The sequence below is a fragment of the Seriola aureovittata genome, chromosome 20 (assembly GCF_021018895.1).
Source record: "Seriola aureovittata isolate HTS-2021-v1 ecotype China chromosome 20, ASM2101889v1, whole genome shotgun sequence".
Taxonomy (NCBI): domain Eukaryota; kingdom Metazoa; phylum Chordata; class Actinopteri; order Carangiformes; family Carangidae; genus Seriola; species Seriola aureovittata.
In genome coordinates, this window is record NC_079383.1 from 15,589,433 (window position 1) to 15,650,380 (window position 60,948).

Sequence of the window (60,948 nt, forward strand, 5' to 3'; positions counted from 1 at the left end):
ATAATATCTGTGCACTATGTGTGAGTAATTAAAAACACTACAAACTCTATTCTAACTATTTTGGCATTCTGTTTTTGCACAAATAATGCAACAACAAGAATCAAACAAAACTATTATTCAGAGGGTTTGTGTCAGTGTTTGCTGCAAATACCTTCCTGTAAATTTGTAAGGTGTCAAAGCCAGCTAAGGAAATAAGCAGATAAAATAAAAAGTGATGCTAAATTAAGCTCAGTTCCTTTTCCAGGCTGCAAACTTGTGTTTGGTGAGCTTGTCACAGAAACTGGCTCCTCAGATCTTTGCTGCATTGCCACATTCATTAATCTATAAACGTACGTTCGCTTTTGAATGTGTGTGTGTGGGAACAGATGGAGCGAGGCGATACAGATAAAAGAGCATTGTGATATGCATGAAGCATGAGACGCTGTCCATGGTGCTGAAGTCATTCTCCAAACTGCACTAGCTTGCTCTCAGTCAGGGACATTCATTCATCCTTCTCTTTCTCAAACACACACACACACACACACACACACCACTTAGTTTCAGCCAAAAACATATTTTGATCTCCCTGCAAATCTGCTGTCCTGAATTCAATCCAAAACCACTTTTATTATGTATATCTAGATTATCTATACTAAAAATGGCATGTCCCTGAAAAGGCTCAGCGAGAATACAGGCGTAACTGATGACCTGAAAAAGTAGCGACCAATAAGAGGACGAGAAGCCAGCTAATTCCAGGGCCAAACCCATCACTCAGCCCACAGGGCCAGACTGATGCCTGACCTCCAGCTGTCTGTCCATTTTGTGCTCAATTAGCAAAGAACTCTCTCCACTGCACATGTGCAAAGATCTCAGGGCTTGTGACCTTTTTCTTCCTCGCTAATTAAATTACTAATAAATCTAGGCACTAAATTTTTCTGTCACAAAAGAGTGGGTGTGGAGGTCAAGAGACGAGAAGAGCCAGAATGAAGGCGACATCGATGGAGGGGTCTGCTGATTCATTCCCGTCCTGGACCCTTTGCAGGTGGAAGATTGGGAGCAGGGCAACATGCACTCTCACTCAGCTGCCAAGACAATTTGAGCTTTAAAGGAGTCACAATAGGGAATTCCAAAAAAAAAAAAAAAAAAAAAGTGCTCAAGAAAAAGTGCACTGGGGCGTCGTGTGGCGTAGTGGTCTAAGCAGGCGCCCCATGTGTAGAGGCTACAGTCCTCGCTGCAGCTGGCCCCGGTTCGAGTCCCGCATCGGACGGCCTTTGCTGCATGTCATTCCCCCTCTCTCTGCCTCCCCATTTCCTGTCTCTCTACTATACTATCAAATAAAGGCATAGAAAGCCCCAAAAATATACTTTTTAAAAAAAAAAAGAAAAAGTGCACTTCACACTTTGACATTACAATTATTAAAAAAAACAATGTCACCGTTTAAAATGACCACCTCATGGTTTCATGCCTCCATCACTCAGACTAGTTTCAGATTACATCTCCATTTATCAAGAGCCATTTATACAAACCGTCACCGTGATGTTCACCAAGTGCAAGGTGGATTCATATTTCCTTTAGAACAATTCAATGTATTTCTGTCTGCATCTGGTTAACATCTCCCCTGACCATTTTAAACATTTCCTCTTTCATTGACTTTGAAAGTGCCCCAACAACAACAAAGCAAAAAATGGATGTGGCCAATTTTGTCTTCTTCCTGTAGGTGTCAAATAACGAACAGAGAGCTAGTGTGCACGATGTGTATGCACACAGAAATTACCACAACTTACTAACTCCGTGTGTGTCTGTTATGTAGTTCGAGCTTTTTCCAAGTCTTTATGTTAGTTGTTTTTCATAATGTGCAAAAAAATAAATGGAGGAAAATGGCCTCTTGTGAAAGTAGAAAAATAAGCCCTAATACCTCTGACTGTGCTAGTTGTATAAAAGAAAACATTAAATAGAGAGGCAATTTAGATGATTGGCCATAAATAGGGCTCTGTCCATCCATGCTGCTTATTAGATTGAGAAGAAGGTTTTTCCCTCTCATCATCGCTCTCCCTCCCACCTCTTCCATGCCTGCCACCTTGGCGCTGGTCGTGTTTTGGCTTAGTACCACAGTTTTCAGCCCCTCCCTCCTCTGCCTCCGCTCTCCCCCTTTTTTCTCTCTCTTACAGCCAACACACAACATGGTGATTTATGGCTGAACTTAAAAACACCACACAAGGAGCTGCGTATATTTGACATGTTTTACAGGCTATCGGTTCTGGTCTTGTGTCAAATCATGGGATGCTAAAACAATGCTGATAACAGTCAATTTGTTTCGTGCCTTCTGTAATCCGTATAGACTTAATCGGACAAATGATTGTCTCTGTAAACCAAGAGATAATCCAGGAATTAATGAAAACATGACATTTGGTTTAGTTCAATTTGAATTATTGTTGATGAATTATTGCTCTTAAATGTGACTGAGAGGAAATTGAATAAAACATGAAAATGAAAAGATGACATGGATAAAAGCACATTTCAAATAAGCACTAAACTTAGGGTACAAAAACAGTGACAGCAAAATATCAAGACAGCAAAAGGGCTACTAATGAATAATCCTCCAAAATGTAAAGAATTTTGGAATCTAAGATCTCTGGACACTAACCCTTCTCGCAGTTGAAACTGTAATAAAACAAAAATAATTTCAAGGCCTTGCTACCCATCATCAATATCACAATGAAGTTGAATACCATATTTGGTCCTTCCTTCACTTGTTTCTGTGCAAAAACAACCCTGAGCACTAGCACCAAGCATTCACTCATTCACACACTGACACACACATACAGCCACCATCTGTCATGCTGTATCCTCCCCGAGCTCGCTTTCCCTCTCCGTCCTGCCAGGACACATGCTCACTTAATGATTCCATAACTTTGTTACCACCTCATTATGACGGTTAGTAAGCGCCATAGCTAGATTTACCACTTTGTAATGGACAAGCGGTGCGGACTCATCTGCTTGACAGCCGTATTGATTCACTGCACCGTGACGAACGGACCAGTTGAGACTGTGTGGTAGCAGCGCTGACCTCCACCTGCTCTCTCGCCACTGCTGTCACTATGTCCATCTGCCTTTTCCCCTTCTACATCTGATTACATTGCAGTAACAGTTATGGCTCAATGTTTTACTGAAATATGTTATACCTTAAATAAAACAACCCTGTGGACAATGAAAGGCTGTCATGTACAAATCCACAGCTTTCCAAGTTGAACAGGCTCCAATCTCCCACTACACACTGACTGATGTGTTTACACACAAACTCTATAGCTAGTTTCACGCCACCTGGGAAGAAAATATCATAGCAAAGTGACTTGCCAGGGAACAAACACAAAAGCAAAAGCCAGGATTTGAAGGAGTGGAGAATTTGCGCCAAACTGGTTCCACAGCAAAATATTCTCAAAGGATGGGAGAGGAGATGATGCCCAAGTTGCTCGGTGCAGTTATTATATAAGGCAAATGTGTTTTGTCTTTATACAATTTCAGGAGCTTACTGGAAGACCTGTGAAAGCAGTCTGTAATGATTTCAGTGGAAGAAACGTGCTCCTATTGCCAAAGGGTTTCCTTTGAATGCAGCCAGAAACATTTCAGCATATGCAGCTGCTCTCTGCATGTTTATTTCAACCTACTGGGAAACCTCTCAGGGGGAACGCCATCAAAAAGGAAAGAGCTGATATGGAGCTCAGAGAGGACTGAACTACTCATGCTGGCTGGGGTGAAGCAGTAAGCCACTGGAGGTGGAGAACCAATCAGATTAGAGAGGGATAGAGTGACGAAGCGGAAGCCTAGCATGGGGGGTCAACTAGCATTCAAACTAGCCTGATGACCTTTTGGTTAGGAGATGGCCAGTTGGTCTTTCGTGCAGATAATCCCTGGAAAAGCTGGTTTTACGGACAGAACAATGGTCCCCTCCCCCACAAACAGTCAACACTGCTGCTGCATATATTTGTTTGTATTATGGACGTTCCCTAAATGAACTGTTTTGATAGGTTTGTGGGAGTTCGTGGCTTTGCATGTGTGCTACACAAAGCAGCCACAATCATTTACAAAGGTCTGTGACTCCTGAGCTACTCCACTACAGAATCTGCATACGGTGGTAATACAAAGACAAAGATGATAAATTATCACTGCCTTATTTATATTTCTTCATCTCTCCAAAGATATGCCTATAAACTAAAGATGGCCTTGATGTTATACAGTCTTTTCAACATAAACTCATGTACTCTGTGTGTTTCTTCTGCACAGCACATTAGCCATCTCCTCCTTGTTCTCCTGCTCGCATTGCCTCCTCATTCATTGGCCCTTGTGCCTGATTTACCCAGTGCCTTGGGCCTGCAGCAACTGGCGGTGGTATAGAGGGCCATGTAAATGTCACCGTCTCAGAGGCTGTGCTCTGCAGAGCGTGAAATGAAATCTGGCAGAGTTTTAGGGTCCTGCCTCTCCTAACATGGACATTCCACAGTACATGGGCCGTATATAAAACTCCAGTGCATGTTATGATTACATCTTGGCTCCCTCCGCCTCCTTCCTTTATCAATTATTTAAGTGTCAGGTCAAAAGCGTTGCAGTTACTTCCATGTGGGAATACATATTTTCCCAACACGATTACTGTTATTAGTTAGCAAACAGATTATTATTGCTGTCATGTGAAATTGGTTAGCTTTGCTAATCCAAACTAATCCTATGGATCATGCAACTATATCAAGATTATGTGCATACAGTACATGCATACAACATGCAGTAAAGTACACTGCATATCTAAGCAATGAGGGACATATCTAAGTATCATATCTAACCACTCAAATGTCAATCATGACTTATGTTTTTAAAAGAACAAGGTCTTGTATTCTCTCACAACAGGAGGAGATAGAGGTGCTGTGAGCACTGTGCACTGGCACAGAAGGAGGATGAATAGTTCAACATTTCACTGCAGGAAAAGTTCTCTGTAGGGTTTCTTCTACTGCGAAGATTGGCAGTACGCTTCAGTGGCTCTCTATCAATTAAAGTCAAAGATTTGAGGGGGGGCGGCTCAGCCTGCACTGATGCCATTTTGGAACCAAAACAACTGTGTCAAACCTCCTCGCTCAGGCAGTTCTGCCTAAGATCATTTCTTGCAGGCTTTTCTAAGATTACTATAGGATCACAGTAAGCCCATGTTGTGCACGTAAAACTGTTGATGCATCAGAATTCCTGCTCTGACTTTCTGGCCACACAAGCCTAACTACTCTAACTATTATTTTCTATGAACTGACAGAGTGATGTCAGTGTAGATTTCAGTGAAACCCACATATTATATTCAAAAGTGATGAGATCAATTAAAGACTGCCATCAGAAAATATCTACACTTTAAAATACCCATTGTTGAAATTACCCTCTCTTGCTTATCGCCTCTATTCATCTCTCAGCCAGGCACTTAAAGCCAGGCACTTGTGGACATTTTACAAATAGGCTCTTCTATTCCATTTAAAGCTGTGCCTTTTGCAGCTTATCTTGTGTAACTAGCTCTTAAATAGATCTCCGTACTTTAAATAAACAGGAGCAATGCTCACGAAGGCTTTCCTTCAAAGTTGGGTTACATGACAGTCTGGACCTCCCGTGGAGACACTGACATGTGTGTGACATGCTAATGCTAACAACAATAGTATATTGTGCCCTGAAAGAAGCAGCTGTTTCAAAGAATAGTTATTCATTTAAGAAACTCCATTAAATAGGGAGTTACTTGAATTCTCATTAACATACCAGACATATAAAACCGTGCACTGTGGATCAGTAACATGTTCCAGCTCTTTCGAACCACACTTGCCTATGAGCTTTAAAGTAGCTGAATGTAACTGCGATCACACGCTCTCGCACTGCGTGACAGTGCCTGGCGACTCAGAGAGGAGTCAGTGCTGGGGAGATCTTCGTCATGCCCCTGATTCATCGTCATCTTCCCTCTCCTGTCATAGCCACTGAGAGGTGGCCAGGCCAGCTGCTACAGGGCACTGCAGAAAGCTGTGGCATGGAGGGATGCTGGCAGGTCAAGAGAAGCCCCCTCACTGCTCCACCAAGCCAGTCCTCACCAAACTGACTGTGAGTAACAACACTGTGTGGTTCATGGGGGAGATATGATATGAGGAAAACCTTGATGGAGACTTGAGTACATAAGATAAAGTGGGATTTTGTTTAAAGCTATAATCCTTGCAAACCTCTTGAAATGAAACCATGTTTTTGATATATTATACTATTTTTCTGTAATATTAAATGGCATTCAAAGTATTTACATTCTGTTAATTTCTCTCTATTTTTCCATAGTTAGTGACTGCTGTTCAAGTTGCCATCACATGTGCCAGCTACAAATTTTGTACTGATGATGATGATGCCTCAAACTATCAAAAAAAAGCTAATCTTGAAAAAGAACCAAAAAAAACCAATGTTTTCCCTTGAAGGAGGTATTTGTACGTTTTGCTATTGCTACATAGCCAGCATTACCATTTACAGTTGTTTACTTAACAGTGCTGGCTTATAGTCCTTGATATAATTCTAGCTCCATGAAAACAGAATTGTAAATTTTCCATGATGTAACTCAGTAGGGTCTTTAGATGCTTAGAGCCTCCCAAGTAAACATTTTTTTAAACCTCCTTACCTCCAGTTAGTAACACTCAAGGACAACTTATCCTACTACCGTTTCCCAAATAATGCAGGGATTCAAACTGATGACCCCCTGATAAAAATTCTGGATGTCTCTTTCTCTTACTCCACATTACTATTCACCTTCGTCACAAAATCCCTAATCAGTGTCAGGGAATGGCGAAAATGTCACATTAATTTGTTATTATATGATGTGACACCTGTGCTATGTGGAGGTTAAATAGGTTGACATGACACTGATTGTGGCCCTTTCCTGTCCCACGGTCATCCCATCTCAGCATCTAAGGCTTGATGATTACCACGAAAATATTATTATTGGCGATGAAAAAATTCATCTAGAGCGCCGAAGGAATAGCAAACACATTAAAAAACACCTTTTTAAAACATGGGGATGATAACAGGAGCTATTAGGGCTGTCTAGACAGACAGACTGTAAAAGTCACGAGTGTCTATCTGTTCAATGAAAAGCTATTTGTTATAAAATGTTTTTGTCTGACGTGCTTTAGATACAAAACTGGCAAAACATGAATTCAGTTTCAAATGAGTTCTGTGTGCTTAATGTCATTATATGGTAAAAAAAAAGCACAAACACAATATTCAGGATTACCTTACATTGTTCCATCAATGCTATAATCTTTAGTGTCTCCTGAGAAAACAACAATCTCTTATCAAAATCTTCTCTCCTCTCATCTCTGTCACTCCGGTAGAGAAGCCATGTAGACTTTCCTAAAACTTCAGCCCGCATTTTAATCTGGCTTTACTGTGTACACATGCTTACAGACTGTGGTACAAAGAGAGATCTTAGAATCGGATAAAAACGATGTTAGGAATTATAGGGGAAAACTTTTTTAATTATTATGTTTGTACAGACATTTGCATATTTCCATTTCTGAGCCATGATTGTTTTCTAATGGGTATGTGTCTTTCATATACGCCAGCAAAAATCTCTGTCATAGAAGAGCTATTTCAACAAGAAATATCCCAACGACCCACTCACATGCAGAGGCCTCGCAACTGAAGCAATGAGGGGCTTCACTTAGCTTCAAGGAGCTGTTCACACACAGAATATCAAATTGCATGCGAGAAAAGTGAGCATGTGAAGCTCTTATGGAAAATTATTTTAACAGGATGACTGCTATTTGACTTTTGATGATATTTGAGAGCGAGAAAGTTAGACACAGAGGTGAAAGAGCTTTCTTACTTTTCACATAAGAATGTAATGAATGTAAAAAAAAAATGTAGCCAAACCATCTATGTTTTCATGGTTTGTGAAAGCCTGGGTGGAATGTTTGGTTCACCTTTGAATCTTGATTTATTTATGTTATGAATTCTGACATTAAACATATAAAAATGTGTATTTTCTTGTTTTCCTTTTAATTTCATTGTAAGCTGACTCTCCCATTTGTGTCAACATTCCTTATATTCATTTTCTTATTTATTCTGTACACCATGTCTTTTAGTAATGTACACCTTGTGATCTTGAAACCATGTAGAAGAAAGAAATGTCTTGGTACATGACAAGACTAAAATGCCAATAAATAAATAAAAACTAAATGGAAATAAATGGCAATTAAAGTTATTTCTAAACCGATTTTTACCGATAATTGTCCTCAAAAGCTTTTAATACATTAAGGTATACAGGATGGTGCATTTGCACTCCTTGCACATATAGTTATCAATCAGAGAAGTACTCTATATGCAGATATACAACGACAATGAAAAACAATGTTTTTATTTGTTCAGCTATTTCTTTGTCACGCAAAGTAAAGATTATAATACAACTGTAGTAAACTACAGCTGCAACTAATGATTATTTTCATTATTGATTATTATTTAAAATGTCAGAAAATGGTGAAAAATGCCGTTATCATTTTCTGAAGAAGAATCATGAAACCTATGAATATACACATTTGAGAAACGAACATACAGTATATTTGCACAACAGTCAAAACTTCCAAAATCTGCATATCTGTGCTTTTTTGCATGTGTGCGCAGGTACCCCAGTGCATGTACATAGCTTCCATATCTGCCTCCACGATGGGAAATATTGTCAATACTCATAAGACTGCAAGCAATCTGATACTGAAGCATGAGTCTATGTATAATCCTTTGTGAGCCACCGATTCCACTATTAAGCCACAAATCCGCTGCTCACAGACACATATTGTCGGTATCATTCCTGCAGGTGACCGTACACGCCACAATACTTCATTAAAACCATCCAGAGAGACTTATCTCTGGGATGACTTTTTCCCAGAAGAGACATTTGTGTATTTATGTTTCTCCATCCGGGCCCTCGCCATCAGTGGAGAATATCACAATATAACGCTATCAATAAGACTGTTTAAACAAGCCAGTCAGCTAGCACGGAGTTTGTGTTTAGAATGGCAATAGCGGGATGTACGCGCTATCACCCCACACACAAGTTCAGTAACACTTGAAAATTGCTTAGCATTCAGCAGCTGCTTCCAGCACAGAAAGGGATATGCATCAGTACTGAGAGGGAGAGTGTGTATAGGCAGTCCTCCCCAGTGTCTGGCCGAAGGCCTCCCTGGTGGATTATGTTACCCAACAATGGACGTGGCCTTTCACAGTCAGAGCATGCTCCAATAGCTGGAAGGCATACAAACATGCCTCTCTTCCCCTTTCCTTTGCTGTCCCACCAGAATTGACATTGTCCCCTGGCAAATGCAGGTCTACAGTATGTCTTTATATCAACAAATGAGTGCCCTAGTTTCTGGTGAAAGGCAAATAAAAAAAAGCAGGCTATCACACCAAAGCATTTCAAAACAACAGAGCACACTGTGGCATGAATGGCATCACACGTGAAACGGGACCCAGTGCCCCTGCATGTTTGTGAAGACAGAAAAAGGTGAGGCCACTGTGGCTTTTAGCATCTCCACAGTAATTAAAGCTGGACAAGACACAAGGCCTCACAGGACTGTGGACAGATAATGATGTGGCAAGACATACTGTACGCTACTGTGCGTTTATAATGTATATGGAGAAACACACACTATCAACACAGAGATGGAGAGACAGCCTGAGGCATAGACTGCAGTAAGTCCTGCAGGCATGAGCAGGCATGAAGGGAAGAACCGCTCTTCATCAGACATTCAATAGCTGTGACTTAAACACTGTTGCACACACAAATATCCCTCAGCAGAATACTGTATATACAGCAAAGCGACTTCATCAGTAAGTATAATGTACTTTGCCTCATGCTTCAGTTGTAGCTCCAAATTAATTATATTTGACTATTGAGTGACTGTAGCTAAACGAACACGTTATGGTGATTGCTGACATCGAAGAGCAAAGGAAAAAAAAAACCTTAAAATATCAGACATGTTTTTCAGAATAAATCCTGGGGAGCAGAAAGTGAATTTTTTTTTTTTCAGCCTAAAACTCCTCAAAAGGCAGATTATCTCAGAAGAGCGGGATTAGTACATTTATTCGAGGACTGAGTGTATGTTCATTCAGTGTGAGTAAGATTCTGCGCGGTATACAGTGAGGCCTGTTTCATAAGCAGCGGCACACACACTCCTCATGAGACCCTCGGTCTTCTGTGAATACAGGACTTATAAGGAAGATCAGCTCTCTCTAAACTTCATAGTTTGGAGCACAAAAACATGAGGTTCTCCAGTGGTTTCCCCGAGGTAGCACACAGCTTGTTCTCCTTGCTTTTGAAAAAAATCCACATGAGGAAAGCTGAAGAAATTAAATTGGCATGCTGACAGTTCCCATACGACCAATCTGAGCGGCTAAGTGCGCTGGAAAGTGCACAAGCTGAGATTATAGGACTAGTGCAGGAGTGCTTGAAGAGTCCCCTCAAGCCAAACTAATAAGTCCTATTGGTTTGAGGAAGAAGCCTTGGACACAGCAGATATCCTGTTCTCATAAGTGAACCGCTGAAAAGCAACAAGGCGTAGTGGGACCTGACGGGGCTCTGCTCAGGAGAACGGTGAAGCGTAATTAAAATTCAGCAAAGAAAAGTACACAGCCTGGAACTATGACACATCAGAGAATACCGCTATAGCTGACTCATCATCACTGTCATCCAAAACCATCATTACAACACGATTGTAACTTCCGGCCCACCCTAATAAAACCTGAGGAGGACAAGTTATGAGCAACAGCTATGTCATCACTGTGCATCACAAAATCTTCTTTGCCGTCATCATCCCTTATTTTTATTGTAAACCCTTCGGGTGTTAGAAAGCAATATTTGTGCCACTACTAGTCTTAGCCTCCTTTCTGCCCCTTGGGCTGCTCAAATCTGATGGCCCTTTCATAATTTCATTCTAATGTCATGGTGCCACGGCTTCAAAGACAAGCTCACAACAGAGCAGCATACACACAAACAAGGCCTTTTGGTCCGTCTGCGATGACACATTTACACCCGGACAGAATTATCTGCATAATTACACAGCAAAGCCAGACTTGCTGTGTATGGAAGGAAAAAATGTGTGAAAAATACGAATAAAAATATACAGAGATTTTAAAATATTCAACTACTCTTATCTCCCCTCGAAAGCATCCTTAATATTCCACTGGCAGCCTTTGGAGAGCGGTGGCTGAGGCACCGATTACAGGTATTTTGTATAGCAGAGCAGATCTCATTGTGTTTTAACACAACACAGACCGGAGCAGGGCAGGCCTTCTGCTAATTAACACGGGAATAAAAAGAGGAAGTCACAAAAGATCCTGAAGTCAGTGGATTCTTGTGTCATCGGCGAGGTGGCTGAGCTATATGGAAATGATAGAGAAGGAAGGATAACAGCATCAAGACAAAAAGGAAGCTAATGAAGTACAGGCAAAGGGTTGAGAGTTCAGCACCGAGTCCATCATTATCCGACTCCGTGAGAGGAAAGGCAGCTAATGATCACTCCGACACTCCAGCCACACAAACATATGAAGCCACCGCAGTCGGTCATACAAGCAAGATGCAGACGGTCTCTAATGGGGGATGGGATGGGGATGGTAGCAGATGCTGGGGGCCTTGTGTTTAACAAGGAAAGCATGCACGTTTATGGTTAAAGGAAGTGACACAAGCACAGAGGGAAGATCTACCGATTGCGGGGCTGTTCGCTGCTTCTTTGAGATAAGGGAAAGTGCCCGCAAAAATGTCTGCCTTGCAATGCTTTTCACTTAGAGTAGGCAAGAAAAAGAAGATAAAGAGAGATGGGGGTGGAATCACTAAATGTGTCTCTTATTCTCTAGCACATTACATGAAATCTGGAGGATCTGTGTGAGCTGCAGCTTTCAGTCAATATTCCCTTCCCTACATTATTTCAGTGCTTAATTCATTTTCGTAAGCAACTAATAGCTTCTTCATACTTGGTTGACCTTTTAGCCTTGACCCCTTCCTGTCGTCCTTGAATCTCGCTCTACCCCTGCTGGAGAACAACTGCCCCCCCCCCCAATTGGCTGAGTGCCCCACTCACATGCACACAACAATAATTACAGTCTATTCTAATAGCATATAATTTCCATCTACACCAGGAGCCATTAACACAGCTTTATTCTTGTGTACAAACTGATTGTGCATTTACATCAGACAAGTGATCCATTCATACCGCAGCTGGAGTTAGTCTAGAGAGTAATTTACAGATGTAATGTTCATTTATGCCATCTGAATTTCACTGGGTACTACTTGTGGCAGTGTTTTAATGCCTGGAATCACACGTTCAGTCTGGAGCAGTGCTGTCTGTGCAGACCACATGCAACAACATCAAACCAATTTCCAAGGAGGCTGATGGAACCAAACAGCCTGTATAAATCCAAAGAGCAGATAGACAGCTAAGGGAATAAGGCATGGTGTCCCAGTCCCAGTACCCCTCAGTGGAAGTGCCTACAGCCTGCAATGCTTCAGAGCCTATGATGGACGGAAGATGTGGCCAGATAAACACCTCAAAGCCTTGGCCACAGAGAGTGATATGATGGCACATGTTCTGCTTGCCATTACTGCATCCTCATCCCATAAGTGGCAGCAGCCTGTTCAGATTTTTTTTTTTTTCCTTCAGGCTTTTAGTGTTCAAAAAGAAAAACATGCACAGTTCATGTCGCTACAGGAGCAAAATTGATCATCTGATCCACATGTTAAAAAAATGCCAAAGACGCAATTGCAGACGTTGCTCCGTCAAGGCGCACTGATAGGGTGATTGGATATTTTACTCTTGCCTCATTATCACTTACGTCAAGTGGCAGGGAAGGCTGTCAACGAGCCACAGGGGGGAAAAGCGGTCTTAACAACTTTGTCAAAACAAATTACCTTATTTCATCAAGAGTCCAGGTAAAGTTATGGGGATTCACACCATTAAAGCAGCCTGTCATGCGAAATCTGATAACAGGAGAAAAGCAGCATGACGGGGACTGCATATTCAAAAGAGGGGGAGAAAAAGTAGCTGGCGGAAAATGATAAAAGAGATTATCGATTTTAACTAATGACAAGTGCACACAAATTCTCACCGCAGAATGAATGAAACGAGGAAACAATTTGCGCATTTGCTCCCCTTACCTTGTCAACACAGCAGACTGTCCTTCCGGGAATCACCTCGAGAGTAAATCCTCTGAATTTCGCTGAAACTGCCTTCTTTGCCTCACGATTATTACAAGTCAGGGTTTGATCACACAGGACGTCACTTGGATGGTAAGGTCCCGTACACTGTAGTATCTTCCAGTATCGCTCCGTCTGTGGGCTGCAGAGGCATCACTGAACGTATGAAACAGCGCTGCACATGAACGGAGAGAGGGAAGGTCCGACATGGAGTCCGCTGTTTGGATTTGTCAACGGACCAAGTTTGACTCTTAACATCTTTCTGCGTCACATTTTAGAGAGACAACACTCAAATTATATTAAAAACGGTTAGGCCTACTACTATTATTAGCGGCGATGTGTTGCGGATGAATACAACAAAAAAAAGAGGGAAGAAGTGTGTACTGTAAAGTGGGCCACAGGTGCATTTAATTTATCAGTAATTGGTCATTTAGAGGTTGAAGCTAATGGCTAACGGCTCGTTCGCCTTTGTTGGCTAATATTTACTTCCGGTTTGGGTAAGCGTTTGAATTTTGTGTGTTAAATTATGTCTTTATTATAGAATGGCCCACAAATAACAGTGTGATATTTGAGTTGTGGAAAATGGAAATCCTTCATGCATTGTTAAAAAGCAACAGCTGAGCAGTTTTTATCATCTAAAACAACACATCAAACACACACACACATACACCAGCACAAAAAAAGAGTTGTTCAACACAGTGCACACAGGCGCATCACACAGGCTTCTCCCATCACTCTCTGTCTCTCTCTAGCAGTGATACTGATGAATGACTGGAGGCAACTCTGCTGGGAGAACCAGCAAACCAGGCCAACCTCTGCTCTGAGCCTGCCAGGCAGCCCTAGATCTAATAACAAGGTTGCATACTTCAGTGGCATAACCCTGGCAACAACAGCAGCAGCAGCAGCAAAGATTGAACTTGCTGTAGGCTACTAGTGTGTGTTAATATGGACTTTGCATGATCTGGGTTTAACCAAATCAGCTATGGGTTTAGAATATTATACGTGGCTCTGGTTAAGATGTGACACCGCACCAAGAAATGTCTACATTGAGACATTATCTGGGGATTTACTGTAGCCTGAGGCCTTAACATCAACCAGCAATCAACAATTTATTGGTGGCAGTCAGTCAATAAAGGCGTTCCCTGAAAGTGTCGGTGAAATCAATATTCCCCCAGGGCCCAACACACCCAGAGAGGCAGAGAGAGATGGAGGGAGAGGGAAAAAACATAAGCAGAGCTATAATGAGTGGCTACACTTGCATTGTAAGCAAATAAGATTGATTATCTGTGTTGCCAATGAAGCATTATGAATGAACTGGGGTGAAATAGATTTGTACAATTCAGTAGTCATATCAAAACATACTAGTTTTCTCCCTTTGACTTTAATTGTCAGTGTAATGGTTTAATCCTGCCTGATCCCAATGTGATGACTGATTTTTCTTGGGGGGAAACTAATTGTCACCCAAAGCTGACCGCAGTAAATCTGTCTTTAAAGAACAGCAAGCACTGCTATCCGTGGGCTTAAACAGGGAGGGAGTGTGTGTGTGTGTGTGTGTGTGTGTCGTGTGTGTCGTGTGTATCTTTAGGGTTACTTTTATTCTAATCCAAGATTGTTTTCTGTGTGTGGTGGCTTTAAGGGGACTTGTGGTGGTGCAGTGAGTCCCTCAGGAGGCATGTGTGATCTTATTTGCGTCACAGCATCTTGCAAGTACAGTACATCCATGACACTAGCCTACACATCAAAGTGTGGTACATTGCTTGCCTTTTTCAAAACCATCTTGGGGCTGAAAAACAGATAAAAAAAATACTTGCTGAGAATAAATAAAATCCAAAGATCCCTGAGGGTTGTAAACAAAGCATTTCAGCAAGATTTAAATTATATTCATATTTATTTATTTTTTTTAAAAGTGTTACTGGAAAAAAAAAGGTTAGAGTATTTGAAATCCATGAAAACAACAGTGTATGAACACATTTTACATTTAAGAATAAAGGTGAGTGACTGTTACTGTATGCATGTTGTCAAGACATTGGTGGATCCTAGCTGTAGCTGAATCCAGTCCATATTTTCGCCCTCTCTCTGGCTCAGCATGCAACAGCCAGCTATTTATCAATAATTCATACCAAAGGAGGTAGATGCAAACATATGAAAGATGACACAGACAGTGCAAAGTAACTATTAGATTACTTTGTTGTCACAATCACCAATAAAACACATTTTGACAGTTTGTCAGATCCTCAAACTCTTCAGGTCTCATACAAAAAACTAAGGAGAAGCCGTTATTCTGTATTACTTGCTTGTTATTTATGCATTTCTCTAACTCAATAACAGCACAAATACATTTTCAATGTGTGTAACATGTATTGACTCTGTCAACCGAGTAATCTGGTGGTTTATAATTACAGTGCAATTTATTTGATTAATCACATTTATGATGCTGGCAGATGAAGCACCAGCCATATTAATGTAAATTATTAATCACTTCACATCATTAAAAATTCTGCTGAATGGCGCCACAGCAATGATAGTCTTGTAACACTGAAAAGCTTAATGAGTATTTTTAAAAATTAGGCCAAAACATCAAATAACACTAGAAAGACGTCTTGGTTTGTGGAGAAGGATGTTGCACGCAGAATAAATACAAGAAATCTGAATTGCAAAACATCTGAAGGAAAAACAGTCATATTTTTATTTGTGGCAGCATATTGATTGCAGCAGTAGAATGCAGCAGTAGTATGCAGCAGATGTCACCCAGTTTCAGCGCATCGCCTCCTAAACTCCCATCTTCTGCTGCTTCCCTCTCAACTATTTCAGACTTAAGAGATTAGCAAATCTCAGCTATACGAGACGCGGCTGGATGAAATCAGTTTCACTGGATGGGAGACCACGAGCATGTTCCCACCCAGCATTTTCGATCGATGCTCACGAAAAAGCCCAGAGGGACGTCTGCAAACCTTTGATGTTCCCTTGAAGACTCTATCGCTTCACGACTTGATTTAATTCCAGCCTCTTTGTCTTGAAGCAAATTAATTCCAGCTTGAAAAAGTGACATGTAAACAGCAGTGTCTCATTTCAAGCCCATATAGTTTACATGCACACTTTTGCATTTTGTAATTGTTCAGTTAATGTTACACATCTTGTAGCGTAACTCATATCTGAACCTTCTTAACCACAACATTCACATGAAAGAACCAAGGTAATGAAGACTACCTGGCAGATTTGCTTATATTCTGTAGCGACTCTGGATTATACAGTTACTGTATGTTGTTTACTGTATACTAAGGTTTCTTCTTTTTCCAAACACTAGTAAAAGCACTAAGAATAGAAATGGCATTGAAGCTGAATAATTCAGACGCAGGGGGTGGAATACACAATCAGTTTTTCCATGAGCTGTCTAAAAGAAGAAGAAAAAAACATACAAGCCTTTCAAATGCTGATATCACAACAGCATATTACCCTCAGTGAAAATCTGTTTGTGTCCTATGTGTGTTGGTATGTAGACGTATTCATTTGTTGAGAGTGTGCGTACAACCATCGCCTCGTCATAAAAGGGCCAAGAGACACTTCACGCAAGGATGAGCTAATCACATCAATGTCTTCTGTGGCTCGAGTTCATTCAGATGCACTTAGTGGATTTATAGATGAATAACTGATGAGTAACAATGTCTCAAGAATTACTTAGAAATAGCCATCAAACATCAGTAAATTATCTACAGTTGAGAAAAGCTGTTTCAGTGCATCCATGAGAGCCTAGAAGGGCCTCTTTCCATTTGCTTTACATGTAGTTCAGTGGAAAGGTCTGTGTTTTAATGTGGACAGTGTGGACCGTGCAGACTGCAATGGGTAGAAACAACAGTTCACCCCACCGAGGGTTTGGAATATCCAACTCTTGGGGCGTCGTGTGGCGTAGTGGTCTAAGCAGGCGCCCCATGTGTAGAGGCTACAGTCCTCGCTGCAGTTGGCCCCGGTTCGAGTCCTGCATCGGACGGCCTTTACTGCATGTCATTCCCCCTCTCTCTGCCTCCCCATTTCCTGTCTCTCTCCACTATCCTGTCCAATAAAGGCACAAAAGCCCAAAAAAAAAATATACTTTAGAAAATCCAACTCTTCAGCTTCCAAAACAGAACAGGCAGCACCTATACTTTTTATTTCCTACATTCATGCCACTGCCCTCCTTCCTGTTTCCCTCTGTATGGAACTTGTGCTTTTAACACTTGCCTAAACTGTACAAAAGAAATTCATAGGGCAGTATTAAATATTGAACAGCACAAGTGAGAATGTTTCAGTGCAGCTGGATGAGTAAGATGGAAAAATATTTCTATATTAAGGCAAAAAACAGACCTCTCAACCAGAGATCATACATGATGTTCAGGTACAGGCACAGATATTGGCTACTTTTCTTACTAACTTTTTAAATAAACATTATTTTTCATAATCAGTCGATCTGTCAAATATTATTTAACAGAATAGGTTGATTGTTTAATATATGAAATCACACAATCCCAGTGGGAAACAACATGTTTTTTTGGTGTTTTTGTTTTTGCTTTGCATCTTTGCGTGATACATTGATTAAATAATAATCAGTAATCAAGTTTGGCGTAGATACATTTTCCTGTTGATTGAAGAAACATACGAAGCCATCATTCAGCTTAACCTTTCTATTGTTTAGCAGTGAGCAAAATTAACAGACGCGAGCTGAGGTTTAGTATTTTTGCTCAGAAACATTGAGGCGCAACACACAGCTGCAGATGAACACCTAGCTGCTTCACAAATTGAAGCGCTGACCCTTCAGTTATGGGGAAGATTCGGGATGGTGTCTCTAATAACCAGTGTGCAACCCTGACACGGCGCACTTTACACATTCCAGCAGGCTTTCATTACTGCACAGCTCTGAATTTCTGTGGGAGAACTCCTGCCCCTGGGAAAGAGCTGTTTATATTGGCACTATTGGTATTGTGTTGTTACTTTCTGTCACCTTGTTGTCATTCTGTAGCTGCCATGTCCTTATGGTAGAGACAGGCGAGAGCAATTCCTGCTTGAACTGTTCACTGACAGGTAGAAGGTGCTGAGAGAACCAAACAGTGACTACATTATCTTTGCTTCACCGCACAGCTTTCTCTTCGCTTTTCTTGCTCTTTGCCCTCCCCCCTCTCTTTTTCTACGACTTTCTCCTTCTGTGAAGCTCCTTAATTCACTACGTCCCACCTGAAGTGACAGGTGTCAGACGGGCTCCTCTCATATTGACTAAAGACTGTGACCTTGGAAAAGACATGTCACATTCACCGGGGACATCTTTCCACTCGACAAACCAGTCAAGGGAGAGAAAAATAAAAAGCAGGAATGAAAGTCATTACAGTTTAAATGCAGTTGTTGAACTGTATGATTTTAAAATTGAAGTGGAAATACAATATATATTTGCCACATTTTTAGGTTTATAATAATGTATATTGAAACCATGTGGTTAAAAAAAACCGTCACACTGTTTCAGCTGTCAGCCGGTGTCAATTGATTTCAAGAAAGCTGAAGAAATGAAAGGAAAATATCCACTGAAAACAATTACAAGAGGGAAAAATGTCTAGTTCTTTACCAACAGTGGCTTCAATAGACCGTAATTCACTGCAGCCACAGGATGGCTATTTTTCAAGCCACTAGAAAAAAAATCTTCCTCTAATCATTGTCATTATTGCTCCGCACTGCAACTGAATGCAACAAGTGCATCCACATCTCTGGTGGACATCACAATGGATGCTGGGAAATGTTGTGAATCAACTGTAGTAGTTAGACATGGCATGGTTATTACGTTACATTACAAAATAACACAAATTGATGATACGATGTAAAAATACCTGAGAACGGAGGTTTCCTAAAGGTAGTGCCAGGAAGAAAAAAAAAAACATGCCTTTGTGAGAAACAAAACCACGCTTCCCTGGAATTCAGCAATTCCACATTTGAGACACTCTAACAATGCCACTAAATCACCGTGTATTCTGCTGCTGGGAGTTTATAGCACTGACAGTATTGGATTCAGAGATGAAAGAGCGGGGGTGGGTGGGTGTGTGGGTATGAAAGTAAATCATGGAGGATGGAAATATAGGAGGCAAAGCTTGTGAATGAGAGACACGCTGCTGCGGGCAGACATGTTAGTTTTCAGATGGAAAGCTCTGACGCTGGGATATCAGGGAGGGATCATTACTCTATATCCACCATTAACAATAAGCACAGTTACAGGATGTGTACCTTAATGAGATACATCTTCTTATAATAGAACAATTAATCATCACACATACTACAGGGGCCAAGCGACTGCAAGGTGCACCTCATTTCTTTTGACATCAGTGTCTCTGCAGCGACTTGTCACGCGCTTGTCATCATCTTTTTTTTGAGGCCGCCATTTTGTCTCCTGCATATTAAACATTAAGGTTACCTCTATTTAGCCTTTTGTTTGCTTCAGTTTTGCATCGTTTGTAGTGCAGGCTGGGTAACTGAAGGAGACACGGTTTGCACTCTCAATACCAAGCTGAACATGACAGATGATGTAGCACAAGGTTTAAAAATCGACACCGTGCGCGAACAGAATGTGGAACTGCATGAAAGGAAAGGAGTTTTACAATCATTTGGGATATCACTGTGTTCGACATGAAACGTGGATATGAATGCATGCATACAGAACGCTGACAAATTAAAGGAAAAAACTAAAAAAGAAGTGTTTTACAGAGGTGACGCGCTGCCAGAACAGCTTCGCTGCTCCTACGTCTCTAAAAATCTATTCCACAGATGAACACCATTCTCCTAAAATATTCCCTGATTAAGGGTTTGGATGATGGTGGTATAGAACATTTTGGCTTATGACTTCAAAATTAATCAGCCATCAACCATATGTCTATTGGTTGTGACCTGCTCAACTAGGGAGGGATTTTGTTTCTTGTTTTGTTTGCATAATTGGTAAGTAAAATTAGCCAATACTTGACAAGGAAAAAAGACTTTGAGTTGCAGCCACGCTATCAGCTCTGTGAGGCTGGACCACAGACTGTATTTTTATGGCAGAAGTATATATATATATGTTTTCTACTTACATTCCCGTCATCTCACAGCCCCCTCAGATTTACCTTGGTGTGTGCTGGCCTTCGTGTTGGGAAGCAAAGGTATTAACACTGGTCCAAAATCTCCTATGGGTGTTCAATAGGTCGTGTCCTGGCGACCGTGAAGGCCATAACATATGATTCACATCATTTTCAATCTCATCAAACCATTCAGTCACCCGTTTTATATAGAAACATCTGCATTCACTTTGTTTTTCCTTTAAATTGTCACCTTTCCCGAAAGTGTTTCTCATTTTCCACTTTTTTTTTTTTTTTTTACCTGCCTGACAGCCAGTCACTAACAATTAATAATCAAATACCACTAAACAGTAACCAGTCTTCACTTAGTGCATGACTTTGACAGCACCAGAAACACAAATAAATGTCTGCCTGAACCTTCAAAGGCTTTTCATTAAAATAAAGAAATATTCCATAGTGCCACACATGTAGCTGAACTGTCAAAACAACAATAAAAGGCTTTTCATTCTTCACGCTCGTAGCAGCACATTTGTCTGACGTGATCTGTTTTTGTTTTTTCCTCACAGCAGTAAGTTCAAGCAGGAGTGCTGATAGCAATTCTAGGTCTAGTTGACAAGATGTGACTTCAGGCCTCTAAATCCCCCAAAATCAGATTTAGTCCAACATCACCTGGCTCGTCCGAAGGCTCCTGTGATCCCCCACCTCCAGCCTTCACACTCCACTAGCAGCACCCAGGGTTTGAGTGACAGGAAAGTAGTGGTTTATACTGTACAAATCCCGAGTTCTAAAAAAATAAAAATAAATAAATAAAAATCCTATGTATTGTGTCCAAACTTGATGTTCAGCAATAATACAGCACAGCAGTGGACAGCAGTGGTTAACAGGGTCCTTTGGAGGAATGAAAATATTATTTTGACAGCCTCTTACAGACCAAAGTGGTTTCATATGTGGAGATTTATCTCTTGTGATGGCTTGTCTTATGTGAAGGGGTGGGGATAGGTGGGAGTAAGATTGGATGTGATCTCTGTGAAACTTCCATCAAAGCTGACAATATGGTGTCTACTGCTGGCCAAAAGAGATGAATCATTTTCCGTTTCCGAGCATACCTCATTTTTGTGTAACTCACTATTTTTGTTGAGCAAGAACATGTTCCTGAGCTCCGAATATCTTCTTTTATCTGGAAAAATGGATACGTGTTCTCCTTAAATGTTTGATTGTGCAGGCTGCACAGTTTCAACTGTTCTCGAATAACATCTGAATTATTGTTCTGGGGCTCTTGATTGCATTTAGAGGCCAATATCCTCCACTCTCACCTTTGCTGTCCTTTGCCATCCTCATTTGTAATCTAGTTGGCACAGCCACCACTATTGGTCATGGCAGTGTAATTGTGACATTAGGAGGTGACTTGCTTCCAGAGGGATCCAAAAATGTCGTCCACAAATACAGCGTGAAAGTCACATAGCCTGGGCTGTGAGGAAGTAAACAGTCCAAATACACAGAGCTTGTTAGTCATGGTCCCTAATTACAAAACGGCTCCTGTAGGACCGTCCCAATTGTCCAATCTCTTCCGCACAGAAACGATGCCAGGGAAGCTGTCGGCATGCATGACTATTTGAATTTAAGATCTTTTCAAATATTTTCTCTCTTCTGTGATTGATCAGGATTTCAAAACACAAACTGTTTATCTAAGTCTCTGTCAGTTCAAGGTAATTGCTTTTCTTGCTGGCATTCCAAAAAAAAAAAAAAAATACAATTACCACTTTGTGGGTGTATGCCTCTGCAACTCACGACTAGTTTCAGGTTACATCACTGTTTGATCAGTCATATAAAAAATTAACCATTTGTGTGAAATTTTGTCATAATTGCCCTGTGAATTCTTGAGTTATGGCTAAAAACATCTTTTTTGCGGTCACAGTGACCTTGACCTTTGACCACCAAAATTAAATCAGTTCTTCCTTGAATCCAAATGAACATTTGTGCCAAATGTGAAGAGAGTTCCTTGAGGGGTTCCCAAGATACTGAGTTCACAAGGCCTGAATAGTGTTTTGTGAGGTCACCGTGGCTTATTGCGTTCACAAGAATGGGACGGACAGGCGGACAACCCAAAAATATAATGCCTCCAGCCCTGGCTGATTCCGGTGCGGAGGCATAATAAGGTTGACAATATTTTAATATTCAACAGTGTTTGGATGTAATCGCTGTGTGATGCAGAGAGCCTATGAGAATCCATTGATGCCAAGACCTGCATGAGTCATAAAGTGAATCATAATGTGTTACCAGTGTGACAGTGATCTTTTATAATACCCATCATGCACATAGTATCTCTCATAATGTAAGTGATCAAAGATGGCGGCCATGTAATTGGATATGATTTCATTCATTAGGTGATGAGCAGCCGACAAATTGGGCCTTGTCCTCTGCCAGCAGCACGGGTCACAGCAATCAGTCAGTCAACTTGAAAGAGTCATCCAGGCACAATGTGGGATTACAGCATCAGCGATAAAGATAAATACTCTTCTGTGTGTCGCTGTAAAGTCAGCAGCGATGTTAAGTGTTCTTGTGGTAAATTTAGCTTCATGCACTGGGAAGAGCTTGTTGACTTGATGGTCATGAAGACCCACTGGTGTTCACAAGCATCAATACACAGCTTTTATTTTCTCCCACATGTATCAGGTGTTATGACTCACCTGTGTGTGCTCTCTGAGAGGTTGTAAGTGATGGCGGACCAGTGTATATATCCTGCATGTTTATGTGTGAAAGTCCATAAAGCCTTTAATCCAAGCTCTCCTGGAGGAGCTCTGCATTAATTATTGCTGAGTGTTTTAAGTACAATACACCACAAGGCAGCATCTGGTGCCGGGTGAGGGAACTGGCAGGGGACATTTCCTGGGTCGAGTGCTCCCTTTACAAAGGTTGAACCTCAGCTGGGCTGCCGAGTCACAGCCCGCCTGCACATAAACTCAGTCCTCAGAAGTAGAATAATTGGATCATATGGATAAAGACACACATAGACACAGAATGCTTGTTTTTAAGGGATTTTTACCGTTGTGGTGTTATTGTTTTTGTCCCAGTGTTAGGTCAAACATGTGCCACTAAAACTCTCCATTAAAGTTATAATCTAAGATTTTCAGGCAGTTAAGCCAAGTTTTGATGCTACTGTACATGGTTTGGCTTTTTTATGAAATAGCATTCAATATATATATATATATATATATATATATATATATAGATAGATATAAAACTCCATATCAGAGCTGAAATAGTAAGTGATTAAATATTTCTACACCAGCTACACAATGTCAGAGAGAAACAATTTGTTTAAACAGTAATTGATTGTCTGATATTATGAAACAGTATGTATGTATGAATAAAAATATTAGAATGATATTTTATTGAAGATTTGTCACATAGCTTTGGTCAGAGAAGAGGTGGAGGTGGAGAAAACAGACTGCTCCATGTGATTCAGTAGCTGTACGTTCAAGCTGCCTTCACATGCAAATTAAAATTACATTAGGCAGATACACTGTGTCAGTGCCTCACTGCCACACTATAATGCAGTGGTGCCACTGTGTGGAAGGAAGCTGCACACACAACACCTGAAGTGACTGCATTATAGTGTGTTATAGTCAATTACATACAGCAATACAGAACTAAAGTTTTAGCAACTACACTTTCCTTAAACCCAAAAATGCAGACATAAACAGTAAAAGAATGTTTATAGTTCCTAAGTAATGGAAACACTATTCTTTAATATATATTTAAATCAGCTGGAGAAAAAAAAAAATCTTTTCTACTGGTATTTTTCAAGTTTGATACAAATCGAGTTTACACCGGTGCACACTGGCTCCAGGAAGCAGTGTCCATACTCTTAAGGCTGACGCTGGCAAAAACTACCTGCAAGATGAAACGAAAGCATTACAACCTTAAATAGTGTTACAAACTCACTTGAGTACTGTGTGACAACCATTCGCTTGCTTTAAGCAGTACAAGTGGTGACTGACTGAATGAAGTTTTCCCCTCTGCATTTACTGTAACTGTGTGAATTGCTGCTGAGACCAGTCGGTACTACAAACCCATAGAAACCACGACAGTTGACCCAACTTGGCTGCTGCTGATGCCAACTCTTGTACATACTCGCTGCCCTCTGCACTTCCTTTAGCCTGGAGAATACTAGAGAGACTACTTGGGAGCGTCAGGGCTTGCCAGATTCATTCATGTAACATGGTCAGGCCATAGACTTCTTATATCTGCTCGTGTCATACAACACAAATACAAGTTGATAGAGTAGATAGAGATAGAGTTTTGCTTATTTACTGTAAAAATGCACTTGAGCATCAATATAATTATCAGAGAAAGTTATGTAACTTATGAGTAAGTAACAGATTTATTTAGCCTCTAAGGCGGGCAACACACCATACTTAAAACTTTAAACAGGCCTACTTTAAAGGTGCACACCTGGTGTATACCGAGGGAAAATGACACTCGAACATCCTGGCACTAGCTCAAACTAAATACGAGCAGAGGGGACTGCAAATTTTATTCAAGGATGGTTTCTTCTCAGTGCATCTATAATTAAGGCTCGTCTCGGAGGATCCAGTCCACCCTGCTGAGTAAGTAAAGGTTTTGCTTTCACACTCTTTTAATTATGTCCTGATTTTCTTTTTTTACACCCTGGTCTTTACTCTTTACCCTGTTTTTAACAACTAAACAACCGATTGTTTATGACAGAGGAAGATAACAGATGCTCAGTGCAGGGTCATAAAAAAGGTTGACACAATATATAATATATCCTGCCAGGACAGGTTACGATAGGTGCTGTCATTACTTATTTGAGACCTGCAGACACTGGACTAGCTTTGTTGTGAGAGAGACTGACAACACAGGCACATAGATATGTATTTTCAAGCATAGATTCAGTTTTCTTATGTAAGGAGAAAATATTGTTTTGTTGGCATTGTTCCCTTTTTGTCTAGTTGTATCTTCTTGCGGACTTTTACCCTCGGACCATCACCATGGTAAACCACGACCCAGCCCGAGTTGTGCTCATGTTTCTTGGATTACTTACGTTTTTAGCCGCGATCACATTAAACTCTCTGTCAGGATTCGGTGCTAAATCAGGTGAATATTTGTCAGATAAACTGAATCAGTTTAAGGTTGTGTAAAGTATGGTATGTATAAAATATATAATAAAATGTGATTATCTTGGTTCAGGTATTTTCCAGCAGAGCACAGAAGATGTGACACTCAAGTATTCAACACCCTTAACTCCTGCAGAATGGGCTCTGTTTGTCTGGGATTTCACATATCTTTGGGTTTTTGCCATGTTTATATACTTTTTAATGGGACTCTGTAGAAGGTAGGCTTCTGCATCATTTTCACACATAATTTACCAACAATGGTTATGCTAAATGGCTGCATCACACCGCAGAACTGTCTTTTGTATTATTGCATGTGGCAAATCACTCTTCTATATATCCTCACCCCACCTATTCCAGAGGCACCAGCCTTCCTCTGTGCAGTCATTTTCTCTTTATATGTTGCAGATTGCTCTGACATTGCGATTATTTCCCCAAAGGCCCAGTTTGTTTGCTGTGGTGTATTTGCCCTCCCTCTAACAACAGTATCCTCCTTCCCCGCAGGACTGCTTATGACTGGATGTACACCACGCCTGCAGTGTTACCCTATGGATTTCATGTCGCCATTATCATCAAAACATGCTTGAACATTACATGGCTGTTTTTGTTTGACAGAGAGTAAGTGTGTAAGTTCAGGTCGTCCACCGACACGTTCCTCTATTTCTAAAAAGCTTCTTTTTTTTTCTTTTTTCTTTTTTTATGCTGTCGTTCACAATAATTTAAATGTTTGTTTTTCCATGTGTCTACAGGTTGTTGCTACCATTGCTGATAATATCAGCACTAATGACGCTCACCAATTACATTATCCTCTTTTTCTCCTGTCATGGACTGAAGATCTATGGAGCCTGGTTGAACAAATATCACAAGGCAGACCTCTGGCTTTTCAGAATATTGGTAAAACTATATCATAGCCCTTTTCTGTTTATCATTTCTCGATGAAATATATATTTGGGTTTTTTTTGGGGGTCATAACATGTAAACAGGGAAGGAAAGAGGCTGAATGTCAGCCAGACAATCAGATGTCTTTGACTTACAGAAACAGTCAGAAATTCACACATTTAGCAAACAAAGGTGCTCTTTGGAGTGAAGGGCAACTCAAATGGAAAAAGACAGAAATCTAAGATACTCTGAGTTTGAGTACTGTAAAGATTAAAATGTCATTTTATGTGGAAGTGTAGGGTAAATTTTAACCTTTATTGTACTTGAACATTAACTTTGTCAGTTGCTTTCATTTTCTTCTCGCTGCATTTGGAAACAACATGTTATTCTTATTGCTATGGAAAACATAATCCATATTTTCAGGCATAACACGATCTGTGTGGTGTATACATAATAAGCCGCTTTATAGGAAGCTGTAATTGCAGCTTCCTATTGCAGCGACTATCAGCATTGTCCACTGAAAACCATGTATCTCCAGATTTGGTGATTTTGCAATTTTCAGAGAGGTTTTCCATTACGGGTTGAAAACATTGTCCTACTTCTTAACCTAAACAATCCAATTAAAGAACCATCAGAAAAATGCACTGACATAAAGCTGAAAACAGCTGTTTTTCTTACCTCATTAAAGTTGACATTTTGGAAATACATTGTTTTTATAGGTCATGTTGTGATACACATAATAACCAAGGAAGTGTCATAGTCTGAAGTCAACCTTTCCTTATTTCATCTCCTATAAAACTTTGTATTTAAAGGAATGGTTGGGTATTTTGGAGAATACAGTCATTTGCTTTCTTATCTAGAGTTAGATGAAAAGATTGATAAAGCTGATGTTTGAAGGGATAGAGAGCCACAGAGTCCAACATAGAGGAAGCTACTGAAGCTTATCACTCTCTAAAATGACACTACATCATGTGAGGAAACACTTCGGCTTGGTTGGGCAAGGCACTGCGTAGGCCAATCATGTAAGTGGATGATCATGCCGAATACACCCAAGGGAAGAAGTCTCTTGTTTACCACGAAGCACTGTTGCGTTTAACTGTTGGAAACTTAGAAAACTGTGAACATGGAGGAGAAACTCATTGCCGCCACGATGACTTCTTCAGAGTTATACAACCCTGCCATGGAGGAGTGCAGACGTATACAGTAGATCGCTTCTTTCGACTTCTCTGTATCCACTTCTTTGTATGTTTCACTTGTATTCACGCTCAAACTTGGCCCTGTATAGTAGTTCTAAACACACGCCCGTGTGAGGCCCCCATCGACGTGGAGTCAATGGTATAATTTGAATATTCAAATTCGAATATACTATGTGAACTTATTCAACTTAATAGGGAAGGAAAAGGAGAGAGAAAATAGAAGTTCTGGGTGCTATTCTCTTGCCACCCATTTCCCCTGGACGAGCATTTCCCCTGTTCTCAGTCTTCATGCTAAACCAAGCCGACCATCTCCTGGCTGCAGCTTCATATTTACTACACAGACATGAAAGAAGTAATGATCTTCTCATCTAACTATAAGCAAGAAAAAGCAAATGTGTTTTTCGGAAAATGTCAAACTATTCCTTTAAAGTCGCATTTTATTACAGCTTCCCATTCATGAAGTCCCACTGCACATGGCTGATAAACTATAAGGTTAAAGAAGCCAGCCGCTGGTTCCAAAGCTGCTGGCTGCTCCATCACCCATATCTAAAGAGTGAATCCTCACCAAAGTGCTCAGTCCCACTGGCTCTGCAGAGTCTGTGCACCAGGCAACTGTGGTCTGAGATTAGGAGGCTAGAAGCACCCAAGTTAGGCCATAGCAAACCTTGAGATTGGTTTCCAGTCCCTCCTTGCCTTGCACTTCACTTAAAGAAGAGGTGATAGATATGGTCACGTGACACACCGGCATCCTGTGCGGTAGACTGTATTTGAAGCTTACAGAGAATCTGCCAAAAGCTGAAGGATTAACGCTGCCAGACGCCACAGAAGCCGCTCACGGCTTTAAAATGGGCTGCTTGTAGAGCTGAAACAATAGGTCCACCGCCATTTTTCACTATTGTCTGAGATTCTATAGACTAACCAATTTATCAAAAAAAAATTGAAATGATTGTTCATTTCAGGCCTAGAATTTGCACTTCAACCATTCAAGCTTTAACATCTTCTTCCATTGTGTTGAATCAGGTGCAGAATGGAGTAGCAGTGTACGCAACATGGGGGACCCTCTCCACTCTGCTGAGCCTGACGATTTACTTACAGTATCAGACAGAAACATCGAGATGTGACTGTGGAATGCTTTCACTGCTGCTGCTTCTGATGGTGCTGTTAATGTGGTGAGCCTGACTCCCTGCTGTGTTATGTTGTTTAGCTGGTGGGTGTTTATGTCTTCCCCTGGGCAGAGGAACCCAAATCTTTTGTCTTTGTCTCCCAGGTTTCTGCTCGAGAACTTCTACCTCGATGAGCATGTGCGTTATATTGTGACCATCTACCCTGTGGTAATCCTGTGGTTGGCAGGCGCCCTGAGCAACTCTGGCTCTACTGAAAGTTACATTTACATCTTTGAAGGTACTGTCTGACACCTGAACTGAGGGAAATGAGCACCTTTCTGTTTTCTTCTTGGTGATTAATTGAATTTCTCTGTTCAAAATTATATCTGATCTCTTCCTTCCTCTTCAGCTGTGATCCTGGCCATTTCCTGCATCATAATTGTGGCTCGCATTGCTCTGATCGCATGGAAGCACAACAAACGACCACTTTACAAAGACAATGGACTCAATATGTCACCGGTAGAAATTGCCTTGACACAAAGGAAACTCTTTCTTTGAACGTTTGTTTAGAATGATGTTATATTTTCCGTATTTTTCTGGATGGAAATGTCAGTTGATTTAAAATTTAAAATGGTTATACTACAACAAATACAATTAATGCGTAAATACTGAAAAATTTTGCATTAGTCTTTACATAAAACAAAATGAACAAATGTAAAAAAATAAATAATAATGTATAATTTCTTGATAAATTTTTCAAAGGAATTTTAAAATCTAAACGTTGTCTTTTTCTCTGCAGAACAAAATGAAATTACACTAAGGAAATGGTGGGTTATTAAGAGTGCTAGGAAAGAATTTAATCAGGGATCTAATAGAATAAAGAATTCCAGGCACAAAGATATTACAATTGTACTTAATAACTGTAAAGCCAAATAATGGCCAAAGGCGTAGACATAAATAAGATCACAAAAATGCATATGATAGTAATGTACGGTAAGGCTGACATTAATTATGACTAAGACAGAAATTTTAAAAATTAATCTGAAGAATATTATATCTTCTTGTGTAATTGGATTTACATCAATATTTGTAAATTTACTTGGAGCACATTTAATTAAGAAAATACACATTTAGGCAATTGAACCTTTCGCTAAGAAAGAATAACTTCAAAGAGAAACAACATATTTAAAGCTGATACTAACAATTTCTTTAATAGCCAATTAATTGTAATAAAACTGCATTCAGTTTGGTAGTTTTGCCTAATGACAAGTACAAAGACACGACGTTTGCAATCATATAAAATATGGAGAGGCAGTTGATTGACTTTTGAATCTTACCAGAACTCACTCCTCTCTCTCTCACACACTCTCACACACACACACTAGATGGCGGAGATTAGAGGGCATTACATGTGTAATCAAAGAGATAAAATTGAGCAATTCAGCAATGCAAAGTCCAAAATATAAGATTGTGGTGAAAAATATTGTGTCTCACAGCAGTCTGAGCTGTAGACACTATGGAGAGGTCCAAGATGTTTCTCCTCTCAGTGAGAAAGAGTGACCATGTAGTGATACATGCTTGGAGCATTTCCCTGGCTGTCATCAGTCAGGTGATCTCAGACATCTTCTTTAGCCTGGCAAAGGACAGCAGCGTGCCCAACGGTGAGTGACTCGACTTCTACAGAATATTTCAATCATGTTGTCAGACCAAAAAGTCATATTCAGAGCTTGAGAGGACTGAATTTGATGGTTTTCATAAGCTGGTCTTGTCCACGTGGTGATATGTTACTGTGTGTAGTCAAAAGAAAAGTACTTTTAAATCTTAAAGTAATGAGTGTTTAACTCACAATAAATGACACATACATATATTTTTCAGCTTTAATTGCTGCATATTTGGTTGTGAATAGTTATTGTTATAGAGAAATACTTTTTTGACAGCAAGAATATATTAAATACATCAGAATCATAAATAAGAACATTTTTGCTGTGCACATCTTACTGACGACCTTTGCCCTGCCAGTCATTTGATCCTGGATGGAAGCCAATTAAACTAACAAGGCCATATAACAAGCTTCTGCACTTGCAATATAGACTGGTAGTCTGTCACATAAAATGTCAAGTGTATACTTGCTGTGAACAAATCAAAACACTGATTATAGATGTCACCCAATTAATATCCCAGTTAAAATGTGTCACTGTCCGGAAGCTTCTCATAAATCCAAACCGAGGATCAGCTGTTTTCTTCTTCAGCTCTGTTTCAGACCTCATTCAGGAATGTGTCTGAGACCTTCTCCCTGGAGGTGACTATGGACTGGTGGTCGGAAAGTTACTGGATTATGATTGACTTTTGGTCGAAGGCTTGGCTTGTGGAGGCAGTGGTCAGCCTTTTTAAAAGGTACCAAAGATTTCGTCTTTAAAACGTAATACAATACCAGAAAAATGGTTTACCAGCAAACGCTTAAATACAACAGAATGGTAACTAATATATCTGTTTAGAGTGCAACCAAACAAAGTCATGTAGGTATGCGCAGCAAGGCAATTTGAATCTAAGGTATGGCGGACTCCGCCACTAAAACAATTACATAATGTGATTACAGTTAATACTTTTACTGCTCCATCTGTAGAAATGTCCTCGGTCCGCAGTCTTGCAATCCGGAAATCCACCCACCAGTATTTTATCTGATGTGGACTGTCATTAATGTTGCAAGAATATGCAGCATGCTTCTATGGGACAGCCAGTAAGTTATGCACAATGTTGTTTTATCCGGTAGCACACACAACTGCAGCAACATTGACTCTCACAAAGAAATACGTCCATAAGCATTTAAAGCTGCTGTTGTTTTCCACAGCAATATATATGGAGCTGTCTTACTCAGATGGATTCTACCAGCCCTCAGCTTCTACATGCTCTACATGTCCTACTCTAACCTCAGCAAGCACAAAGCCTGGCTAGCCGTCAACAACCCCAGTGTGATTTCGTGGACACGATACCTGGTGAGGTCAAATTTACCATTTCACCATCATCAGTTGTGTGAATTTAGAGATATCTCTACATGAACACATGTGATTTATTCATTTGTGGCAGACCCAGAACGGATTGGCAGTGTTTGCCTGGTGGTCTCTCTTGAACGCTGTGGTCGGTTTTGGTATTGTGCTTAAGTACAAAGCTGGTGTACCGGACCCACTGGTCAGCACCATCGTGCTCGCCATCATCTCCTTGTGCACTTTAACCTGGTAAGAGCAGAAACCCTGGAGATTTAAAGGCATGTCTAATATTTGATTTTGTGTTTTGGTTGTAAAGCAGAATTATGGACGGAAATGACTGAAAACACATTTTGCGCCCCTCAGGTTCATCCTGCAGAGCTTCCTGTTAACCAAGCACTTGCGCTATACCTTCGGCGTTTACACCATTCTCATTCTGGGCCTGGGTGCAATGTTTACCAGAAGCTATCGTGCCCATGAATTCACTGCAAACACAGTCTATTGCGGTAAGATCCTAAAAGAGAGTGGTGAATGCATATTTATCAGTCACATTTGTATTTTTATTGTCGACATTTACCCTGACTTTCATGATCTTTAGGGTTTTTTATGCTCATGATGACCATCATGAGTCTGATCCATTTGATCTCTTCATGTTTGTATACGGAGGAGTCAAGCAAACCTCTTGCTATGGAGCCCTATCTGAACTTTGAGGGCTGTGTGACAGTGTGCCAACCAGAGGTGAAGATCAAGCAAAAACTTCACAACTGACATCACCATGAAAGCTTTCTGCAAAATCTGTTTTCATTTGGTGAAAAAACACAATAAAGAAAACCCAACTTGTGTATTATTCATTTCACAGTCACAATATCTGACCATTTATCCATGGGTCTAACTTAAATGTGAAAACAGTTATCATTTGCAAAGTGTGCACTTTACATTAATGACCCAAAGGGGGCAGCAAATACTCACTTCACACTGAGAACGTGACATGACAGAGAAATCTGCTGTACCAGAAGGTGGCACAGTGGTTCATAGCTTTTATATGGAAAATCTGACATAAAAATCATTTTATATTGAAAATCTCTTTAATGAAATTATTGAGCAGAATCTTCAAAACTGATTTTCATAAATTCCAAATCAACCCAAAACATTTTAACAAATATTATCCAAATACTATTTGTGTGTTTTTGAGGCCACATTTGATCAGTCTTTCTTCAAAAAAAGAAAATCCTGATGCACACTTTAAAAACTCTTAACATAAGCTGTACCAGGATAAGGTTACAGAAAACAGTAAACATCATAGCTGGGTTTCTTACTCAAAATAATGACATTTTCTAAATTGGTGGACAAAAAAAGTTGACAGTGAGAGACCCTCTCTGGGTCTCTCTGCCATGATGCCGCAGAGATTGTCACACATGCTTCAGTTTATAAGTGCCCTCTTTCTTGATGCGGCTTAAAGAATGGAATATCAAACATGCCCATTGGCTGTGGGGAAGAGCCGCACGACCTTTGATGAGGACGCCGGGCTGAATGGAACCAAACATCAGATGAAAGCAGCGGAGGAAAAAAAAAAGACAATAGGGATACAATTAATGTGTCCATGGATGGACATGCTGACCACACAGCTGAGCGAACTGCTCTCCGTTTGTGGCAGGGTTTTGTTTGGTGGGGCCATAAATAAATTAAATGCTAAAAGCTTACTGGCTGGTTATCTCCACATATTCAGAAACACTATTTCCTTAAGACATTTCCTTGATTAGTTGAACTGAGAATTACCAATTAGTTTGAAACAAACTACTTAGAAACCATCATTTTCTTTTTCCCGGCTGTTGGTGAAGTGTTACTTTGGTGTTTGCAGACAAACATTAGATTGCAAAAGTGCCTTCTGTGGTGGGTGGATGTCTGCGACCCTGATCATAAACTCACATTTGACTGCCTCATTTGGAGAAAATTCTGCAAAATCTCCGGCCTCATAATGCAGAACTGATTTGCCTTCAGGGTCATCGCCGAAAGAGGCCAAGTTAGAGCACATATGAGTGGAAATTCACTAATTACAAATCCGATCACTGTAATTTAGTCTTGTGTATGTTGAGTATGTTTGAGTTAAGTAATTCAGCTTCTATAAACATCAATCTTGATGGAATGTTACACTCTACTCCGCTTGGAAATGCAGGAATCACTGAGCTGTGGCTCAATCAGGAAGATTTTCAGTTTACGTTTAATCTAAACGTTTTTGCCATCATAAGGAAATCTGTTCGAGTTTTGCTATAAGTAGAGCAGAAATGATAATCAGTTAGTTGACTGACAGAATTGATTAGCAGCTATTCTAATAATCAAATAATCATTTAAGTAATTTTTAAAGCAGTTTTTCCAGTTTTTGAAATGGGAATATTTTTTTGGTTTTCTTTGTCTTCTATGATAATAAATTGAATATCTTTGGGCTTTGAACTGATTCAAAGGCAAAAGAAGACATTTCAAGATGTCACCATGGGCTCTGATATTGTTATTTTGTGACAATTTACAAACCGAAGCCCGAGCTAGAAGAATTTATCATCACCACTTTGGAGATACTGTATTAAAAGAGAGGACAGTGGTGAATTGGAGGAGCAGAGTCATAAAAAGTCTTAATTCAGAGCTGGATAGTCTAGCGGTCTTTTCACCTCTGACAACATAATGCAGCAGCTTAGTTGGTTAAAAATAGCAATGGCTTTTTACCAAATTAGGCCCAGTTTTCTTACAACACAACAGCAAAAATTTCTTAGGCAAGAGCAGAAAATGAGATTCCCTCATACCATTTACTAGCCTGTATCAGATTACACAGGTCCAATCAAATTTTCTTTTGAACTTAATTTCTATTATTCCCTCCCCGCCAAAAACAAATTGCTCAATTTTTTTTTCTAAACACCTACACGTGTTCAAAGTAATTTAAAGATATCAGGTGATGCTGCACTGTTGAAAGTAGCTGCAAAGTCCATTAAATTGCTTCATGGATGTGACTCCTGCACATATTGCACTGTGGTGTTATCACATCATTCCTCTAGAGTGCTAAGGCCGAATCCTCCCTGGAATAAAGCACTTGGGAGAAACGGCAGACGTGAAGGAGGAAATGGAGGTGTTTTACCGTCTGGCAGCCTTGTAATTGTTTCTATACTCTCCAAAGACTTTTTCCTCCATAAGAGAAATAACCTAGATATGCAAATGCGCATTCCCCCAATTAATTTAATTCATATAATTATGCAGAGAAAAGGAGATTGGGTTGGAAAAGAAGTCTTACCTTGTGCCAATTTGTCCTCCCACTCAAGCCCCCTCACTCTGCAGGGTACAGCTAAATTAGCTTGGAATTTTGAGGCATGCTCGGCTACACAGATGAGCATCAATTATCTGTAACATTTTAATGAGTGGTCTTCAGCCTATTGGAAACAACAAACAGTGAGTTGGTGGTAGTAATCAAGGTGACTTAATACGTAAGCATGACCTTATGACCCCCTTTTTGGTGCTTTTTAATGTTTTAATTTAAAATAGAGCTTTACATTGCCCTTTACTGTATGTTCAAGCAAATTTCACTGTGCTCCCATGTGAGCTCTGCTTAGGTTTTCTTAGCAGGATTTAAGCCTCATATGCTACACTGAAAGACCGTCTGTTAAGACTGTTATCATGAAAACTCCTATTTAATTTGTGAAATCATTCAGGATTAATGGATCCTTAATTTAGTAGTAGTATAGTTTCACTCTATTTGGGAATGTCTTTGTTTTAGGTTTTTTCTTTTTATTTAGAATAGATTTTCCCAGTTTACAGGATTTGTTAGATATAGTATAAAATGACAAGAAAGTAAATTATTAAAAGAAACAATGTATTTGAAATCGGAGCTACAACCAGAAATTAAGAAATTTTCTAACCAACTTTGTCTTATATGACTTGTTTCTTATCTAATCCACTCAAGAGAGTGAGTGGTTTCATTCCTAAATAAACTATATTGCTATAGTTTTTTATAACTCTAATTTTATGTTTAAGTGATCCAACAGATTACCATATTTATTATTATGTACAATTTACATAATAGATTTACTTATTTTTAGATTTACTTACCAAGTTTCAGGTGTCTCACTGCTTTCATTACAGTAAGCACAGTATATGTTGGACCTGTACCAATTCTCCAATGAACAAGTTTTGAATAATGAATTTCTGTTCTACTGGTTCAACATGTTAAACAGCTGATAGAGCAACAGCAGCAACAACAACAACAACAACAGCAACAACATGTTGAAGTCTGACATACTGGCTTAAACTGGAAGCAAACAAACTTCAACAACCCTCAAATAATACAAAAGTGGCACAGTGATGCCAATTAGCCTGGTAAAACAATTAGAATATATGTAAATGCTTTGAATTAATTAATCCCATGACACAGTTACACTAATTAGCTAGTAATCCCCAACTCCTATTGCTCCATATTTAAGACAAACCCACTCAGTCCAGATATGGGGACAGCAGACGCCAAAGAGTGAAATCTGTAGGAATAATTATTATTTTAAATGGATGATTTTTTAAAAACTAGATCTGACTAATTAGTCGTACTTTTCTGTCAGTACGGATGAGCAATGACAAATGTAGCTTTCTAGGACGCAGGCAAACCAACAAGGAACTTGTTGATGTTAATCAAAAGATAAAGACTTTAATTTACAGTTGAAATTAAGGGATCCATAATTAGAGTGAACACAGGTCTCTAGTAGTCTGTAAATGACTTTAAAAAGACAGATATATAATTCAGTGCAGCATGTTTAGAAGCAGTCTCAAGAGCGGAACAGCTGACAACTGGTGATTGTCATATGTCTACAGATGTTTTTCACATGTGTTTTCACACAAGGTGAACAAAGTAATTCTGCTTCTGCGATGTGAGAGAAGAAAAACAACACGGTCAGCCAGGGGTTTGTGAGGGCTAAGTTGATTGAATGTTGAAAGATGCATAAACAAAAGTGCCAGCTGGAAGAAAAAAAAAACTGAAGATGGCTTGTGCTTGAAACACTGCAAAATAAAACAAGAAAATTAGTATTTTGAGAGTGCAGCCTAGTTTCATATTTGATTCAGAAATATTGAAATTATGTCAAAATACAAGGAGTCTTCATGCATGGGTGTCACTGTTTAGTCAGCATCGCCTCGACTTCAGTTCATCATGAGCGCAGCAAACGTATCTTAAATTGCGTATTAAATGAAAGCAGCCATAATGACTGAATACCTAATTGAAAGGCTAACTGTGTCCCTCTGTGTCCAGTCTTTATGGTAAGCTAAGCGAAAGCTTCATATTTAGTGGACAGACTTGAGGGTGATATCAATCTTCTCATCTAGCCCTAAGCAAGAAAGCAAATAAGAGTAAACTAGTGCTTTAACTACAGATGGATCAAAACGTCTAGGCTACATTACGCATTCCTTATGAATATCACATTCACAAATATTCATGGCTTGGAGCAGACAATGCAATCTGATCAGCAGATGACCATCAGTACATACTGCTAAATGTTTCACCATCATAAACCACAAAACAAGAGGTTCAGATGTCCTAATTATGATGATACCACAGCAACCTGTCACATAAACCCATTAGTAAAATACTTCTCTATATGTTGCTGAGTTTCCTTTAAAGTCATTATTGCAGGGGAATAATTATCAAAATAGGCTTTAAGTAATACAATCATATTTACATCTCTTCACCCGATATGTAATATTATTCTCAACTAGAGACCCAAGCTTGCAATGAGCCTGTAAGCAACCCTTCAAAACAAATAACAATAACCTAGAGGGAAATATGCAGCGAAACAAATTCAGCCAATAACGCTGACAACACTCTGTAACATGAGTATTCATATTTCAGCACTTTGCAATTCATCAGTGTAAAGGCATCATAATTTCACATGCCAAAAAAAAACAACCAATGAAAAAGAAACTCAGCAAAAACAACAAATGAGACACAGTTATTAGCCTACCAGTGTAAACGAGGATGCCAGAAAAAGCTGAAGTTAGCTAAAACTTAGCATCCAGCATAGTACAATATCTAGGCCACAGATCATAAAGCATTTTAACTGCAAGAACCATAATGTTAATCACCTAAGCACAAAAACAAAACCCACAGTAGCATGTTAGCATAAATACCTAGCGCTTACCTTGTGAAGCTGACAGGAAAAACTCCACTACTGGCTTTAAGTGCACCCTGAAGGCAAAAAAAGCTCTGATAAACCAACTGTACGCTGCCAGCTCAGTACCAGACAGAATACAAACACAGTTAGCAACTAGCTGGTGAATAAAATGGAGAACTTAGCAGCTGTTAATTATGTCAGTGGAGACCAAAACAAAGCTAAAGAAAGAGGGATTATTGAGCGTACATTCGCAGGTTGGGCTGAAACACGATGCTAATGTTGCTCCATGTCTGTTGGATTTGGGATGTGTTTATGCTGTTTGTTTCTGCAGCACACAAATCGCCCAAAAAAGCAAGTTTATTGACCTCTTGTGTTCATAGTGTTCATATCTATGCTGATGTCGATGCTGTTTGTTGTTAATAAATATCAGGATCATCAATATCATTATGCCATGGCTGTATTCACTCTTTGCCCACTGGGAGATTTTGCTTGTCCAATGTGGCAGCGAAGCTAAAATAAACTTCATTTATTAAATCATGATGATAATTTTTCTAATGTGATTACATTTGTTATGCTCAATATATCTTAACATGTTAAAATCTAATTTCAATGTCAAGGAAAATACCAATACATGAGCAGAAGAATACAGTAAATAAGCAAATGTCATCTTGAAATAGTGCTGCAAGCTGTGTCAATGTGGCAGAGTGTCTAACTTAAAAATTCTATATTATGTTACATCAAATGAGCATAACAAAGGACTGAAGACTGGGTGATGCAACTGTAGACTTCCAGTCATTTCCAGGATCAAAAGCTCAGCTGCAATCCACAAGTTAGACTGAGGAAGATGACAGGCTCACCTTCCTAAATTAGATGTGTCACTGGTGACTTCACTTTAAGCAAACCAATGGGGCAAATCAACCGCAGACACAGAAAATAGGACAGTATACCCTTATTGTATGGCGTCTGGCAAGGGATCAGTTTCAAGTATCTGACTCATTGTACCCCAAAGGTCCAGGGTCTCTGATTGCAGCAAATTACACATTAAAGGGCCCTTCATACTGTTGCAGAAGTGCTCCCAACACACTAGCTGCTGTCTGAGAAGATATGTGATACGTGGGGTGTGTGTAAGGGAGTGTGAGTTTCTGAGTGTGTGTGCGTGCGTGTGTGCGTGTGTGTGTGTGTGTGTGTGTGTGTGTGTGTGTGTGTGTGTGTGTAATTTATTTTTCACTGAGCAAGGTGAGAGGAGGATTGGAGGAAATAGGCCCAGGTGCCAGACACATGAAAAGGAGCGAAATCAACAGGCCTTGACAGTGAAGCTGAAACATGCGTGTGTTAGCCACTGAAAACACAGATGTTAACAAACAACCTAATAGTGTACATTTAAAGAGGTTCCTGACTGTAGTAGAGCAATATTAGATAACGTATTGTAATTCTAAGCCACACTTATTCACTGTTGCACATGAAAATGCTAATGTCATTTTAAAGAAATATGAAGCTTCAGCCTGTTTTACCTTGGCCTGTCCCTAGGAGCAGTAGACAGATGGTTCCTATGAGTTTCCTGGCATATGACCTTGAGTGCTTTATTAATTTCCTTATTTTTTTTAGGGCAATACCTCAGGCTATTCACCTAAAAGATGAGTCAGGGGATCACTTGAGGCATAAGATCTGAAATTAGACAATTTCCAGTTAAAAAGACTTCAACAGTTCATTAACTATTTCAATTATAAATTCTTGTTGAAGAATAATTAAATTAAAATGATCAAATTAGCTTTTGTTTTATGTGTAAGCTACTCTTTTCAATTATTCAAAGGATAGTAATTATTTAAGGTATTTAGTGACGGATTTGTTTTAACATTAAAAATGGAAATAACTGCATCCAGTTGTCTCTGCTAGATTTATGCTTAAATTCATTGACAGCATTTTAAAGTGATAAATGCAGAGGAGATTATTGTGCAGAATAATTCTATGGTGAGGTTGAGATGCTTTGAAGTGCCCAACACAAACTGGCATTTAACCGCTTGAATTAAAAAGCTGAGAGAATGACAAACCCATCTGGAACAATCAGATTCTCCCTCGAGAGTTTGAACTGGGAATTCATTTAGGATAAAAGACATGTGGATTCATGTTTTGACAGACATCTATAATGCCTGTCACACAGGGAGTGAAGTGACCAAAGATTCATAATGCATGCACTGACTCATTGTGTTTTTCGAAATGCTTTGCACTCAATGTGTCATCTTTGGAAAGGTGTGAATAAGACTGAATATATAATCTGCATCGTGGTCATTCAAATGCAAGAGGAAAGAGACAAGGAAATCCTTCCCTGCCTGATAAATCCACATATAAATTGACAGATCAGTACACACCATAAGGGAAAATAGCACTTTAAGAACATATTTACTCCGCTGAAAACAAATAGTAATAGCATCTCTCAGATTCACCCAGTCAGCTAACTTGTGTCAGGACTCATGAATAAATAAGTGCTGGAAGAAAAAGTGTTGTATACTGACATTGATGTTGACAGCAACACATCATATATCCTTGCAGTAACAATTTGACCATTTCTTCCTGTTAACTTTCAATCTGCCATCTGCTGCTGCTTGAAATGCTAGTAACATAGCAGTGTTTCCAGTTTTCAAGTTGACAGCACGACACAGGGTCAAAGCAATTTATCAAGATGATTGCTGTACAATATCGACACTTCTGGCCCTTATATTATGTGCAACAACTAAGAACCGGCTGAACAGTTCAGGGGAGATCACTAAGGTGGAATGACAAACTGTGTGCATCAACCACAACTTCAAGAGAGGAAATAAAGAAGATATTTGATTGAGAGGGGTGTGTGGTAAAAATCACAACTCACCAATTAAAGAAAGATGTGTAAGAATATGTGCTTGTTTGCTATTCATCCAGGGGTCCATAAAAAAATATTCATAGTGACAATTAAAATCATCACAGCTTACACACAAGTGACAATTACATTATGATAACTAGAAACTGCAATTTCTTCAGAAATTGCAGTGGGATTACTGGTTTCTGCTGTTCTAATTTAGTTTAGCTAAAACTTAATTGTATTACTGCTTTGAATTTGTATGAAGAAGCAGTTGAATTAGTGTGAAGAGATGGGGGAAAAAAGGGGGAAAGGGATGAAGAATGCAAACTGTAGAGGAAGCAGTGAAAAAAAGTTTAAAATGTGAGTCATATTGTGGAGGTGAGTACAGAGAGAGAAACTGAGCTGCATTTCCTCGTGCATACCCTACACTCTAAATCCCAATTCACTCACTCGATTTAAAAGTTTATTAGAAACGGCCTGCACACAAAACTTGTTTACATGCATACCAACTATGGAGGCGATGGAAATCGTAAGGCAACGCTTGCCGCCCTGAACAATAGAACCAACCTCAACCCAGGCCGGATAGGCGGACTGCTGGCCCTCTGCCTAAACACCACCTATTTCCAGTACAGCAGCCAAAAGCATGGCAGTGCCATGGGCTCACCAGTATCTCCCATCATAGCAAACCTCTGCATGCAAGAAGTAGAAAGCAGGGACCTGAACTCTTTCAGAGGAACAGCACTGGGCCACTGGTTCAGATATATGAACGACACATGGGTCAAAATTAAAACCCAGGAAGTGCATGCCTTCATAGAACACATCAAGTTCACGCACACTGAAGACGACAGGAGCCTCCACATTGGAGTATACAGGAAACCCACCAACACAGACCAGTACCTACTAACTCTCACAAACCACTGGAACACAAACTAGGAGTTATCAGAACCCTGCAACACCGAGCTGATAATGTGCCAAAGGTAAAAATTCGAACATGGACTTAAGATAAGATGGGTGCCGGGGGAGGCAGCTAGCTTGGCCCCATCTCGGACCGGTGCTGAGCTGCAAGCTAGCTGCCGGAGGAGGGACTTATCCCCTGAGAGAAAAACATAACTGTGTGTACGACATTTCATGACAATCTATCCAGCAGTTGTCAAAGCAAGCATTTTGTTCAAAACCTCAAACATCTGCCTAGGTTCGAGGAGCAGTTTGCATTTAAAAACTCACAAGAGGAGATAAAATGACATTGAACAGATGACAGATTTATGGCTCCACAGACAATAATACAATTTACACAGCGCTGCAATTTGTACACAAACTACATGAAATAAAAATGTAAAGATAAAGCTCTTTCAAAATAGGAAAATAATAAACAAAATACAAAAATAGATCAGTCCCCTTCATATTGAAATCCACAACTCCAGCACTCCTATGAAATTATGGAGTCAGAAAAACAAGAGTTCAGTTTCTTTGTCCCTGTGCAGATGTGTGTGTTGGATGTTCTGTACCTGTGACTAGTACTACTACCTGGGCAGAGTTAATAGTGTGCATGCTTCCTTACCTGGGGTCCATGTGAATTAATCAAACTGGTCAGATGTCTTCTATGGACACACCATTTCCACGTTCATCCACAATCTCACAGGTTAGGCTCACCATCACAGATTCCTCACAGATTTTATCTGGTAAACAAAAACCAATCTACACAAATATTGCAGAATGATAAGTTACTCTGTTCTCTATGTCTGACATAAGACCTCAATGTGCAGTATAACCAATAACTAAGGATATACTTAATTTAACATGAAATGAATTACTCTTTATATGTGAATATTATATGTTTATGATTTTTTACACATCAAATTTTATGAATTAAATTATCACTATTAACCTTCCAACATACAACTCAGTTCAACAACAATACAACTGTACTACAACATTAAGAGTTATCTCCACTGACAAATGGCTGTAATGTAAATGGGATATGTACAATGGGCCTTTATTATTATATATTTTATTACTTTACTTCTATTACTTTACTTTATTATCATATATATATTTCATACAGCTTGGAGCTGTTCAACAACTCAAACCAGCAATTGGCGCTACGATACCCTCCTAACCGAGGGCCAACGGTTAGCGATAAGCACTTGCGATTAGCGTTAGCTTTCTTCTCAGAACATTAAAACAATTATAAAAAACACACCAAAGTACACTGCAAACATTAGACAACAATTCTCATTAGCTCGACTGCTTTTTGTGAAAAGTATCTGAAATTAGACAGGAAATATATCGTGTATTATCTCTGATCACAGTTGCTAGCAACAGACTAGCAAAGAATGTGTGCTAAAACTCACCGGGATTTCAACACTAACAACTCGACAGAAGCTGTGTCCCTCAAGTTCACAGTCAGGATTCTAATAAAATAACAGCTTATTAGCGTTGACATATATAAATATTCAAGGGTTTTCTGTGGTGTTTCCTACCAAGTATTCTTTAGCTGATCTGTAGCACGTTCTCAAGCCGTTTCAGGAGGAGGTCACGAGGGAAAGTGAGGGGCTTTTCGGAAACAGCACATAGCGCTACCTACACTAGGTGTGCAGAGTGTATTGTGCTCCCACGGGAAACAACATGAAACCACCATGGCAACCACACTCCTAATCAATATATAGGGTTTTAGTACCCCCATGTATTATATATGGGTTACACATGGTTGCAAAATATGATTTTAAGAACCATGCAAGCTGTTCTGTACTACTTGCCATATCTTCAGATTACAGGTTCATGTTGCTGGACAGTAATTAAAATGGAATAAAACCAAGTTCTGAGTCTTTTTTATTGTCTAACTGTTTCTTAAGTCAAATATTTCCAACGCCTATTTCCCATTTTTAGTGTGTAACAAGGTACAATTACAAAATAATGCTTCCATTTCAGTATTAGCAAATTTCAGAGAAAAGTTTCAACTTATTATAAATTAATGCCTGTGCAAGACAGTAAGTTTTGCAATGGCAGGAACAAAATGTAATCCAAAAGAACAACACAACAGCATCAGTATTCACCACGGACGTGCACAAACATCTCTCTGAATCACAAAAATTATATTTTTCTACATCATTAGACTGCATGATATTGTCAGGTTAGAGAACACACTGTTGATGTACATGGTGTGGTGCAGTTATTGGAATGCATCCTGTACCCGAGGTCATTGTCACATTGAGTCAACCTTTAAAAAAAATCTTTTTTGAGCACACACTAGTTGGGAACATTGATTTTTTTTTTTTGCTCCCTGTGTATTCTCGTCAAACAGGACCTCCACTCTCCTCCGTCTTCCCATTGAATCACTTCTTCTATTCCTTCATCCACTGGGCCAGTGCTGCTTGCCTCAGCACATCACAACCTAACACCTTGTCTGTCTGAACCTACTTCGCCCCAGCCAACTACTGACACACACTGATACTGTAATTAGGAGAGGGTGGTACAGCGCGAACAGATGTCATTAACTTTCAGGAAGGAGTGACAGTAGAGCTTGACAGCGTCAACCTTAAGAATTCAAGTTCAAACGTTTAGCCATTTATCTTCCACAGCACATTTAACCTGTTTCATTATTTATTGTCACCTTAGGACATCTTACACACAGGCTTTTCTACTGCATGTGAAATTAATAACATGAAAGTGTGTAAAAAAAATAAAATAAAATACTGAGCAGCTAATAAACAGCTCGATGCTACAATTACCAAAGTGGTGTGGAGCTGCACTTGGAAGCAAATGCACCAATGAAAGATTCAATAGATCATGATACTGCGTCATCAGAGCAGTCCAGGTTTTAAAACACATTTATACGTATGACTCACATGTGACATTGTTGGATCATATACAGCAAACAGAAAGTGACCTTATGTGAAACCCCATGTTTCTCTGTGTTTAACATTCAGTCACTCATTGCACAATTACTGCAGGCCAGACCCTAAGGCACATCACTGAATTTATGTGGCAGGTTTAGCACCAAAGTCCCTGATCCAAGACTGTATCCCATTTTTCTCTCTGGTCATTTTTCCAGCACCTACAACATCAAGTTGTATTTGCTGACAGTGTTAAATTCTGGTAGTAATAGGAATAATTGATGACTAGCTATTTATGGGGATGAGACCAGTCTGGAGGGACAAGGTCAGAGATGTGATTTACAGTAATGTGCAGAGAGAAAAAATACCCCTGAGAGCAGAGGGAGTGTGATGCTTGTCTTCAGTATGACCAAGGTGAGTCGTATCTGCTTGGAGCAGCACACAGTGTGATTTTTCCGGTGACAGACTTAAATACTATAAGCTTGATTAGTGTTCACACTTTTTCTTTTTTGTGAAGACAGAGACTATACTGCACGATATGAGCCCTCCCAGTGTTTTCATCTGAGCTTACTGCAGTGCACTTTCAGCTAAACAGCTGGAAGCACAAGTATGTCATCTGTTTTAATAGGGGCCGCTTTGCACTGACACTTTAAACAGGTTGCATTAGTGCCTTCATAGCCCTATAATTAGCAAGACACAATTTTGCAAAGCAGGTTATTCAGCAGTGACTGCAGAATTAACTGCTAAGCTGATTTGATTTTGTGCAGCAGCATCACCTGTATGGAGGAGTTAAGTGGGTGGGGGTGGGGGGGTAATTAGAGGGGTTGGGAAGGTGAAAGGAAAAGGGCACTACAGCTTCTCAAATATGTTTTTCCTCGAGCAGGTGATGATGTGATAAACTCCTAGTGTGCCTTAACATGCATGCAGCAGCATATGTCATGGTTACTAATTGAACCACACTCACTCTCTTTAAACAGGTGTTTCAAACAAATCCCGTGGATTAGGAAGAAGTGTTCACACAAGCAGCAATAAACACTTATTGTAACCTCCGAGGTTGCTGAGGTAAAAGAGGTGGCTGGTGACCAGTTACTGTAAAGCCACTGACTGTGACATTTACACTGCAGTAGCAGCTGAAACCCAAGTGCATGCAGTGTTTTAATATGGGACTTAATGCCGGCTGTGATGCAACAAATACAGGCTCTATTTTTTCTATGATGGTCCAACAACTTTTATATGTGTTTCCATTTATTATCAGTTACTGTAGTTTCTATGACACTAAACAGCCAGTTTATAGTCAGGGCACTGCCCTGTGCTGGTGCTGTGTTATATTATAGGACATAGCTGAATGTCAGTTACCTTCACAGTAACTGCCTGACATTATCAAGTCTGATAGGAAGCATAGATCTTTTTTTAGATCAGCCTCCCTGCTCTTCAGCTCCATGTCTGTTGCTAGAGAAGGTAATTATCAGTCATTAGCAAGATCATTTATTTTCAAAATGAAAACATCTTTAAAGCAGGTTGTTAATGGACAGATGGTTTGTTGAACAGTCTCAGTGTTCTCTTCCTGTAAGTGGAGTCTCATTGCAGGAGGCGACTATGATGGTTTAATTAAATGTATTGTCCAGGGAGATGTTCTCAGGACATAGTCACGGGACAAAGGAGATGTCCCACTGGATATTCCAGATAGAACCCAATCGGAAGAAACTTGATTACAAGTTGCCAACAAATGAGATTTGAATTACTTTGCGGGAAATGTGGATTAATCTCAGTCGGCGGGAGATGGGAGAAATACCCGGGGAGTTTCATAGGTGGTCGCGTGGATGCATCATCCATCATAAATCAGCAGGATACCTGTCTCCTCGTGCAGCCTCTGATCACTGCGGAGTAAGACTAATGGGAAAGGAGGGAACGTTTTCTGAGCAACACCGAGAGTGTGCGGAGACACAGGCATCGTCCTCTGCCACACCGCACGCCTCTGTAAAGAAAAAGCTGTTGCTCGCGGGAAGTGCACGCCAGAAAACAACACACGCACTCAAGTCTCCCACATGCCCAGAAAACGCAGCGTTTGCCAGTTCCCCCTTCCCGATCCAGTGCGTGGTTCATTCCAGCGCCTCTGTATCCTCAGTGCGAGGTGTCTCTCCGCTGTCATCAACACTGAGCCAGGCGGTTTCAATCAGTCCTCTGACAAGAGCAGCCAAGTGAATTTCGATGGAGAGGTTGAGACCGAGCAGAGATCTTCTCGTGCAGGACTGCCGCGTGCCGAACTGTTGATGGGGTGAGTTATATATAGGCTATATATATATATATATATATATATATGAACCGTTGGTTGCCGAGTTTTCTTTTCAAACAAGAAATAACATTTACAAGTGAGGCCGTGTGTCTGAGATGATGTGTAACAAGTGTCTTGGCTGATTATCATCTTATAAGCAGAGTCTAGTGCATACAGGAAACCTCGTGGGGCAATGGGTGCACCATGGGGAATTGTAAATGTTGAATGATGAAAGTTATCCATGGGGGAAAAAAACACTCACATTTAAATCTCTCATAAAGTGTGAGTTTCTATCAGTAAAGCAAAGGTACATGTCGTTTTCTTTTTCAACGAGTTATAGCTGAATGGTTTAAAAAAAAATTTTTTAAAAGAGACACATTGCATAGGTTTGAAATCATGGTCCTCGTAACCACAGATAAAAAGCAAGAGCTGCTAAATACACAGCTTATTTACCACTCCACTAAAGGTTTGCTTCATGCTGCCTTATTATAAGGACACATCCACATACCTCCCCCACCTGAAATGTCAGCCTCAGGAAAACTCTCCTTGGAGAGAATAGTGTAACAAATGAGCGTACAGCCTATTCAGAATGGAGAGCTTTACACAAAGAGAATGCCATTCACATTCTTGCTGGGTTTTTTTTGTTTTGTTTTGTTTTACCTGATATTGCATCTGGCAGCTTTTAGTGCTTTGTTGGATTTTTTTTTTATCAGCAAGATGACTGCAGAGAAGGGTGTTAAAAAAAAAACAACCTGAATATATAAACAGAAGAAGCAGAAACAATATGCAAATATCATAACACAGTATTCACAATTTCCTTTTTTTTTCTTTCAGAAGATTACATTGGTGTGGCTGGAAATAACAGTAAATAAAACAACACATTGATCTAAGTTTGTGGCCACCCATGAAACAGTGAACAGCATCTTGATTTCTGCAGCATCTGGTGCAGTGATGCTTTGCAGTAAGGGCTTGTGAAACTCAGAAAGGAATTTATTTACTTTGGTCATTTTCAAATGATAATGAAATTGTAATGAAATATATGGGGACTGGAAATATCTCCTTGCTGCAGCTGTAGCAGTAACATGAAAATTGTCTGTTAGAACTACCATTGTTATCTCTGTCCTCCTACTTGCACTAAAAAATATAAGTGCACAGACCTTATGATAGGTAATGAGATGACAACCTCTGTCCCAGTTTAATTTCTTGCAGTAAACTGAAATCCCCACAAGGTTCTCAAGCAAATATGCCCAGTGAACCAGCTGGCACCTGTAAGTCTCCAGTCAGCGACCGAACCTGAAGTGACACTTTACCCATACATCCATCTAAAAACCCCTCTAGAATAGAGATGTAAATGTATTCAGCTATTTTCCGTTGACAGAAGTGAACACGATTCTCGTCTTCCTGTCTATCAGTGTCTCCCTTCTCACTCCTCTCACTAAAATGCATTTGCATGTGTTTTCCTGCGCCTTCCCGCATTGTGTGTCTGTCTTTCACAGAGTGAAAGACAGCCGCTGTTCGAGACACCTGGCCTGTGATGTCAGCAGAGAAATTGTGGGATGGCTTTGCTAAATGCCGCATGTTTGATTGACTGTTCCCCTCATAACGGTTGTCCAATTTCATGGCTATTAGGCTTGTTAATAGGAGCGGGGAGAAGAGAGTGTGCGGGGCCTATGGGTGTGCTTGGCTGGACCCTTTGATTTTAGGGCATGGTTTGTGATGCTAAGAGACAGTGTCACATGTCACATAAATACTGCGGCTGACAGGGACATGGCTCGTATTGTTGTTACCCGTCGGGCCTTATTGATGAAGCCCAGAGATTGATAACAAGCAGATCAATCTGACACGACCCCATGGGTGTAAAAACATGAATAAAGCATTATATGTATTTTAACTTCTTCTTCTGTTGATTTTTTTTTTCCAGCAGAAAAATCAACATGTACTTGTAAATTCAAAAAACACTTGATTGATTTATTCATCAGACAGAATAATGCGTCAATAATACAGCTAAAAGTAATGTCATTAGGAGCCAGATAGCTACAAGAATATTATGCTGGTGAGTAAATCTTGCAATTTAAATCAATCTCAATTAGGGCCAATTATATCAACTGAATTATATGCATTAGCTACACTCATTATGGACACTTGCACTGTACCCAGAAGCCTGGGAAGAAAACCTGAGCAAGTCATCCAGATCCCCTCATGACAATGTCACAGGAGAAAACATGCAAAATGAATGATTATATTTGATATTCAAAATCACGGGTGAAACTCCACTCTAAAGGTAGATACACTGGGTCAAGATAAGAAATGGTGATCAGTATTTTTAAAAAGCCTGGAAGGATTGTTTGAAGCTAGAGTAGTTTTTAGGAATTGGTTAAAGCAGGAGCAGAAGTTTAAACTGGGCATTTATAAATAATGCATCATGATTAATGATTAAAATTAACATCCTTAGACAAATCAGGCACATCTGAATATGTTTTCCAAAACACGATGCATGAAATCATTAATGCCCCCAGTGATGCTGCTTAAAAATGTGAGTCAAATGTGTCTTCGTTAACATAACAATGTATTCTGGACAAAATTACGGATTTCTGAGGATAGCCAAATGCTTTTGCATAATTTGGATTTCAACGTTTTTTAGTTAATGTGATAGCTGGAATCATATAAAATATGAATTGCTTAATTATGCCACTTGCAAGTGTATACAGCAGTTGTCGTTGGTAAAGATCAAACTTTACAACAACTAGCTAGAGGTGGTTGGTGATCTGAGATGCATTGTGCCCGCACGGTTGAAGATCTTGTCGTGTAGACGTCGCAACTTGTCCAGCCTCTCCTGTGAATGTATTGACAGAGCTGGAATCCGAGGCAGTTCCGTGAGTATCTCTCCAACAGACACTCTTGCTTAAAGTGAAAATAGATGCCACTCGTTGTAACCACCTAAAAAAAACGTGAAACTCCACAATCCTACTTAACAGAGGGATCTCTCTATTGGATATGAAAATGAGACGTTCCCCCAACGAGAGCAAATGAGAGCAGAAAAGACTCCACTTAAAAAACAGTTAATTTTTGCAATAGAGGCCTGACTTTCATGCAAATCAAAGGACAGCAGTGGGATGATGAAACTGAATATTTATGGTCTTTTCCAGACCCAGAGATGTCCCAGAGTACTTTTGAGCCTTTTTCACAGCAGATGAAATTGCACTTGAAAGTTGTAGGCAGGTTGCTTGACAGCTGAAACGAGAAACTCAAGTGCTTTTTACTATTGTGAGCAAATCATTAAACTTGCTCTCTTGTGAATGACACGGTGACATACACTGGTGCGTTTACACAATGGTGCAAACCCAGCAGTACATTTTTTGTAAGTATTGCATTTTTAACCTTTAGCACATACAAATACAAATGGTATTTTTTGTGCGAGAGCTAACAGTCGCATTGAAACGGTTTCTTCCATTTCTTTCTCCCTGCTGCAGAATGCATCAACTGTCTGCAGAAACTCTGTCTGAATCGTCTTGGCCCTTGGCTGCGGGGGCCGTGAGCAGCTACCATGACGTACCCCAACACCAGCATACTAACAGCCAACTTCAGTGGAGCTTTGGACGGCCATGACTCGGGGGGAAACATTTACCGGCCCTTCTCTGTTTTCAGTGTGCTCACTCTTACTTTGCTGGCGATGCTAGCGGTGGCCACCTTTGTCTGGAACTTGCTGGTGCTGGTGACCATCCTAAGGGTGAGGACATTCCACCGGGTCCCCCACAACCTTGTGGCTTCAATGGCAATATCCGACGTGATGGTGGCCGCCCTGGTCATGCCTCTAAGTCTCGTCCATGAGCTGAACGGCCGGCTGTGGAAACTGGGCCGTGTGCTGTGCCAGGTGTGGATCTCCTTTGACGTGCTCTGCTGCACGGCCAGCATCTGGAATGTGACGGCCATCGCGCTGGACCGCTACTGGTCCATCACCAGGCACCTGGAGTACACGCTCAAGACACGCAAAAAAATCTCCAATGTGATGATCGCTCTGACGTGGCTGCTGTCCTCCATCATCTCCCTGTCGCCTCTCTTCGGCTGGGGGGAGACCTACTCAGAGGGGATGAAGTGCCAGGTGAGCCAGGAGCCGTCCTACACAATCTTCTCCACCTTCGGAGCGTTTTACCTCCCTCTGTGCGTGGTGCTGTTTGTTTATTGGAAGATCTACAAGGCTGCCAAGTTTCGGATTGGCTCCCGCAAGACCAACACGATCACACCAATGGCTGAGGTGATTGTTCATTTTCTCTGTTAGAATCCATTTCCTTCTTATAACCCCTCATCCTTATAAGTCACACTATCATTATCCTCCCCCTCTGATATCAAATCAACTGGCTAATGCCCCTGACCCACAAATATGGGTTGCTGTGCAATTATTTATTATTTCGTCTGATGAGCTTTTCATCAGTAATCAGGGAAACCTAAGAATCTGATGTATGAGCATACGGACAAATAATTGAAGCCATCCTGCTCATCACCAGCGGCTTGCTAATGTGCGTAGGCAGAAGGTAGAGGGGCTATAAATACCATCTCCAGCATCTTTAATGACCCACTGCACCTTTTCTGGTTTTGGCGTTTCTCTAATCAGCAGACACTAAGGGCTAGATCTATTCCACAAGCATGGGTGAATTTATAATCAGGCAAATTTTCCCTGTGAAAATTGTGTTTGCACTCACTTTTCACCAGTCGCCATGATGGGAAATGCAATTTCTCAGAAAAAAAAAACGTCACTGATAGATATTACGCTACTTTTAGACATTTTAGAGACATGTTGTTCTTTCACCTATGAAAAGCTATTTATGAAAACCAGTGTCTGAACATTCTGGCAATAATCCACCGAAGGAAGAAGAGGTACACAGAAAATACTAAGTGAAGTTTTTATGTAATGCATGTACTTTGAAGTCTTAGTTATGTATGTATGACATCAGTTGGCCTGAAATTAGGATCACATGGTCAAGGAGGAACAATTGTCAAATGAATTAGCTCTGTGTTTTTTCTTCCTTTTGCTTTCGTAGGCTGACTTTTATGTCAAGTTTCATTACACAGGCAATCGCTCTTGTCGCTACAGCAATTAAACGGAATATGTTTTATAAGTAATTTTGCTTTCCGCAGACATACCAGCAGCTTTATACATGTCTCATTACACCAGCCAAAGTTTATTCTCATTATCTCCCAGCGTACATTGAAGAGCCGAGGCACAGAACCCTGCAAAGCGTCGACACGGAGCCGAGATATTACGGGTGGCATTAACATCCAAGATAATAAACCTCCTGCTCTCATCCTTCAACAGCACCCACTGAAAGACATTCAGACATGCACATATACACTTACCACACCAGAAATAGAGTGTATTGACAGGTATGATTCTACTAATTCTTGGCCTAGTTGCACAAATAACTCAACACTAACGTAAAATATCGTTTCAGAAAATGGTTAATGTCGCTGAAAATATAAAAACTGACAGAATTCTTACTCTACAACAGTCTCGTTTCCTGACTGAATTACCTGACCTTCAACATATAAAGTACACTTGTCTTTCTTTCTTGATTACTTATACCCTTTTAACATAAAAGAAGCAGATGAAAAATTCACAAGGTAGAAAAAAAACTGCCATATCTGCACATCGGAGACTGGCCTCATCAGAAAATCTCACTGGAGAACGTGATTCACATTCTTTCTCCTGCTCCTTGTCAGTGTCAAGTTAGAGCCATCACATAATTAGCTTAGCTGGAGGCAAAGGGGAAACAGCTCTGTCCAAAGTTCTTTTTTTTTTTTTTAAATGCACCTACCAGCATCTCTAAAGCTGTCTAATTAGCACTTTATGTAGTTTTGGTTTAATTCAAACACTAACAGAAATGTTAAGGTATTTTCATATAGAGAGCAAAACAGAGTTTCACCTTGCATTACTGGCCTGAACACAGTCTTTCCTTAACCTTAACCTTAAACTTAACCGCGGTGGCGGAGCAGAAAGCACCCAAAAACACAAGAATTATTCTAGATGTTATGTAACTCATTACTGAAGGTAATGTGAAATCCTCTGTTGTTGTTTTCGGTATGAGGAAGTAATGACAGGTGGCGTCATGTGCAAGCACACAGGAGCAGGAATACACTATAAAAATGCGGCAAAAGACAAAAGAGAGATGTACAGAAATAACTACAGAGGACAGTGTTTATGTGCCTGTTTGTCGGCACGTCGACTTTAAGGTGATAATATTACAAAAGATTATCAGGTAATGGGATTGGGGTTGAAGGCACATCATAGTTCGTTGATCCGCTGTATAAAGGGGGATTTGCAGTTAAGTGCCCATTTTAGCTACTGCATCATCTAGTATATAATGTTGAGGTGTCTTAAACCATCCATTGAATATGAACCCGCTTTCCCAACAGCACTATGCTTTTAACTTCTGGCCTCTGCTGTAAATGGATTTGCTTCATCCATCTTATCAGTTAGGCCTCCGCTGACCCGTATTTTTTTAACAAATTTTACTCCAGAGTGGACGAGTTCCTCCGTCCCTGCGCAGTTTCTTGTTTAGATATCCAACAGAAACAAACAGTTTACAGTATTAGTCTGTACTCTTATTTCTGACACATTTTTATAAAAGCTGTTTTGCTGCAGAAGGACCCGGACGACTTGACCTGATAAACAAAAAATAAAAGTCAGCCTTGAGCTGCGCTAGGCAACAAATAAAGAGACGAGAAAGTCAGCAGATAAATGTTGACATTTTCTTTTCCCTTTTCCTGGCTGCGCAGTATGTTTGTGAAATGCCACAAAATTGGCTGCTTGAAAATAATGCAGATTAAGACACGGCTCCAGCTTCATGCTCTGTGTTGCGTGTGTGTGTGTATGTGTGTATGAAATGAAAGAATAAGCTTTGGATTGTTGATCCACCTGTTGATTCACAGTTCTGTTCAGCAGCGTATAATCCAGCTTTTGTTGAGCAGCCGCAAAATGTTCACTTCAGTAACTGCTTTTCTTTGGCCTGTATTGTTAAAGGATATTGCATTTCCGATTCTCATGCTAACCGGGTTGACAGATTGATTAATGAATCAATAGACTAACTGTTTTCTTTGTCTGATCGGCTGCCTACCAGGTAAAGGAGGAAACACAGCAGCCACAGATGGTGTTTACTGTGCGACACGCCACCGTGACCTTCCAGACAGATGGGGACACGTGGCGCGAGCAGAAGGAGAAAAAGGCGGCGCTGATGGTAGGCATTTTGATTGGCGTGTTTGTACTTTGCTGGATTCCCTTCTTCATCACCGAGCTCATTGTGCCGCTGTGCTCCTGCGACATCCCGCCCATCTGGAAGAGCATCTTCCTGTGGCTGGGCTACTCCAACTCATTCTTCAACCCGCTCATATACACCGCCTTTAATAAGAACTACAACAACGCTCTGAGGAACCTCTTCTCCCGACAACGCTGAGACATAGACACAGACTTGGCATACTCAGCTGACGCACTACACCAGCACGCACTCCACAGTGTTACTCCTCCAGACAGACCAGGACTAATCTGTCACTCCATCATCGCCCAGGTGGATGATACGTATGAACTGTGTCTGGGGAAAAAAAACTGTCTTTAAAAATGTGACATTTTTATTTAGGTCGTGTTTTGTTTATTAAGATGCTGTAGTAACCTCACATCTGGACTAAGACAGATGTTTGAAATACTGTATCTACAAAGAAGAAGAATAAATTGGTGGTGCTGTGGCAGGAGCGGATACAGCGTTGTCTACATGTTGGTTTTCTCTCTGTCATTTCAGGCTTATTAGGGTGAAAGTCATATTAACTCCCTCGTAAACATTTTCATCATCATGTGTGAGGCTGCTGGGGATAATTTCAAAGAAGAGCTGGAAGAAATGCTCAAGAAAAGGCTTTTAGAACTGAACAAAATGAACCTCATAAATAATAAACAAGGAACAAGCTGTGGATCGTTTTCTAAACTAGACAACAAAAGGCTCATCATGGAAGATATGATTTCAAAGTAAAAAATGTGATTTGATTGTAGAAAGGAAGGATTTGTAGGACCTGAAATCTCTCCAGTAAGGTGGTAAAATGTTCAGAGACCCCCACCTTATAGCTAGGTACACATGAACTGTCAGGCTTCACATGCAATTTATTCATACATTCCTCTAGGTAAATACTGTATGCAGTCTCTCCTCTGATGCTGACTAGCTATAGAGCAATTCTCCTCGAACATACGCCCACACGATCTCATGCCTTTTATGATGGCAGGAAAACAGCAGCACAAGTGATCATTTCCATCGTCTTTGAATGGATGCATTATTGAGTAACAGTGGCCACAAATGACCACCTCACCTCAGACGAAGTAATTATGAGATACAGAAGATGTGTGGACTGGTGTTGAGCTATTTAAAGCATTATCACAACAACCCATTCTATAGCCTGAGGAGACAGTTAATAGGGACACATGTTGCTTTATTGTACAGGGAAACTAAAGTGCTGAGACGATATAGGTTTTAAAGTATGACTTATAGTGTTATACTGTCCCTGGGGAGGTATGGGACTAAGAGAAGCCAATGTTAAGCAATACAAATATACCTAATGGGCTTAGCACATAAAACTTGTGCTGAGTCTAGTGATGTTTTCCAGTTGTGGGTATTTATTTTATTTATGTGGGTTTGTTATGTGACCCTCCTATTCCCTGCACAAATTACCACTTTATACTGGAGGTGGACACCACTATAGGATATGTAAATGAAACTTCATTGTATTGTTAAATATACTGTAATGTGTGGACTCAAGCATGACAAATGTATCCTCAGCAAATAGTTGTGCTATATGTAATTGAACTACTGTTGGAGAGCAACAGCAAAGTATTTTGCACAAATCTCATAAAATGTTATCTATTTATACATATTTTTTAATGGGAGAAGAGGCAGCTGTGCAGCTGTCCATACTAGCTATTGTCGCTGTCCATTGAAAACTGTGCATCTCCAAATTAGGTGATTCTGTATTCTTTAGATAAACTGAGGGATGTAGTCTTCCTATTGTTCAAGAAAATGATCTTCATCTTGAGCTAACTAAATCCTTCAAAAGACTAAGAGGCTACTGCTATGCTAGCTGTGATGGTGTGAGCTAAATGCTAACTTTAGCATGCTAACATGGTCATAGTGGCAATGCTAACATGCTAATGTATAGCAGATGTTTATCACGTTCACCATTTTAGTTTAGTATGGTGTTTAGGTCAACCTCTTGACCACAGCGCAGTGCTTTGAATCACATGCTAACATTTTCACAGTGACAATACTAACACGCAGCTGTTAGCAGGTATGATGTTTACCATGTTGATCATTTTAGTTATGCGTGCTAATATGCTAACATTTGCTGATTAGCGCAAAACAAAGAACAACTGAGGCTCGTAGAAATATTAGTTTTGTGCGAAAAGCAATAGGATTCCTCCTTTTGGGACCATGGATATCAAATTCCATGGCAATGTATCAACAGAGATACATAGTTTTCACAGGACAGCAGCACTGTGTGGATTAAATGCTACCATTAAAATAATTTTTAACAGATTTTTGTGCACAAAGTTAGACTGTAAAAGAATTGCATGGATGTGGAAAGTGAGTAATTTTCCATTTAGGCTTAATTAATTATGAATCTGCACATGGTCTCTAGCTGACCTCAGCCTTTTCCCGTAATAGTAAAAAATAAATAATTCAGACTATACAACATTATCAAGTAGAACAGATATATCATAATGTAATATATCACAATGAAGGACCATAAATATAAGTGCAAAGAAAAAATAATCCACAAATTGTTATGGTTGAGTAATAATATTCTGTGGGAAACACTGAAATGCATACAGACAAAAATGGTAATCATTATTCTTACATTCTTTCAGATAGGGTGAAGTAAATGACAGCACCGGTCTGTTCTCGCCTGGCACTTCTTTCATGTATTAATCGTATGACTTGCTGGTTGACTTGAGTCAATGCCATTCAGCGGGATTCACTTATTTAAATGACTTCTTACTGCTCTCCACATTGCCCCGAGGACGGTTGATTATTCAGCCTTCGCCCCTTTTAGGTCTTGTTCTATGTGACGACCCATCTCAGGAAATAAGGAAAGAAAAAAGTGTTGCAGTAATGTTTACCATTCATCCATGTTTCCATTTCTCATGTACAAAAGAGATAAAAAAAAAATAAAAAAAGAAGAAAAGGAATGAAAGACCATTAGATCTGTCAGAGGCACTTCTTGGAAATTCATACGTATTCATATCTTTAAAAAAACCCAAGAAAAGTAGAATTTTGAATGGTCCATCATGTGTAAATGTGTCAGTGTTTTTTTCAGTGTCTGCATGTTTTCTTCCACATAAGCCTTGGATGATAAAACTTACAATAAACATCCGCTTAATTTGTGATACATGACGTCAAGCTTGACACTTTGACAAGAACGCTTATGAAAGTAGCAGCTACTCAGGTTGAGCCACGAGGCATGCTGCTAGATATTTGCTAACAGCTGGCTACAGACACACAATCTTTTGCAAACACACACACACACACACACACACACACACACACACACACTCATACATACACCCACACAACCCTGCATAGACTATAAGTGGGTAAAGAGAGAATGAAAGGGGAAAGAATTTCGTGTTAGCTTTAATTATGAAGATCATTTCCCAGCTACTGTAGGTCATTTTAAAAATAGGCGTTGGAATAACCTATCTCTCTGCTGTGCCACTGCCAGTGCATGCATTTCAGAGCCAGGAATGAGCCTGCTGCTGTTCAAAGGAACACATCCATCCATGTTTTCAGGGAAGACAGCATGCATGAAAATGTGGCTTGGCTAAACAGACTTAGGATTAAAACCAGCTGCCTCTGGCAAGGCAAACCTTTAGCGACCAAGTCTTACAGAAATAGATGCAACAAGCCGCCCCATGACATACAGTATGCCCAGTGGTGGAATATACTCTGTCACCATAAATATGACAACAGATGGAATATGTGGCCAAATATGTGTACACACACACACACACACACACACACACACACACAAACACTTTAATAACAAAAGATTTTCATTTAATATGCTTTAACTCACTCACTCAACAGCACCTATTGTATGTGTATCTGTAATCTTTCTGCACTTGGATTTTTTTATACCACATACTGTATGTTCTCATTACATTCGTAGAACTCTAATATCCCAGCCAGTTTATATAAACAGAGACATCCCTATAGATTGCCAACACTAGCCTCTGGTAACACTAGAATAGTAATGTCTTATGTAATGAGTGGAGTGCATGTGGAGAGTAGAATGACCAGACAAGACCAGATGTCCTCACTGTATCTTGACAACAAAGTGGGCTCAGTCTCTTCCTGTGTGAGGCCACATCGACTGCGTGACTCTGTTGTTGTTCCACTTGTTATTCTGCGACAGCTCGGTTTACTCCAAAACTGATACAAACTGCACAGCAGGACTGTGGATAAGAGGATCCTGGTGAGCGTATGTATGTGTGATCTGAATGAGCGCTCACTCTCACTTACTCACCCTCCACTCCCTGCTTGCTTTTAATTCAGGCTGTCAGGGCAAAACAGAGTTGAGTGCAGGAGAATGGAAATTTGGAAATTCTGAAATACTCCAGGGGAGATAGAAGCTGATAAACCTTTTTTTTTTTTTTACCTTGACACAGAATTTGGATGGACAGTGGATTTTTAAATTCCTTTGTTTTCATATTTTAACACATGAACTGTGATGATGTGCTGCGGGTTAAACAGAAACGAAGAAATTTGTTCAGAAATAAAACAAGACTCCACAAGAGTCTACAGCCACACTTGCACCATGATGCTATACTGATGCACAGCGGCGCTTTGAGCTAAATGCTACATGCTAACATTTTCATGTTTAGCAGATATAATGCCAACTGATGTTTAAATATTTCAGTCTGGACCAAAGTGGTGGACCGAGCGACGCGCCAGCAGACCGACATTGCCATCTCTAGAGCAATGCCAAACTGTACAATTAAAATTTAGGTGAAACGTTCACTTTCTTCCAAGTTTAAATCTTTTCTCAAAAAGCCTGTGAAGAGGGATTTTATACATGAAAGGATTTTTGTCTTGTCGTGGCTGCTGGGACAAATAACAAAAACAACTCAGCTGTCATAAACAGTATTTTCCACCATGTTTTCCAGACACATAAAAGAATCATGAGTAAAATGTACCCATAATTTTAAATGAAAAAATAATAAAACTTCATAGTCAGGCTCTGAAGCATATTTCATGTGAGTATAAAATACTACTTTAATAAAGTTTCCCTTCAGCCTCAAAAGGAAAAAACAAGGCAGGATTTGAAACCTGAGGGAAACACTGTCATCAAAATCTTTAAGCACCGCCATCATCGGTCTTTTGTTGGAGATTGTAAACATAAGTAAATTCATCTGTTTGCTCTGAACATCGATCCTTTGCTTATGTTCTACAATTTTTTTTTTTGTGCTTCCTCTCTCTTCTGACCCCGGTGCTGTCACTCACTGTAATGGCTCACTCTGCCAGGTTATGAATAGTTGATACAATGTATGTGAGCAGCATCTCAAAGAAGATTCAGCACATCCTGCTGTGTTACAGTGCCGCTGATGAATTAGGATAGGCCTACTACATTTTAAATGGAAGCACTGAATATCTCTATCACCCTCTAAACCCTTTATAAAAAAAAGGGGAAAAAAAGTAATGCATCCTTTTGTGATAACAGTGGCACGCTAGAGTATGTATCCACACTATCCACTATCCTTTCCATGCAACCAGCAACAAAAATATGATTATTACCGGGTTGCGGTGGACTGAGAGAAAAAGAAACAGTGTTATCTTTTGTGTTGTCTGGCTGTCTGAATTTCTATTTTACACCTCAGTGGGATTGGTTAAACCAATGCAGACAAAGAGAGAGAGCAGACCTTTGAGAGAAGTTAAAAAAAATTAAAAAAAAGTTGCACATATAGATGAGTCTAAATACTGTTACAAGAAGGATGCCACCCGGTGAGATTAAGCAGGTGGCGTTGTAATTTTGAGATTGCTGGAAATCACGAGCAAACTAATTCAGGAGGTGACTGCTCAGAGCGGTTAAATGATAAGCTGCGGGAAGTCTCACCATGTGCTCATCAGGTACACAAGCATGCGGACGCCGATAAGATACACGCACAGTCACACAGAAATAAAACAAAGTGGTTACTGTGTTGGGATTCAGTCATTCCACGGCAGGACTGTCACAGGTGATTCCCCTGTTCCTCAATGTCTCCTCAGTGCAGTGAAGATAAAACAACACCGTCTCATGCTCTGTTGCTATGGCACCAAGACAGTGAGGGAAATATCTGAACATGTCTGTGAAGATTTCTCAGTCACCCAGGTTATACTGGATGTCTATAAGTTCTAAGTCAAATAAAAGGCAAGTGTAGATGTTAGAAAGTCCTGATACATCTTCAGCAAGTCCGTTGGTCTTTGTCTTACCACTTTAAAAAACTCTTTATACCTGGCATCCATTAAGAGAAACAATATGAAGCCCTCTATTCAAAACTGGTTACATGTCAAGGCTTATGTTCACTTCAACCTCAAATGTTTGTTTTGTCTGATCTACATCGGTTTAGTCTCTGGCTCGAATTGTGTGGCACAGTTTACATTCAAGAGTCCAGCAAAGTTCAGTGAAACGGCACGGATAAGGCTGTGTCAAGGCACTTCACTTGGCAAGTAAGCCAGCCTGAGGGCAGGAGTGAGAAGGGGGTGATGTCAAGTTTTGGCATAAGTGTGTGGTACTTTGGTCAGGATCAGCATATGTATTGTCATTCCTTCTGTTCATTTTTTTCAGCTGATTTAGTCCACGCCAATGCCCTCCACCTCAATCAGCCCAGAGGATGTTTGAATGCACCACTTTGATGTCTGATGATGTGCGTGTCGGTGTTGTTTTATCATGGCTCACATTATTCACACCCAGTGTGAGAGCTTCTGGTTTGAATTCCCTTGAAGAAACATTACAATATGAATGAGATCTTTTGCATGGGAACAAAATATGGTTGATTGCCCTGCCTGATGATCAGAACGACGGTGAAAACAGCGTGACCATGAGCTTCAGCGGTTTTCTTGTGCCCGCTCAGGATTTGATGGTGAAAATCTCCCCCGGCTGCATTTCCTAACAAGGATTTAGAGCTGCCTAAGAAACCATGTTGACCCAACCTCTGCAGATGTAACAAGAGCCCGCATTACAGCTCATGTGTTATACCACAACAAGTCTCAGAGGGGAAAACAGCCTTTGTTTTGCATTCTATTGTTGCAGTGCATTCATATTCAAGAGA

General features: G+C 40.1%; 2 protein-coding genes and 1 long non-coding RNA gene across 7 annotated transcripts in view; 1 reads left to right on the forward strand and 2 right to left on the reverse strand.

Annotated features, from left to right (window-relative positions):
• Positions 1–13,358, reverse strand: part of dlgap1b (discs, large (Drosophila) homolog-associated protein 1b) — an 88,842-nt gene extending 75,484 nt beyond the window's left edge. For 3 of the 4 annotated variants that reach the window (XM_056364456.1, XM_056364457.1, XM_056364455.1), the window contains exon 1: positions 13,163–13,357. The gene's annotated coding sequence lies outside the window, so the exon portion shown is untranslated. Of the gene's footprint in view, positions 1–13,162 lie in introns of all 4 variants that reach the window. The other variant, XM_056364458.1, reaches the window with a different exon arrangement.
• Positions 13,359–36,124: 22,766 nt separating this feature from the next.
• On the reverse strand, positions 36,125–43,064 carry LOC130161494 (uncharacterized). Of its 2 annotated transcripts, none has more exons than XR_008826158.1 (4): positions 42,992–43,064; positions 42,070–42,206; positions 37,706–37,752; positions 36,125–36,572 (listed from the first exon to the last, which is right to left on the reverse strand). It is a non-coding gene; the product is annotated as an uncharacterized LOC130161494 (long non-coding RNA). The 2 variants fall into 2 exon arrangements; XR_008826159.1 differs by lacking the exon at positions 42,992–43,064 and adding an exon at positions 42,863–42,982.
• Positions 43,065–45,909: 2,845 nt separating this feature from the next.
• htr5ab (5-hydroxytryptamine (serotonin) receptor 5A, genome duplicate b) lies at positions 45,910–57,029 on the forward strand. Its single transcript, XM_056363814.1, has 3 exons — positions 45,910–46,619; positions 50,087–50,868; positions 53,729–57,029. Exons 2-3 carry the CDS (start codon positions 50,161–50,163, stop codon positions 54,059–54,061), a joined length of 1,041 nt encoding a protein of 346 aa, XP_056219789.1. The 5' UTR covers positions 45,910–46,619; positions 50,087–50,160; the 3' UTR covers positions 54,062–57,029.
• The last annotated feature ends 3,919 nt before the right edge of the window (positions 57,030–60,948 follow it).

Bases quoted from the DNA above. Each gene is read 5' to 3' on its own strand.
- htr5ab (XM_056363814.1), top strand. From the start codon at position 50,161: ATGACGTACCCCAACACCAGCATACTAACAGCCAACTTCAGTGGAGCT. The intron at 50,869-53,728 runs GTGATTGTTCAT...GCTGCCTACCAG, and splicing joins CGATCACACCAATGGCTGAG to GTAAAGGAGGAAACACAGCA.